This window comes from Salmo salar, chromosome ssa23 (genome assembly GCF_905237065.1).
Source record: "Salmo salar chromosome ssa23, Ssal_v3.1, whole genome shotgun sequence".
NCBI classification, from domain to species: Eukaryota; Metazoa; Chordata; class Actinopteri; order Salmoniformes; family Salmonidae; genus Salmo; species Salmo salar.
The window spans coordinates 2,711,308-2,782,952 of record NC_059464.1 but is presented as its reverse complement, the minus strand read 5'-3'; the positions used below and the strand labels follow the sequence as shown (position 1 = coordinate 2,782,952).

General features: G+C 43.1%; 3 protein-coding genes and 2 long non-coding RNA genes across 10 annotated transcripts in view; 3 read left to right on the top strand and 2 right to left on the bottom strand.

Annotated features, from left to right (window-relative positions):
• LOC106583895 (uncharacterized) overlaps positions 1–1,497 on the top strand; it is a 4,109-nt gene extending 2,612 nt beyond the window's left edge. Inside the window, exon 4 of the long non-coding RNA XR_001323642.2 lies at positions 1–1,497. This exon is cut by the window's left edge and continues 550 nt beyond it. This is a non-coding gene — a long non-coding RNA (uncharacterized lncRNA).
• Positions 1,498–3,652: 2,155 nt separating this feature from the next.
• On the bottom strand, positions 3,653–7,131 carry LOC106583896 (uncharacterized). Its single transcript, XR_001323643.2, has 3 exons — positions 6,998–7,131; positions 4,831–4,958; positions 3,653–4,592 (listed from the first exon to the last, which is right to left on the bottom strand). It is a non-coding gene; the product is annotated as an uncharacterized lncRNA (long non-coding RNA).
• Positions 7,132–26,366: 19,235 nt separating this feature from the next.
• On the top strand, positions 26,367–27,121 carry LOC106583892 (heat shock 70 kDa protein-like). Its single transcript, XM_045705888.1, has 2 exons — positions 26,367–26,372; positions 26,466–27,121. The coding sequence occupies exons 1-2, from the start codon at positions 26,367–26,369 to the stop codon at positions 26,916–26,918; spliced, it is 459 nt and encodes a 152-aa protein (XP_045561844.1). The 3' UTR covers positions 26,919–27,121.
• Positions 27,122–28,838: 1,717 nt separating this feature from the next.
• On the top strand, positions 28,839–36,141 carry LOC106583901 (rab GTPase-binding effector protein 2). Of its 5 annotated transcripts, none has more exons than XM_014168542.2 (12): positions 28,839–29,106; positions 29,823–29,984; positions 30,273–30,355; positions 30,435–30,792; positions 32,263–32,358; positions 32,452–32,550; positions 32,643–32,762; positions 32,878–32,956; positions 33,071–33,082; positions 34,498–34,652; positions 34,802–34,918; positions 35,126–36,141. In XM_014168542.2, exons 3-12 carry the CDS (start codon positions 30,288–30,290, stop codon positions 35,225–35,227), a joined length of 1,206 nt encoding a protein of 401 aa, XP_014024017.2. In that variant the 5' UTR covers positions 28,839–29,106; positions 29,823–29,984; positions 30,273–30,287; the 3' UTR covers positions 35,228–36,141. The 5 variants fall into 5 exon arrangements, with proteins under 5 accessions (XP_014024017.2, XP_014024013.2, XP_014024016.2 ...); XM_014168538.2 differs by having other exon boundaries at positions 30,430–30,792; XM_014168541.2 differs by having other exon boundaries at positions 29,823–30,033.
• A 619-nt stretch (positions 36,142–36,760) lies between these two features.
• On the bottom strand, positions 36,761–71,428 carry LOC106583902 (sarcoplasmic/endoplasmic reticulum calcium ATPase 1). 2 transcript variants are annotated; one of them, XM_014168545.2, is made up of 25 exons: positions 71,381–71,428; positions 71,018–71,154; positions 69,725–69,742; positions 67,144–67,226; positions 64,869–64,973; positions 64,209–64,347; positions 57,031–57,111; positions 56,434–56,519; positions 55,970–56,125; positions 55,436–55,577; positions 54,990–55,156; positions 51,578–51,666; positions 51,342–51,444; positions 51,034–51,165; positions 50,726–50,851; positions 50,337–50,555; positions 49,641–49,752; positions 49,078–49,301; positions 48,664–48,884; positions 48,183–48,385; positions 45,257–45,342; positions 41,897–42,030; positions 41,109–41,226; positions 40,309–40,426; positions 36,761–37,094 (listed from the first exon to the last, which is right to left on the bottom strand). In XM_014168545.2, the coding sequence occupies exons 2-25, from the start codon at positions 71,133–71,135 to the stop codon at positions 37,057–37,059; spliced, it is 3,018 nt and encodes a 1,005-aa protein (XP_014024020.1). In that variant the 5' UTR covers positions 71,136–71,154; positions 71,381–71,428; the 3' UTR covers positions 36,761–37,056. The 2 variants fall into 2 exon arrangements, with proteins under 2 accessions (XP_014024020.1, XP_014024021.1); XM_014168546.2 differs by having other exon boundaries at positions 71,289–71,422.
• Positions 71,429–71,645: the final 217 nt, after the last annotated feature.

Below are 71,645 nucleotides of genomic sequence, written 5' to 3'. Positions count from 1 at the left end.
AAGTCATTTTATACTGTGATGGATGTTATATTTGTCAACGTGTGCGCAACTGGTCGAAAGAAGTCAGGTGCAGGAGAGCAGAGATGAGTGAACAGGCACACTTTAATCAGGCATAGGAAAACAGCCGGACGCAACTGCGTCACAACACTCCGGCCCAAAGGAAAAAAGCGAATGCGCACAAATACACAAACTGGTACAAAATACAAAACCACGGGTTACAATAATACCTGGTGCAAAACCAGCCTTAAGCGTCACACACGTAACGACCGAACAATACCACACACAGACATGGGAGGAACAGAGGATAATATACATGTAGAGTAATGAGGGGATGTAAACCAGGTGTGCGGGAAAACAAGACAAAACAAATGGATGGCTAGAAGACCGGTGACGTCGACCGCCGAACGCCGCCCCAACAAGGAGAGGGACCGATTTCGGCGGGAGTCGTGACAATGTTACTGTTAATTTGCACTAAGTTTGAAAAAATACTAGGGTTGTAGTTGCTTATGAATACTTTTCCACATGGATTTGGTTTCCTTTTGTTGGCAGTCAATCTTTTTTAAGGGTAGTGATAATTAGTTTATTGTTTTGCTAATTTGTCCCAAAACACTGTTATTGAACTATCTAAGATCCGGTTAGCACAAACTGTTGACGAGGCACAGGAAGAGGTCATGGAGGCCTCCGAACAACTGGTCATGTTGGGTCAGTGCGATACGTTCGTACATTGGAGGAGAGGGATGCCCTGGTGGAGTCAGCCACAAAGTTCTACTTAGAAAGCAGGCTACGGGATGCTCTTGAGCAGTGAGTTTCCATATATCTAAGGAAGCTCATAAGCTTAGTTAAATTCTTTAGGGCAAATTTATTATGTGACTTTTTTTTACTTTATAGATTCAAATAGGGTCTGGAGTGTCTAGGTCTCCTGCCTTACATGAAACCTCTTCAGAGGTTTTCATCTATGCTGAGAAGCCTCTTTTGGCCAAAGACAGCTTCTCTCTTCAAAGCAGAGCGCTCCCCACCTGGTACCAATCAAAGAGCAATAGAGAGCAGAGTCATATGTTTCTGGAGCGACTAGCCGCTGGAGGTGGAAGGTTAGATGTAAAACCATGATTATTGAAGTAACACGGCCCACATCAGTAAAATATATCATCTTATCACTCTCACAACTGTGGGACAGCATTTTATAGCCTTATTCTTTCATGGGCCCCCTAAGAATGTATTAGATAAATTAAATCCCAAACTACTTTCACTTAAGAGTATTGTGTTCTCCAATAAGTGTTACTTACGGACTTTAATGTCCCCCCTTCCCTTTTTTCAGGGGGGAAGGCACACCCTTTAACCCTGGAGAAGGTTCATTTTTACTTCGCGGTCTTCAGCATTCCTAGGCTGGGATTGCCAGTGGAGCCACATCTACAGTTCGCTCCGCTACCGCACGGCAAGCGGTACCGGAGTGCCAAGTCTAGGTCCAAGAGGCTTCTAAACAGCTTCTACCCCAAGCCATAAGACTACTGAACATCTAAACAAATGGCTACCCAGACTATTTGCGTGCTACTCTGTTATTATCTGTGCATAGTCACTTTAATATCTCTACCTACATGTATATATGACCTTGACTAACCGGTGCCCCTGCACATTGACTCTATACCAGTACCCCCTGTATATAGCCTCGCTATTGTTATTTTACAGCTGTTCTTTAATTATTTGTTACTTTAGGTATTTTTTTTAAACTGCATTGTTGGTTAAGGGTGTCATGACGTTGGCCTCTTTTGGTACAGGGAGGACAGTTGACCCCCTCTCCCTTTTGCACCACCACCCCCTACCTTCCCCCCAATCCACCCTGTGTGTAAAGGGTCGTAAAAACTCTAAAATTCCTCTAAAAGCCCATAGAGAGAGACAGGAAATTCTTCCAACTCATAGAATTGGAGAGCCAAGCGACATTCTGTGTTCTGGAGAAGGTATGGAAGATTGGTGAAGAATCCAGCTACGAACTGATCCGCTTGGTACAATTTTGTGATACTCAGAAGAGACAATATAGCCATATTACCTTAAAACTGTTTATATAATAGCATCATAATGGTTGTATAGAATGTATTAAGGATAAATCTTTTGTAAGACATTGAGATGCTATGTACTGATGTAATGTGATAGAATTGTATTTCTGTAACCAAATCTAACTCAGTCATAGGCACGCCCCCAGGGACCCATACAGGACCAGGCGTCATTTGACAAGCCTGTTCTATGGGCACTATAAAACACCCCCTGATTTACATTTCTTCAGACCAGGCCCCCACTCCATTGCGAGAAGTGGGCCAATAGGTTGACCATCCAAGTACTCTACTGAAAGTGAACTATACCACGTGGTTAACTTTTAGACTATCGAGACCGACAGAATAAGAACAATTCTTTGATATTAATTATTAGTCTGCAGCTAAGTAAATTATATCGAACGCGAAGACCAACGAAACAACCATTCTATGACGACATTAATGAATGTCGCTCTGAAAGATCCATTCTAACCGAGAGAGAGAGAACGGACAAAACTCCCCAACAGAACAGAACTCTCGAACAAGGATCACGACGACACACTGAGCGTAAATATATATTGATTGCAATTGTTCCCGAATGAGTGAGCCTTCAATTGTCAATTGTTAATATTAATGAACTCTGTGCAACTTCTCAGCGGACCATTTATGACCCATTGTTCAACAGGCCGACCTGCCTGTTTAGCCCACAAGGGCACATTCCTCTACCAATCCTTTGTGACGATAATTACTGTTTGTATGTTTTCTGTTAATTACTTAGTGTAGTAAATAAATGATTTTAAGACAATTGATGTATGGATGATTTTAGTAAAGACTGGGTTCGTGCAGATACAACAATTTACGACGTTTGGAATGAGACTGGACTAGAGGTAAAATACACCATTTAAACCAGAAGATAATCGGCCTATATTATGATATAGGAAAGTTATATTAGGAAAATTATAACTTTGTAATCTGAATATTCTCCTTGGTGCCCCGATCTCCTAGTTAATTACAATTAAACGATTAATCAGTTTATCATAGCCTGTGGCAAAAATGAGAGGACATCGACAACTGGTATAGGCCAATTCAAAACGTTCTTTATTATAAAACAAAACTATTAACTATAAACAAAGAAAAAAGGAATGAGGTGTGGAACTGTCATAATGTAAGGTGTATGTAAGGTGCATGGATGCGTGAATATGTATGTGTAAACATGACTGAGTGGAAACTAAATACAGCTACAAAGGAGCAAACAAAACCGGATCATACCTGGAGGAGCAGGGAGAAAGAGAGCAAGGCCAGCAAGCCAGAAGCTCAGCGAGGAGCCAGACCAGACAGAGGTTAGTGGAGCAGTTGGTTAAATACCCTGAGCCCAGGTGGCTCCAATCACACCAGCTGCAATCACTAACGACCCTCCTCTGCCTGCAGGGGGAACCACCCCTGCACTGCAGAGGAGGAGCCGTGACAATGACTACCTAGTAAGTTCGGAATACTGCAGCCAATGTTAATTGGTGATGTGTCCCAAAAGGATTGATATTATGAAAGTTTCCGACAGGATTGTCCATCAGCAACAACAAAAAAGTTGTGTCGTGAAACTTTTCTAAAACATTACAACCAACCAGAGTCAATTGGACACAGTAATACATAATGCAGCTTTAATATTTTAATAAATGTATGATTTCTTAGTGGGTAAACTGAGCATTATGAACAGTAGTTAAGTCATGTATGTCAAGGGAGTATATTACAATACGTGCAATGTTACCATAAATATTACAGTAAATATGGGCATTCCATTTACATGTGTTATGGCAATAAAAATATACACTGTAGTTGGTACATAGGTCATGGTGCAGCAAGTTGATGAGGGTAGTGGAGAAGCACTGGTGGGACTTTATGAGTGAAGTGACTGAGGGCAGAAAGGGATATCAGGGTGCCCAGGAACTTGAAGCTGTTGATCATCTCCATGTCAATGTACAGTAGATGGGAGAATGGTCATTAAGTCTCACCATCTACTTCATTTTGCTTACGCTGAGACTGTTGTCCTATCACAATTATGACAGGTCCCACAGCTCCTTCATGTACTCATGATCACTGGTGATCAGGTGTATCACGGTAGTGTCGTCAGCATGTTTAGGTGTTGGGTCCATTCTGGGGATACACGTTCTTGTGATCATGTAAAAGATCTAATTTGTTATTACAGGGTTATTACAGAGACCTGAGTCTGCTAACCAGTTTGTGAGTCAGGATGGTGTTGAAAGCAGAGCTATAAAAGAAAACGCCCTCTGATTTATGTAAAATGTAGAATTGACATTTGTTGGGACAATAGGCAAACTGGAGTTGGTCCAGTGAATTTTTGCTACATGATATCTATTGTTCCAGTTTTTAAAATCGATATCGACTGGGCTGCAGTGGGAAGCTTCGATATCATGGGGACATAACTTCAATCGTCCTTTCCTGGTACACCCACACAGACACTACAGTCAAAAATGCCAACCAGCGGCTCTCCATCCTACGGTGGCTGAAGACGTTTGCCTGACGTCAAACATTTACAAGAGTGTCGGATGGAAGTGTCTGGAAAAAATGTATACAGAACCATAAGAGCAGATTCCTTTTTTGTAATCTTTACTGGCACAGTGATTTTAAAATCATTTCTAATTGTAGTCACTTTCAATTGACACATTAACTCCAAGAACCATAGATTGTTTGTAGTTCATAACATTAACACACAACTGACATTAAATGTTGCTTGACCGTAGACTGGGATATTTTTAATAACATTGGATATTTGATTGGGCTCAATGCTGCATACCTTGCCGTGTTGTGCATACCAACCAAGTGAGAATCACCAGAATTAACTGTGACACTTGATGAATCTGGTCTTCTCTGCTGCGTTATCTTCCCCCTTGCCCACTCCAAGCTCCTCTTCATGGTTCCCTTCTGCAAGACACAATTGTGTGAAAATAAAGCGAAAGGAATGGGAACCCTATTCCTTTGAAGCAGTAATATATAGTACTGGGTATATGCCTGAAGTTATTTTACCCTAATACGCTTCAATGGAATGTAAATATTCCAAAAACAAAGTTAACGTGCACATTAAAGTCTACTCTGTACGAAAGCTATGTTGTAGATGTCAGCAAAGGTTTTACAAGGTTGTCACTAGCCAAACTTGCTCTATGTGAGCTTTCAGTGTCTTCATGCTAATCGCGAGCTAACGCTAGCATTGAAATGACAGCCAGTCAGGCTGAAGAAGATGCCTACCTTCAGCTGTTGTTTTGCTTAAATATAAGGCTTTTGGCTAAAAATGTAACTCAAAAACATGTCCTGCGTCAGTACTAGCCAATAAGTCACGTTTAGGTAGCTTGTCTTCCTTTAGTTACTGTTTTTCTCACTCTCGGAGGACCTGAGCCCTCGGACCATGCCTCAGGACTACCTGGCATGATGACTCCTTGCTGTCCCCAGTCCACCTGGCTGTGCTGCTGCTCCAGTTTCAACTGTCCTGCCTGCAGCTATGGAACCCTGCCCTGTTCACTGGATGTGCTACCTGTCCCAGACCTGCTGTTTTCAACTCTCTAGAGACCGCAGGAGTGGTAGAGATACTCGCAATGATCGGCTATGAAAAGCCAGCTGACATTTACTCCTGAGGTGCTGACCTGCTGCACCGTCAACAACTACTGTGATGATTATTTGACCATGCTGGTCATTTATGAACATTTGAACATCTTGGCCATGTTCTGTTATAATCTCCACCCAGCCCAGCCAGAAGAGGACTGGCCACCCCTCATAGCCTGGTTCCTTTCTAGATGTCGGCCTTTCTAGGGAGTTTTTCCTAACCACCGTGCTTCTACACCTGCATCGCTTGCTGTTACAGTTTTAGGCTGGGTTTCTGGACAGCACTTTGAGATATCAGCTGATATTAGAAGGGATATATAAATACAATTTGATAAAGAAATATAAGACAAGAGCCCACAAATCAAGAACTACCAGGATTATGAGCAGGATGTTTTTGGAGTATTTCCATTGTCCGATCTATGTATTCCTGGCCCTGCATTCAAGCAACAATCTTGCTTATACGGGCACAAGGCGAGACCCAGATGCAGATGGTTGGAGTGTTTATTAAGCCAAAAAGGGGTAGGCAAGAGAACTGTTGTTTACAGGCAAAATATCAAAACCAGTTCAGAGTTCAGTAGGTACCAAAGTGCAGGCAGGCTCAAGGTCAGAGCAGGCAGAATGGTCAGGCAGGTGGGAATTAAGTCCAGAAAACAGGCAAGGGTCAAAACCAGGAGGACTAGCAAAGAGAAGTGAAGCGAAAAAGGAGTACAGAGAGGAAAAAAAAAAAAAAAAAACACTTGTTGACTTGACAAACATACAAGACAAACTGGCACATAGAGACAGGAAACACAGGGCTAAATACACTGGGGAAAATAAGCGAAACTTGGAGGGGGTGGAGACAATCACAAGGACAGGTGAAACAGATCAGGGTGTGACACTTGCTAGTATGTAATTTACCTTGATAGTATTAACATAGTCCAATGTGTTTCCGTGGCTGTTATAGTCAATCACATTTATTTATAAATTTACATCAGCCGATGTCAAAGTGCTATACAGAAACCCAGCCTAAAACCCTGAACAGCAAGCAATGAAGATGTAGAAGCACATGTTGACAGTTTTTTTTCCAGCAGGGCTTTTAATAAAACACAAGACAGCGCCGCTCACTGAGTCACTGCGACTAACAGTATGGGTGGGCAGAGTTTGAGGCTAACTATAGGATATAATATGGCTGGGGTTTGAGGCTACCGACATTAGCTAAATTAGCTAGCAAGTATCTGACTTAGCTTATGCTAAACACTGCTGATCCTGGTGATAGATTAATGTTAACTGAATTTTATAGCCAGTGATGAGAAACAGATCCTTCCACTGTAAACTAGCTGAAAAACTCATGATTCAGTAACAACAATTTTCTAAGACAAACTCATTACCTTGTAAAGGTTCATACTCTGCTTGCAGTGGAAAAAGAAGTTCCTTCAAACTGAAATCTGGTTGACAGGAGGAGCTAGGGAAATTGGCTAGTAAAATTAGCATATTAAAGAACCGTGTGTAGGTGTATATATAGCAGCTGTAGGTGTTAATTTGATTGTGCAGGACCGCTTGCATCCGTTTATTTATCGCATGTTGGACCGCCTGCAAGCACATTTACACGTGCTTATTTGACGTGTATAGGCGTTAACTTAGTGCGTGAAGACGTTAACTTAACGTGATTAACGTAATTTAGCGCCTGCACCTGCTTATGTAACAGGGTTATATTGGTGATTCCCCTTACCACTTTATTGTTAAGCCAATGGGGTTTTGGCTTTATTTTTGTCATGCCTTCACCTACTCAACATGGCATCTTATTGGCTAGTTTGCGTAGCTTGCTTATGAGGGAGGATGTTTCAGTTACAATCGTCCCAGTGAACAAGCACCAAACCAGCGGAAAGTTGTTAGTTGCAAAGAACTGTACGTCAAAAGTGATTTTTATACTCCCAAGTGATGATTTAAATGTATAATTTATATCAATTTGTTTATAAATGTTATTAGAACACCACACATAAGATGTAGTGTTTTTGTGCATATTTGTTGTGCATTTTGTTGTAGAGAATTCCAGCTAATACTAGCTAGCAACTTACTGTGACTGGTGGGGAGGTTTGTATATTTTGTACAGTGCCTGAGTGCAGAGTTGGATGGTGAGCCATGCATTGCATGACGTGTAATTTTGTGCTGTTTCAATCAGAATAAATCTCCATGACTGGTACTACAAATTGGAGTTCGTGTCGATGATTGATTGTACACAACACAAGAAGAGTACTGTTACAGTGGTGCAGTGACCGTTCTTCTGGATCGGATCATCCTTCGCTGGATTTCCATCTCAGAACTTCGCCGTGGTTGCCGTTGGAGAATCAGGTAAGACTTTGCTGGTGCAGTTTATGGCGATATCGCATTTCGCCACAAGAGGGCGCTACTGCAACGTTATTATCGAAATTGACGATTTCTCTGAGACTTTCTATATTGATTGGGACTTTCTCTTCACGGATAAACGATAACTTTTGTTACTTGTTTATTTGCATTTCTAACATATCTGATATAACTATGGTGAGTTTTACCAGTGTACTAGATGTAGGTTAGATTTTTACGTGAGGTTAGAATGTGTGTGTGTGTGCTATTTGAATTTTTATTTTACTGTGTTGATTTCCCATTACCGTAATTTCCGGACTATAAGCCGCAACTTTTTTCCCATGCTTTGAACCTCGCGGCTTAAAACCTCTCTAGGCTAGGCGGGACGAATTCGTCCCACCTACGTAACAGCCACGGCTATCCTGTGGCGCGATTTTCAAAACCTTAAAAATCCTATTACTTCAATTTCTCAAACATATGACTATTTTACAGCCATTTAAAGATAAGCCTCTCGTTAATCTAACCACACTGTCCGATTTCAAAAAGGCTTTACAACGAAAGCAAAACATTAGATTATGTCAGCAGAGTACCAAGCCAGAAATAATCAGACACCCATTTTTCAAGCCAGCATATAATGTCACCAAAACCCAGAAGACAGCTAAATGCAGCACTCACCTTTGATGATCTTCATCAGATGACAACCCTAGGACATTATGTTATACAATACATGCATGTTTTGTTCAATCAAGTTCATATTTATATCAAAAAACAGCTTTTTACATTAGCATGTGACGTTCAGAACTAGCATACCCCCGCAAACTTCCGGGAATTCGCTAACATTTTACTAAATTACTCACGATAAACGTTCACAAAAAGCATAACAATTATTTTAAGAATTATAGATACAGACCTCCTCTATGCACTCGATATGTCCGATTTTAAAATAGCTTTTGGTGAAAGCACATTTTGCAATATTCTAAGTACATAGCCCAGGCATCACGGGCTCGCTATTTAGACACCCGGCAAGTTTAGCACTCACCATAATCATATTTACTATTATAAAAATGTCATTACCTTTTGTTGTCTTCGTCAGAATACACACCCAGGACAGCTACTTCAATAACAAATGTTGGTTTGGTCCAAAATAATCCATCGTTATATCCGAATAGCGGCGTTTTGTTCGTGCGTTCCAGACACTATCCGAAATAGTAAAGAAGTGTCACGCGCTTGGCGCAATTCGTGACAATAAAATTCTAAGTATTCCATGACCGTACTTCGAAGCATGTCAACCGCTGTTTAAAATCAATTTTTACGACATTTTTCTCGTAGAAAGCGATAATATTCCGACAGGGAATCTCCTTTTCGGCAAACAGAGGAAAAAATCCCAAAGGCGGGGGCGGTCGGGGTCACGCGCATAAGCTAGTGTCTCTTGATCGGCCACTTGAGAAAGGCGATAATGTGTTTCAGCCTGGGGCTGGAATGACGACATTCTGTTTTTTCCCGGGCTCTGAGAGCCTATGGAAGACGTGGGAAGTGTCACGTTAGAGCAGAGATCCTTAGTAAATGATAGAGATGGAAAAGAAGTTCAAGAAATGGTCAGACAGGCCACTTCCTGTAAAGGAATCTCTCAGGTTTTGACCTGCCATTTGAGTTCTGTTATACTCACAGACACCATTCAAACAGTTTTAGAAAATTTAGGGTGTTTTCTATCCATATGTAATAAGTATATGCATATTCTAGTTACTGAGTAGGAGTGGTAACCAGATTAAATCGGGTATGTTTTTTTATCCAGCCGTGTCAATGCTGCCCCCTAGCCCTAACAGGTTTTAAGGCTTAAACAATGACGCGGCTAATATATGGATTTTTCCCACTTTACATTTTTTTTCTAAAAAAAAACACATTCTGTGACGTGCTCAGTTTTTTGGGCGGCATGAAGCTTTCATTAGACCAATGAAATTGCCGAACGGGTTAAGGTCAAAAACTTTTTTGTTTACTGTTTAGATTAAATCGAGCGCTCTCAAACTTCCCATCATTCTGATTACGGTAGTCATTTTGTCACCCTCATCATGGCAAAGACACGGAGAAATGCATATGATGCAGCTTTCAAGTTGAAGGCGATTGATCTGGCTGTTGGAAAAGGAAATAAAGCTGCTGCACGGGAGCTTGGTCTTAATGAGTCGATGATAAGACGTTGGAAACGGCAGCGTGAGGAATTGACTCAGTGCAAAAAGACAACTAAAGCGTACTGCTAATTTTTTGTTGTTGTTACAAGCCGTGTTTCGTTAAAGCCTGTGTAAAGTTCATTTGTTTCAATGTACCGGTAGGCACCTGCGGCTTATAGACATGTGCGGCTTATTTATGTTAAAAATATATTTTTTAAATTCTGTGGGTGCGGCTTATATTCAGGTGCGCTCAATAGTCCGGAAATTACGGTATTAAGATGGAAGGTGTTGGGAGAGGTAGGGGTTTCCTGACATTTAATCTGTCACCATCTGTTGGTAGGGGATCAGCCAAAATTCCAGTTGCTTGAACGCCTATGTCTAAACTGGAGGGTTTTGGGAGTTTTGATGATAGTTTACCCATGGAAACGCCCAAGGATGTGTATGAAAGAGGTTTGCCAAATACAGTGAGTGGGGAAGTCTCCATGGATTTCATAGCAGACATAGTACAGCAGATTGGTCATTCCATTGGGGAGAACATTGCCTCCTGTTTGGAGTCAAAGGCAACTGTTGGACATGTTGGGGACAATGTTATGGGGAATGCATGCAGCTCTAGGGGTATGGATGTGTCAGGCCTGAACCTGGTATTGAACTCTATCAGGGAGCCAGTGTACTTTAGGGGGGGACGGCTCTGAAAAGTGCACAGTGCATGAGTGGGAGGATATGGTCATGGTTTAGATGCGTAAGAGGGGCGTATCTGTGATGGACCAAGCAGATGAGGTTATGGGTAGACTTGTGGGAAGGGCCCGCATTGTTGTTAAAGTGGGCATACGCAGGAATCTCTCTGTTGATTTATCTAAAGGCCCAAGTCCCATCTTTGACATACTGAAACAACATTTTAGTGACACTGCTTTTTCAAGCATGCCCCTCGCTGACTTTTATGCCACATTACCTCTGACTGATGAACAACCATTCGACTATTGGCTCAGACTAAACAGGGCTATGGAGGTTGCTGAAGATTCTCTAAAGATACAGAAGAAAAGTGTTGAAGACCCATCTCGTGAGCTCACGGTCATGTTCATCAGACATTGCCCTAACGCTGAACTGTCAATTATCTAAGGCCAGACGTTCCGCAAGCGGAACGCCTCACCAATATCCAATGGTAGAGCGTGGCGTGAAATACAAATGCCTCAAAAATGCTATAACTTAAATTTCTCAAACATATGACTATTTTACACCATTTTAAAGACAAGACTCTCGTTAATCTAACCACATTGTCCGATTTCAAAAAGGCTTTACAGCGAAAGCAAAACATTTAGATTATGTCAGCAGAGTACCCTGCCAAAAATAATCACACAGCCATTTTCAAAGCAAGCATATATGTCACCAAAACCACACCTAAATGCAGCACTAACCTTTGATCTTCATCAGATGACACTCCTAGGACATTGTTATACAATACATGCATGTTTTGTTCAATCAAGTTCATATTTATATCAAAAACCAGCTTTTTACATTAGCATGTAATGTTCAGAACTAGCATACCCACCCAAAACTTCCGGTGAATTTACTAAATTACTCATGATAAACGTTCACAAAATACATAACAATTATTTTTAGAATTATAGATACAGAAGTCCTTTATGCAATCGCTGTGTCAGATTTTAAAATAGCTTTTCGGCGAAAGCACATTTTGCAATATTCTGAGTACATAGCCCGGCCATCACGGCTAGCTATTTTGACACCCACCAAGTTTGGGACAACCTAAACTCAGAATTACTATTATAAAAATTGGATTACCTTTGCTGTTCTTCGTCAGAATGCACTCCCAGGACTTCTACTTCAACAACAAATGCCGTTTTGGTTCCAAATAATTCATAGTTATATTCAAATAGCTCCGTTTTGTTCATGCGTTCAGGTCACTATCCTAAGGGTGACGTGCGAGCGCATTTCGTGACAAAAAAATTCAAAATATTCCATTACCGTACTTCGAAGCATGTCAAACGCTGTTTAAAATCAATTTTTATGCTATTTTTCTCGTAAAATAGTGATAATATTCCAACCGGGCGATGTTGTATTCATTCAAAGGCTGAAATATATTTTTTTAGAATTCTCGTGAACGCGCCTCTGTCTCACTGTCCCCAGGCTGACAATTCTCAAATTCTGCTGCTGTTCTTCGCCCAGAGACAGCAGACACCCCATTCCACTTTCTGGCGCCTTCTGAGAGACAATGGAAGCCTTAGAAAATGTCACGTTACAGCACAGATGCTGTAATGACGATAGAGATGCAACAGAAGGACAACAAATTGTCAGACAGGGCACTTCCTGTATGGAATCTTCTCAGGTTTCGGCCTGCCATATGAGTTCTGTTATACTCAGACACCATTCAAACAGTTTTAGAAACTTTAGGGTGTTTTCTATCCAAAACTACTAATTATATGCATATTCTAGTTTCTGGGCAGGAGTAGTAACCAGATTAAATTGGGTACGTTTTTTATCCGGCCGTGAAAATACTGCCCCCTATCCCAAACAGGTTAAGTGCAAGCCATTACAGCAGTGGACCGCTGCAGATGTTCATGAGGTTGGATGAATACAGGAGGGAGCAGAGGTACTCTCACTTATCTAAGGTGACCCCAGCCATCGCAACAATGAAGCAGGAAGTTGGTGCTGCCTTGCCACGCACCATGCCTGCTGTGAGGCCCCACATGGAATTACCTAATGTGTTGCCTTTCCCAGCCCAGACTATTTAGGGCTCAGCTGAACCAATGGAACGTATCCTTGCAATGCTGGAGCGTGTGCTGGAGCAGAGGCCACAACATTCTAACCGTCAGTTCCATAAAGGGAATAGGAGCAAATTGAGGTCTAATGGGCCATGTAACGTGTGCGGGGATGCTGGACATGATACTTACTTTCACTGCAGGGCCAATCACCTCTGCTTTCTTTGTCATGTAGCTGGCCACGCACGCTCTCGGTGCCCCAAGGCTGCAGCTCTGAGAACAGCTGGTGGAGTCCCTACAGTAATCACTGCTCAGCTCCCGGAAAACTAGTAGGCCTGCATGTAGAAGGGGAGAGTGTTGGGCCTTTTGTAGCGTCCCCATCAGTGAGAGCTGTTGATTTGGAGTCTGTATATAAAAGTGTTTGTGACCAAATGGAGACTGAGAAGAGTATCATAATGCAGAACACAAAGACTTTCCCCATATGATGATTTATTCTATGCCAAGGTGTTAATAGGAGGAGAAGTGGAAGTGAGAGCTACGCTTGACAGTGGGTCCATGGCTTGTACCTTGAGTTCTAGGGTCTTATCTGAACTGTTGCATGCAGGAGTGTTAAAGTCCATCATTGAGTCCTACAGAGGTACTCTTGGTTGGTTGTGGTGGGTTGAAGACGAGGCCTTTGGGAGTATGTGAGCTGGAGATGGAGGTGTACTGCTGTAGAGTTGCCGTGCCTACACTGGTGGTTGAGGGCCAGAGTGATGACCTCGTCTTGGGCAGAAATCTCCTAAAGCACTTAATTCGCCACCTGAAGACTAATGGAGATCTCTGGAAGAGGGTTTAAACTCCTGTGTGTGATGGGGGTGAGGAGGATAAGCGAATCAACATGATGGCTAATGTGGAGAGATGGAGAGACAGTGTAAGTACCTGACAAAGTTGGAACTGTGAGACTTAAAGGGGCTGTGACTCTAGAGCCTATGCAGGAGCACTTAGTTTGGGGAAGACTACGAAACATTCAAAATCTATCAGCGGGCAGTGCTGTTCTCATTGAACCCAGCAGTTCAAGGTTAACACCAAGGTCAATCCTGGTAGGGAGGACAGTAACTCTGTTGCGGGGGGATGGGTAGCTTCCTGTTAGTGATAAACCCTTCTCAGAAGACAGTGACATTGAGACAAAACGCCACTCTAGCCAATGTCTTTCCTTGCATGGCTCTAGAGGACTTTGACTGTTCATGTGTGAATGATGATTCATCAGCAGTCTTACAGCAGCAAGTGCAGAGAACGGCTGATATACTCACTGACTGCCAAGATGACTTGACTCTGACTGATGATGGTTCCAGCCAACGTCACGATACTGACGGACCTGACAGTTCAAGCCGTCCTGAGGTCTTACGTGACTTAGGGTTGACTGATATTGACATCGACTCCTGTCAAGTGTCTCCTGCTGGTAAGAAGAAACTCATCCAGCTCATAGCTGAGTACCAGTCCATTTTTTTCCCGGCACAAGTTGGATTGTGGAAAAGCTTCCGGATGTCTTCATCGCATTCAACTGAGTGATGAGAAACCCTTTCGGATGCCCTAGCGACGCCTTTCACTAAATCATTATGAGAAGCTCAAGCAAGCGTTGAATGAGATGGAAGAACATGAAATCATAAAGAGGTCTAGTAGTGAGTTCGCCTCACCCCTTGTCCTTACATGGAAGAAGTCTGGAGACCTGAGACTCTGTACTGATTTTCGTTTGCTCAATGCTCGCACCATCAAAGACGCTCACCCTCTCCCTCACCAGGCTGACACACTGGCTGCTTTAGGTGGAAATGCCTTTTTCTCGGTCTGTGAATTTTCTGGGGCATATCATTAGTGCGGATGGTGTAGCTACAGACCCTGAGAAGGCGAGGGCCATTAAAGGATTAACAGAAGCTGATCTGATGGAAGATGGCACTGACATTCCATCTCAGAAGAAATAGAGGTCATTCCTTGGGATGGTGGCGTATTACCAACAGTTCATTGAAGGTTGCTCGACCATCGCAAAGCCTCTCTTTGGGTTGACAACTGGACACAAGGCTCCACGATGGAAAAAGAAGCAACGCTCACCTGTCAGGAAGTTGACGGCTGCCGACTGGACAACAGAATGCAGACAGGCCTTATTCCAGCTAAAGCAAGCCTTACTGGACCAGGTTTTGTTGGCCCACCCCAGCTTCGACAAACCCTTTCTACTCTCGGTTGACGCGTCCAGCAACGGCTTAGGTGCTGTGCTGTCCCAGGTGCAGGAACGGGGAGCTACAGCGAGACCTATAGCCTTTGCGAGCAAGTCCCTCAGTTATGCGCAGTCGAGGTATCCTGCGCACAGGCTCGAGTTCTTTGCCATGAAATGGCTATCTGTGACAAGTTCCACCACTGGTTACGGGGACAGCAGTTCACGGTATGGACGGATAATAATCCCTTGACATACATTCTGACCAAAGCTTGATGCTTGTGAACAGAGATGGGTTGCCAAGCTGGCACCGTACGAGTTTGACATCAAGTACATCCCTGGGGGAAATTTTTTGTTGTTGCAGATGTTTTGAGCAGAGAGCCCTTCGTACGACCTAGTGCACTCCAGCGCCTGACAAGGGTCCCGTACGAGACCTTACTAGCTGAAGCATACGCTGTGCGCACAGACAGAGTGCAAGATGTTTCGCTGGTCCAACCACCCCTTTGACAAAGCCTCTGACTACAACGAAGTGGTCATTTGCTGTCAGGCTACTGTTGACTCTCCATCTGGTGCTTTATCAAGACATGAAGTTGCAGCTGTTCTTCATTCACACAGGTGCTGGGTGGGTGAAGTGGGATCACATGCAATGCTGTTGCCACAGCTTCCACAGGCTGTTATGCCATCAGAGCAGACCGATGTTGATGTTCTGCCACACGACCTACTGATGAGTAAGCAGCGGGATGACAACGTGATCAGTAGAGTGATCTTCTTTGTGGAGAGGGGGAGAAGACCATCCCAGAGAGAGTGTGCCCATGAGTGTTGAAGTTTTGTGTCTTCTCAGAATTTGGGACAAGTTGACCATGAAGATGGGTGTACTGTATCGTGTTTCGAAGAATGTGGTTACAAAGAGGAAAACGTATCTGTATGTGGTTCCAGCCTCCATGAAAGCAATGGTGTTGAAGGGTGTTCATGATGAAGCTGGCCACCAGGGCTAACAGAGAACAGTCTACCTGACAAGACAGAGGTTCTTCTGGCATGGCCTGGAAAGGGAGGTAAAAGCATATGTGAAGTGCTGAAGGAGATGCGTCGTGAGCAAGACTCCTGATCCGGAAGCAAGAGCTTCTGTTGAGAGCATAATAACAACTGAGCTTCTTGAACTAGTGTGCATAAGATTCTTCAAACAAGTCCTTGGATGTGCTCGTTGTTACTGACCACTTTACCAAATTGGCTCATGCTTTCTTGTGTCCGAACCAGTCTGCTAAGTCAGTAGCTCATCAGTTATGGAACAACTATTTCTGTGTCTAAGGGATGCCTCGCTGTATACTCAGATCAGGGAGCCAACTTTGAGAGCGCTTTAACAGCCAAACTGTTGAGTGTTGCAGGTGTTCAGAAGTCTCACACCACGCCGTACCATCCTATGGGGAACGGGTCCTGTGAAAGGATAAATAGGACGTTGGGAAACATGATCCGGGTCCTGCCGACGAGAGCAAAGCACATATGGCCTCAGGCGCTGAAGTCCCTCACGTTTGAATACAATTGTACAATCCACGAGACCACAGGCTTTGCCCCTTTCCTGCTAATGTTTGGGAGGACACCAAGACTACCTGTTGACATAGTCTTTGGCTCTGTCATAGAGAACCCAGAAGTTGTCGACTATGACCAGTTTGTTCAGTCTTTGAGGAGAGATCCGAAGGAAGCCATGAATACAGCACAGGCATCTGCAGCGACGCAGTTGTCGAGGCATGCTGACCTGTATGACAGAAGAGTCAGAGGAGCACCATTGGAGATTGGGTATCGAGTGTTGCTGGCTAACAAGGGGGAGTGCGGAAAGCGGAAGCTCGCTGACCGTTGGGAGGATACTGTCTACCTTGTCACTGGATTGAATGCTGACAGTCACGCTTTTAAGATTCAGAACACCTCCACTGGACAGGAGAAGAAGGTACATCGCAACGTGATAATGCCAGTCAACTTTCTTCCTCTTCCCTATGCTGCCGTTGATGATGGAACAGACATGTCTGGATTAACAGAGTCTGAGGACATGAATGATGGCCTTGTGGTCTCAGTTGCCATGGACACTGCAGTGGATGATGATGCTGAGTACAGAACAAAAGTGTGGGTGTTGGAGTTGCCTTCTGAAGGAACAGGTGACACAAGCCTGGAGGGTGACGTGCAATCCTTGGATGCTCAGGATATTCCACCATTGGTTTCTGTGGAAGATGTACTGCAGCTGGAAGGTCTGTGCTGATCAGAGTCTTCAAGAATCTGACCAAGACCGTAACAGTGTAGTGAGTGAGCTAATTGACCAGTTTGCTTACAGTATCCGTACTGACCTACCAAACTCGGACCAATCCTTACCAGATCAGTTACACACTGACTGTGTTGACAGACCCAGTATTGCAACAGTACACAACACTGTCACTCCTTATGTAGTTGAAGGTACTCTGGGTCGTATTGGGTCAAGGGCAGGAAGACTATTTAAACCAGTGTCAAGACTGATTGAGATTATGAATCAGCAGAAAGTTAGCTCTTGAAGGTTAATATGTGAATAGAGAGGGTCAATGGTATTGACATGTTTTGTTTTTACATCATTGTGACCATGATTAGAGGTTGCAGGATGGTAATGTTTTATTACTTGGATGTTTCTAAAGTCGCTGAGTGTACTTAACATGTAACAGGCATGTTTACCTATGAGGACTAAGGGGATTGATCAACCACTTTTCACTCTAATTCTCATGGAGAATAGTCTAATGACTGGAATATTTAGTGACTGTTTTAAAGAATATACACAGCTTTTACCTTTTAGTTTTCTCTATTAGGTAGTATAAAAATATATATACTTTTTTCTCTCTGGATTATTCTGTACAGTGTCTTTGTACCTGGTATGTTTGCACAGTGCAGTTTTGTATTTTTGTTTGCAAGTGGAATTCAGTAGGGGGGAGTGTAACAGGGTGATTCCCCTTGCAACTTTATTGTTAAGCCAATGGGTTTTTGGTTTTATTTTTGTCTTAACTTCACCTACTCAACATGGCATCTTATTGGCTGGTTTGCGTAGCTTGCTTACGAGGGAGGATGTTTCAGTTAGAATCGTCCCAGTGAACAAGCACCAAACCAGCGTTAAGTTGTTGGTTGCAAAGAACTGTACGTCAAAAGTGATTTTTATACTCCCAAGTGATGATTTAAATGTATAATTTATATCAATTTGTTTATAAATGTTATTAGAACACCACACATAAGATGTAGTGTTTTTGTCCATATTTGTTGTGCATTTTGTTGTAGAGAATTCCACCCTAATACTAGCTAGCAACTTACTGTGTCTGGTGGGGGGGGTTTGTATATTTTGTACAGTGCCTGAGTGCAGAGTTGGATGGTGAGCCGTGCATTGCATGACGTGCTGTTTCTATCAGAATAAATCTCCATGACTGGTGCTAGAAATTGGAGTTCGTGTCGATGATTGATTGTACACAACGCAAAAAGAGTACTGTTACACTTAATTTACATGACCACCTGTTTCAAGACCCAATCTGTGGTGTGCATATGAACTATGGCATTCTGCACAAGCGGAATTCTCAGGAAGCTATGGAAGGCCGAAAGGGTCAAATCGTGTTACCCGTAACACGTCTTAAAACTTGAATTTATCATTTTTCACTTGCTTTTTTTCAAGGGTCAAATGTCATTTTTTGTACACGTGTTCTTTACACCTGTCCAGTGTGCATTTACAGGTGATGTTGATGCTCTAACTCAGAGACTTTGTCTAGAGTCTTGCTCCAGAGACTGGATGGGCCGACCCTCGGGAACGGGGGCCAATCCAGCCAGCTCCCTTCCCCAAGGATATGGGGGAAAGGGCCGGAAAGGGCTGAGGCTGACCCAGGGAGGGGAGGAAGAAGGGAGGGGGGCCCAACCCCTGGAGAGGAGTGCCTACCTCCCCCCACGGCCACCAGGGGGCGCCAATACATCCACCCAGCTCCCTTCCCCAGGGACATGGGGGAGAGGGCCAGAGATCTGAGGCAGACCCAGGGAGGGGGGCTGACCCCCGCCCAGGGCCACCAGGGGGACCCACTACATCCACCTAGCTCCCTACAAAGGGCCAGAGAGGGATGGGGCCAACCCCTGGAGAGGGATGCTGACCCCACCATGGCCAAAAGGGGGTGCCATTACATCCAGCCAGCTCCCTGCACCAGGGAGATGGGGGAGAGGGCCAGAGAGGGCTGGGGCGTTCCCCGGAGAGGTGGTCCGACCCCATGCCCTCGACCCCCAGGCGGCGCCACTACATCCACCCTGCTCTCTTCACCAGGAAGAGAGGGGGGAGACAGCCAGAGAGGGATGGACAAACCAGGGGGGGGCCACCGGAGAGAGGGCCCGTCCCCTGCCCGTGGCCACCAGTGGGTGAATTTAGTAGCACCCCGAGAGGGCTGGAGCCGACCTAGGGACTCAGAGCCGACCCCAGGACAGGGGGTCCGACCCCCGCCCGTAGCCGCTTCATCAAGCCAGCTCCCTGCCCCAAGCAGAAGGGGGAGAGGGCCCAGTGAGGGCCACCAGGGGGCGCCACGACATTCAGCCTGCTCCCTGCACGGGCTGGGACAACCCAGGGGACGCCACTTCTCCCAACCAGCACCCTGTTCCAGCTATAGCGATAAATAGTAATGGCGTATTTATGTAGGCACTAACTCCGCCATGGTTCGTTCAACAGCCTATGGGGTAGTAAATGGTGTTTTTGTATTTTTTTATTGTTATTGCCGAAAATTACTTACAGGCTTAGGAAATGTTATACTTAATTTTTTTTTAAAGGATTTATGCACATAGAGGCTTCATAATTGATAAAGGTCATGTTAAATGACTAATACTATCTCATAGAAGAAAACGCATTTGGCATTTGTCATATTTCTACCATTATTACATTTATATTTGAGTAATTTAGCAGACACTCTGGTAATAATTTTACAAAATACATATACTGAGACATCTTTTTGCATTTTCCTCACAATAACACACACTTTCAGTCTTTAGCCTTATTACACCAATTATTTACAGGATCGATGGGTCCCCGGTGGGACGGTTGAGCTAATGTAGGCTAATGTGATTAGCATGAGGTTGTAAGTAACAAAATTTTCAGGACATAAACATATCTGATATGGGCAGAAAGCTTAAAATCTTGTTAATCTAACTGCACTGTTAAATTTACAGTAGCTATTACAGTAAGAGAATACCAAGCTATTGTTTGAGGAGAGTGCACAGTTATGAACTTGAAAATGTATTAATAAACCAATTAGGCACATTTGGGCAGTCGTGATACATTTTGAACAGAAATACAATGGTTCATAGAATCAGTCTAAAACTTTGCACATACACTGCTGCCATCAAGTGGCCAAAATCTATATTGCACCTTGACTCAAGTGATATAATGCTTAGTCTTGCATTTCAAAGATGATGGGGGGAACCCCCCCCCCAAAAAAACAATTTTCTTTGTATTGTCTTTTACCAGATCTAATGTGTTATATTCTCCAACATTAATTTCACATTTCCACAAACTTCAAAGTGTTGCCTTTCAAATGGTTTCAAGAATATTAGAGGTCGGCCGACTATGATTTTTCAATACCGATTATTGGAGGACCAAAAAAAGCCGATACCGATTAATCGCCCGTTTATTTATTTATTTATTTATTTTTTAATTTAAGAAGTAAGACGTTTTAGGTTGTAGTTATTATAGGAATTATAGGACTATTTCTCTCTATACGATTTGTATTTCCTATACCTTTGACTATTGGATGTTCTTATAGGCACTTTAGTATTGCCAGTGTAACAGTATAGCTTCCGTCCCTCTCCTCGCTCCTACCTGGGCTCGAACCAGGAACACATCGACAACAGCCACCCTCGAAGCAGCGTTATCCATGTAGAGCAAGGGAAACGACTACCCCAAGTCTGAGCGAGTGACGTTTTGAAACGCTATTAGCGCGCACCAGGCTAACTAGCTAGCCATTTCGCATCGGTTACACCAGCCTCATCTTGGGAGTTGACAGGCTTGAAGTCATAAACAGCGCAATGCATTGTGAAGGGCTGTTTGAATGAATGCTTACGAGCCTGCTGCTGCCTACCATCGCTCAGTCAGACTGCTCTATCAAATCATAGACTTAATTATAACAACACACAGAAATACGAGCCGTAGTTCATTTAATATGGTCGAATCCGGAAACTATCATCTCAAACAAAAAGTTATTCCTGTTACATTGCACAACCTTCAATGTTATGTCATAATTAAATAAAATTCTGGCAAATTAGTTCGCAACGAGCCAGGCGACCCAAACTGTTGCATATACCCTGACTCTGCGCGCAATGAACGCAAGAAGTGACACAATTTCACCTGGTTAATATTGCCTGCTAACCTGGATTTCTTTTAGCTAAATATGCAGGTTTAAAAATATACTTCTGTGTATTGATTTTAAGAAAGGCATTTATGTTTATGGTTAGGTACAGTCGTGCAACGATTGTGCTTTTTTCGCAAATGCACTTTTGTTAAATCATCCCCCGTAGTCGGCTGTCTTTGTTAGGAAGAAATAGTCTTCACAGTTCGCAATGAGCCAGGCGGCCCAAACTGCTGCATTTACCCCGACTCTGTTGCAAGAGAAGTGACACATTTTCCTTAGTTAAAATAAATTAATGTTAGCAGGCAATATTAACTAAATATGCAGGTTTAAAAATATATACTTGTGTATTGATTTTAACCTCTTACATCTAGACGTTCCGCTAGCGGAACACCACTCCAATATCCAATGATAGGGCGTGGCGCGAAATACAAACTCCTCGAAAATCCGAAAACTTCCATTTCTCAAACATATGACTATTTTACACCATTTTAAAGACAAGACTCTCCTTTATCTAACCACACTGTCCGATTTCAAAAAGGCTTTACAACGAAAGCAAAACATTAGATTATGTCAGCAGAGTACCCAGCCAGAAATAATCAGACACCCATTTTTCAAGCTAGCATATGTCACAAAAACCAAAACCACAGCTAAATGCATCACTAACCTTTGATCTTCATCAGATGACACTCCTAGGACATTATGTTATACAATACATGCATGTTTTGTTCAATCAAGTACATATTTATATCAAAAACCAGCTTTTTACATTAGCATGTGACGTACAGAACTAGCATTCCCACCGAACACTTCCGGTGAATTTACTAAATTACTCACGATAAACGTTCACAAAAAACATAATTATTTTAAGAATTATAGATACAGAACTCCTTTATGCAATCGCGGTGTCCGATTTTAAAATAGCCTTTCGGTGAAAGCACATTTTGCAATATTCTGAGTAGATAGCTCGGCATCACGGGCTAGCTATTTTGACACCCACCAAGTTTGGTACTCACCAAACTCAGATTTACTATAAGAAAAATTGGATTACCTTTGCTGTTCTTCGTCAGAATGCACTCCCAGGACTTCTACTTCAACAACAAATGTTGGTTTGGTTCCAAATAATCCATAGTTATATCCAAATAGCGGCGTTTTGTTCATGCGTTCAAGACACTATCCGAAGGGTAACGAAGGGTGACGCGCGGACGCGTATCGTGAGAAACAATGTAAAAATATTCCATTACCGTACTTCGAAGCATGTCAAACGCTGTTTAAAATCAATTTTTATGCGATTTTTCTCGTAAAATAGCGATAATATTCCGACCGGGAGTCGTTGTTTTCGTTCAAAGACTGAAAAAGTAAAATGGACTCTTCACGCGCACGCTCGTCTCATTGTTCTCAGATCGACCACTATCCAAATGCGCTACTGTTTTTCAGCCAGTAACTGCAGAGTCATCATTCAACGTTCTGGCGCCTTCTGAGAGCCTATGGGAGCCTTAGAAAGTGTCACGTTACAGCAGAGATCCTTTGTTTTGGATAGAGATGACAAAGGCCAAGAAATGGTCAGACAGGGTACTTCCTGTACAGAGTCTTCTCAGGTTTTGGCCTGCCATTTGAGTTCTGTTATACTCAGACACCATTCAAACAGTTTTAGAAACTTTGGAGTGTTTTCTATCCAAAGCTACTAATTATATGCATATTCTAGTTTCTGGGCAGGAGTAATAACCAGATTAAATCGGGTATGTTTTTTTTATCCGGCCGTGAAAATACTGCCCCCTATCCATAACAAGTTAAAGGCATTGATGTTTATGGTTAGGTACACATTGGAGCAATGTGTAACTAAGCGATTAATATGCAATGCAGGACAGGCTAGATAAACTAGTAATATCATCAACCATGTGTAGTTAACTAGTGATTATGATTGATTGTTTTTTATAAGATAAGTTTAATGCTAGCTAGCAACTTACCTTGGCTTCTTACTGCATTCGCGTAACAGGCAGGCTCCTCGTGGAGTGCAATGTAAAGCAGGTGGTTAGAGCGTTGGACTAGTTAACCATAAGGTTGCAAGATTGAATCCCTGAGCTGACAAGGCAAAAATCTGTCGTTCTGCCCCTGAACAAGGCAGTTAACCCACCGTTCCTAGGCCGTCATTGAAAATAAGAATGTGTTCTTAACTGACTTGCCTAGTTAAAAAATATTTAATAAAAAAAATCGGCAAATCGGTGGCCAAAAATACCGATTACTGATTGTTATGAAAACTTGAAATCGGCCATTCCGATTAATCGGTCAACCTCTAAAGAATATGCATATCCTTGCTTCAGGTCCTGATATACAAACAATTAAATTAATAAGGATCGGACCCTTTTTTACATTTTCGTCTAAAATGACACCGAAATCTATGCCCTGAAAAATCTATTCAGTTCCTCCACATTGAAATGAATGGTGGCCAACTTGAAAATAGGCTGTTGTGACTGCTTTTTATATTAAATCTTATGATGACTGAAACTTTTCCCATGGGTCTCCTTGTTCTGTGGGAAGTTTGGTGTAGTTATCATTTATGGTACTATGTGATAATGAAGTGCATCCCAATGCTGCCCATTTTGTCTCATCAATATACCCCAAAATACATACAGGTATGACCTTTGACCCCCCCCACCCCCCCACCCCCCCCAAGGTGGACCCATGGAGATGTCATTAACGTTCCAATTCTTTTATACATTATTTCGTACCTCAAGTTCTGACGAAGGCCGTGAGGCCGATACGTAAGCTTAGTATCACTGATATTTAATATCAAGAGCAGTGTGCGGTTTCCTTTTTCCTTCATCCTGTTTCAACTGTTGCCATGCACCTGCAATAAGATTGCTCAGATGTGCGAGTGCCTTTTGAATTTTGTACCTCAAGTTAATAACATATCAATTGTCTTATTTTGCCAAGATTGTTCCTTGATAATACAAAATGACATTGCATATCCCAGCAGAGATCTCCCTTGTTCTTTGAAGAATGTCTTTTGGTAGAACGGATACGTTGTAGTACCCTGTCTTCCTTAAAAGATTGTCTGTCCTTTCCTAGCCCACGGTTACAGCTGCTTCAGCTGCTAACTCGACGTCTAGGATGTATCACTTCTTTAGTGAATAAGAGTTCAAAGTTCATACCAAGTTGCCATACTATAAGCTCATGCTATATTCTGGCTGGTATAGTCGAAATTCATCCTTCCAGCGCGTCGATCGTCACCAGACGTTGAAATTCACCCTTCTAAACATATGGACATCAGTCCTCACGTCATTGGGATCACAATGTTAATTTCGTTAGGTTGTAGTTGTTCAACCATTCGCAACCAGAGCTCACGCTGAGGTTGGCTTAGTTCTGTAGTTGATATTAGCCCTTTTAAACGTATGGACAGCAGTCCTCACATCACCGGGAACACAAGGTTGACTTTCGTCAATGGGCTTTTGTAGTGGTGGAGAGAAGGGCGTGTTTCATAGTTCACAACCAATGCCTGTTCATTTGGGCGGGGCCACTGAGTGAGCGTAGTTCACTTACGAAAACAATTCTCTCATTTAGAAGCTAAAATTACACTTCATCTTTTCACAAATAGTTTAATATTTAAACATTTAAATTGCACAACAATTCCATGTGAATCTGATAACTAGAATGTGTAGACTTTCCAAGAAACAGTTTGTCGTCCTATCATCAGTAATAATGTCTCAGACGACAACTGATCTGACATCATGTTCTTTAAGTACCAGCGTATACTTTCAACTGGTTGGATTACCGAAATATGGTTCCGTTCCCAACCTTTTGATGTTACCAGACTCTCTATGTTAACTAAGGGCTTTCTAAGAGTCAAGTCTGTAGAGTAGAGAGAGAAAAGGGGTAAAGGTATTTATGGGGGTCATAAACTTAGGTGAAATTAGATTGCTATTGGTTATGAATAGGCTACTGGGTGGATGGGTGGTTGGTTGAGTTATTTTCTAACAGTTGTTTGCCCTGCTAAAATGTTTCATATATACACACACTTTAATCAATTAACGTTACTAACCTGCTCTATGCAACTTTATATCTGGTTTAGAACGATATCAAGGAGCCTCCGTAGCTTCTCGTTCTCTTCCTTTGAACGATAGATTTCTTCCTGGTACTCTGCCACCGTTTTAACAGCCCCAAATATCTCAGCAGCAGCATAATAATAAATTATTGATTTGTAAAAGTTCATGGCACAAATATTCTTCCACAAGTAATTCTGGACAGGTCTCTGTGCTTCTGTAACGAAAGACCCCCGCACAGGAAGTTGTGAACTTATTGGTCAGTATAGTAGAGCCCTGCTTTGCTTAAATTTTAAGGCCGAACCTTACCCATACCCGCAACGTTCAAGCCTTACCCTATCCAGGCCCGATTGCTTCTGCCAAATTTAAGGCCCGGCCCTGCCCGAAACCCAAAATCAGAAATAACTTCCTCCATTAGTAAATCCATTAGGTGCTCCTCTGTCTCACTCGCTCTCTGCACACTGCTTACTGTGCATATGCTCTGCTTATGGCGGCTCTGGGTCTGTGAGTATCTATGGCAGCGTCGGCTCCGCTTGGGCTGTTCTGCTCAATAACGAGATGAGAGAGTAGTTAGCTGAGCTACTTTTCGTCACTCTAAACTCCGACAAAACTCAAGGAATATTACTATTTCGGTGAAATAATTTGTTCTGTTTTTTATTTGAAGAGATTGAAGCACTTATGACACCATGTTATGATCTTAGTCAGATATGACTGTACTGCGCTGTTCGGGGTCAGGTCGGGTAGTAGAGCTCTACAGTGTAGTCAGAGTTGAGAAATGTCGAAATCAAAAAGGATGATCTAAATTGGTGAAGTTCGTTCAATTTCAAACATTGACTCAATGTGAACACTAAAGAGAGAAGAAAGCAAGTAAAGAGAAGAGCGACCTTAGGCTACTGCCCTATACCTTTCAACAAGACCTCTACGTTCACAAACTGTAAGTAACTTTCATTATTTTCATAAATGGCTGTAACAATTAGGCTATAGGCTTTATAGAAATATAAAATGATGCAATGTTGATTGTGTAGTCAAAGCCTTAGCTAAAACATTATAGTTTGTTAGCGCAAACCAAATATTCTATCTGGAATCTCCCCTGCCCCACGAGGAATCCCTCAGCTTGAGGTGACCTTTGACATTGACACCAACGGCATTCTGAACATATCAGCGGTGAGCAAGGGCAAAGAGAACAAAATCACCATCACCAACGACAAGGGGCGGCTCAGCAAAGAGGACATTGAGAGGATGTTGCAGGATGCCAACAAATACAAAGCTGAGGACAATGCACAGAGGGAGAAAATTGCAGCCAAGAACTCCCTGGAGTCGTACACCTTCAATATGAAGAGCAGCGTTGAGGACGACAACCTAAAAGGCAAGATCAGCGAGGAGGACAAGAAGAAATTGGTGGGCAGGTGCAACCAGGCCATTTTCTGGTTGGAGAACAACAAAGGAGCACGAGCTTCATTCATCATTACCAAGCTGTACCAGCAAGGAGGGATGAACACCGACACGGTCTAGCTCTGGTGCCAGCTCCCAAGGCTCAACCATTGAAGAGGTTGACTAAAGTGAGGGACTTGTATAATGGACTTTTCAAAATGCATTAGTACAGTATCACTGAATACGTTTTGCTGTTCAGGAAATACTCATTTCTACTGCTCGACATTATAATGCCCTTTTATGGCTCAGAGCTATTCGGGAAGTGTTTATGTATTGGTTGAACTGTAAAGAGACAGATAACCCTTTTCTCTAAATGGGTGGAGAATAATACTTTTTTACATATTAAAATATGAAAGAAAACACACTGCTGATGTTAACCATATTGCATTGCTGGACATTGAAAATAAAATGTATTGAAATAAGTGTATAGGTCTGCTGGCTGTTTCCTTCTCATCGTAACCGATTTAGTACTCACATAAAACGTTTTTTTTTTTTTTTACACAATACCATGAAATATTGTAAACAAAACTTTGATCGATGGCTAAACCACCAGAGAGAAGAGCAGGTGAAGACACCATAATAGCCACTGTTTATCAACTCTATTCTGTGATAACATCTGATACAATTACTATGGTCCTTCTTGGAAAAAGAGGCACATTTATGGTTATCCCAAAAGTAAAATCGTCACATTTATGGAACATATTATGCCTATAAAAAAAACAAATATAGGTCACATTTTTCTAACTTTATTCTTAATGGTGTCAAGCTCAGAGAACCAAATAGGATTGATTTGTAATATTTTGTATTCCTTCGGTAACTGAAGGAAAGTACCAGATGAAAACTATTTTATTCAGTACCAGTCAAAATTCTGGACACACCTACTCATTTCAGGGTTTTTCTGTATTTTTACTATTTTCTACATTAGAAAAATAGTGAAGACATCAAAACTATGAAATAACACATGGAATAATGTAGTAACAAAAAAAGTGTTAAACAAATATTTGAGATTCTTCAAAGTAGCCACCCTTTCCCTTGACAGTTTTGCACACTCTTGGTATTCACTCAACCAGCTTTATGAGGTAGTCACCTGGAATGCATTTGAATTAACAGGTGTGCCTTGTTAAAAGTTAATTTGTGGAATTTCTTTCCTTAATGCGTTTGAGCCAATCAGTTGTGTTGTGACAAGGTAGGGTGGGTATACAGAAGATATCCCTATTTGGTAAAAGACCAAGTCCATATTATGGCAAGAACATCTCAAGTAAGCAAAGAGAATACATTTTTTATTTCACCTTTATTTAACCAGGTAGGCCAGGTGAGAACAAGTTCTCATTTACAACTGTGACCTGGCCAAGATAAAGCAAAGCAGTGCGACAAAAAACAACACAGAGTAGTTACACATGAGATAAACAAAAGTACAGTCAATAACACAATAGAAAAATCTATATACAGTGACAGTCCATCATTATTTCAAGACATGAAGGTCAGTCAATACGGGAAAATTTCAAGAACTTTGAAAGTTTCTTTGTGTGTGATTTATTTATAATTTAAGGCACACTTAACCAGCATCGTTAACACAACATTCTGCAGCGATACGCCATCCCATCTGGTTTGCCCTTAGTGGGACTAGCATTTGTTTTTCAACAGGCCAATGACCCAACACATCTCCAGGCTGTGAGGGTAAAAGGTAGGAATGTTCTCTGATATCCAATTTATGTTTTAATTATTATTTGGGGTATAGGGGAGGGTCAGGTCAAAATATATTTTACTGAAGGGAGGGCCGCCATTTTCATTTCAGAGATCCGAGTTCCTCCAGGTATCCCTCATAAATAACGTACAGTCCATTATAAAAAAAAATATTTGACACAGCTACGCAAAATTCGTGGCAGGAACAGACATTCGGAAACTAGACAGCACTTATTAGCTGTATTCAAAATACAGATTCTCTCCCTTTAAAATGGTTGGCATTTTAATAACCTACATTTTATGATTCGCTCATACCATGACAATACGGTAGTTTAACTGGGAAGAATAACAGAAAATTCAATGCAGTCGTCGGCATTTAGGAAGGATGTTACGTAATATCCGTGGGCTTAAACCGGGGAAAGTTATTTCCTGAAGTTGACCAGGAGTGAATAAGTTCTGCTTTGAGCTCTCACACCAATCCAACCAGTAGATGATTTTCACGACTAAGACAGTTGGTGCCATTATAGAACGGCTCGGACACAAATGATAATGGAACCGTCGGAGAACTCTCAGAAGGATGACACTGGTAAGAATGTTAACAAGTTAGCCATCAACAAGTGCTTTAGTTACGCTAGCTTGATTGCTAACTAACTAACCCTTTGTGATAGCCAAATCTCACAAATGCGTGCGAATTTCGGAATGTCGCTACAGACCACTGAACATGTACAAAATGTTGCTATTGCTGGAGCTGTCACTTGCTGAGTGAACTCTTGACCTTCCTGTTACTACCGCAAAGTCAAAATTGTCTATATCGTAAAAATGTATAAACTAAAATGTAGTTTTTGATCTTAATTTAAGGTTAGTTAGGCACAAGGTTAGCAGTGTGGTTAGGTTTAAAATCTGATTTTAAGAAGAGGAATTGTAGAAATAGGCGGGGATTTAGCTATAATAAGTATGATTTTTGTGGAGACGTCAGTCAGCCTAATTAGAAGCTGTGGCAGGTGTGTGCCAAGGATTGCCACGTCTCCACTGAGAGACAGCCAAAACAATATTATCTGTCAGTTCGATTGTCAACAGGTGTATTATTACATTAATGAATTGCTTTGCATGGGGTGTTTTGTAATGTTATTGACATTGGAAGGAATAGGCCTAAATGTAATTGCTTGCATGATCATGCTTTATGCATCTCATAAGATATCTTTAAGTCAGTCTCTCTGGGACTGTTGAACCCCACTCACAACCTTGTATTGTCCTGCGTTCACCATAAACAGATTGTTATCTCTTAATTTTTCTTCTTGTCAGGTGCAATGGAGAGCTTGCAGGCCCTGCTAGCAGATTGCCGAGCGCAGCTGGAGCACTGGCAGGGCGTGGCGACAATCTGCGAACTGAGCAAACAGGAGGAGCTGGGAGAGCTGCAGAGACAGTGTGACCAGGAGATGCAGTCTCTTCAGGAGGCCCTTAGAGGTCAGAGAGAGAGCAACACACACAGTGTGACCAGGAGATGCAGTCAGAGGTGGAAGACATATTTTCTATATACCAGTGTTTCCCTACCATTGTATAGATTGGGGCGGGTCCCCTCTCTTCCGAGGAAGGTTGCTCCATGCCTTCTATTCATCATCTGTTCCCAATGGGGTCTATGGTCAACATTTTTGCACTAGAGAATAGCGTGCAATTTAGAATGCAGACAATGTGTCGGACCCACCTAGACCGCCTGTTATTGTCTGTCATCTCGTTTCTCTCTTCTATTCTCAGAGACGGCTTCTCAGTATGAGGCTAGAATATCTACTCTGCAGTCTGAGTGTGCCCAGTGGAGGAGAGCCAGTGTGCAGTCTCAGGTGTGTGCATGTGTTCACCTTAATGTTACTAAACCCATTTCCTTGTCTCTGACCTTCGTCTCACTCTCACTCAGGGCAGTGTAAAGAAGGACTGGGTGGAGGCAGGAGCTATGCAGTCCGAGGGCCAGTCGACAGACTCTCCCACCAATGGCCTCAGAGAGCCAAGAACGGACGGATGGGATAGCCAACCAGCGGAGGCTGAGGGACCAGGGGAGGGTGAAGGGGCAGGGCTGGAGGGCTATTTCTCCCAGAACTGTGACTTTGCCTCTTTCTCCTCCTTCTCCTTGGACACGCCCTCACTGCCCCGCCGCCAACCCCCCCAGGAAGACACCGCCTCCCTGGTCTCCACGGGAACCCTGGTGCCCGAGGCCATCTACCTGCCCCCGCCTGGTCACCGTCTGGTCACACACACCGAATGGGACTCGCTTAACACACAGGTGAACACACACACTTTGACATCAATTCACTAAGCAAACAAGTGAGCACCAGCCACACAAACACACTCCAACTAGGACTTATACTGAAAAAATATATAAATGCAACATGTAAGGTGTTGGTTTCATGAGCTGAAATAAAAGATCTAAGAAATGTTCCATAAACACAAAAAGCTTATTTCTCTCAAATGTTGAGCACAAATTTGTTTACATCCCTGTTAGTGAGCATTTCTCCTTTACCAAGATAATCCATCCACCTGACAGGTATGGCATATCAAGAAGCTGATTAAACATTATGATCATTACACAAGTGCTGGGGACAATAAAAGGCCACTCTAAAATGTGCAGTTGTCACACAGCACAATGCCACAGATGTTTTGAGGGAGCGTGCAAATTGGCATGCTGACAATGTCGACCAGAGCTGTTGCCAGAGAATTGAATATTAATTTCTCTCCAATAAGCTGCCTCCAACGTCGTTTTAGAGAATTTAGCAGTACGTCCAACCGACCTCACAGCTGCAGACCACGTAACCACGCCAGGACCTCCACATCTGACTTCTTCATCTGCGGGATTGTCTAAGACCAGCCACCTGGAGAGCTGATGAAACCATGGGATTGCACAAATGAAGGATTTCTGCACAAACTGTCTGAAACCGTCTTCGGGAAGCTCATCTGCATGCTCGTCGTCCTCACCAAGGTCTTGGCCTGAATGCAGTTCGGCATCGTAACTGACTTCAGTGGGAAAATGCTCACCTTCAATGGCCACTGGCACGCTGGAGAAGTGTGCTTTTCACTGTAGAACCCCGGTTTCAACTGTAGCATGCAGATGGCAGACAGAGTGTATGGTGTCGTGTGGGCGAGCGGTTTGCTGATGACAACGTTGTGAACAGTGCCCCATGGTGAGGTTATGGTATGGGCAGGCATAAGCTATGGACAACGAACACAATTGCATTTTATCGATGGCAATTTGAATGCACAGAGATACCGGGACGAGATCCTGAGGCCCATTGTCGTGCCATTCATCCGCATGTATGTATGTGTGTGTGTGTGTGTGTATATGCAACTTTGCACAGCCATTGAAGAGTGGGACAACATTCCACAGGCCACAATCAACAGCCTGATCAACTCCCCAAGGAGATGTCGTGCTGCATGAGGCAATTAATTGGTCACACCAGATACTGACTGTTTTTCTGATCCATACCTTTTTTGGGGTATCTCTGACCAACAGATGCATATCTATATTCCCAGTCATATACAATCCATAGTTTAGGGCCTAATGAATTTATTTCAATTGATTTTGTTATATGAACTATAACTCAGTAAAATGTTTTAGAAATTGTTGCATTTATTTTTAAGTGTACTTAAAGCCTGTTAAAACAGTCAAACACCAATGTTGGCTATCAAACAGGTGAGCAGAACTGTACAGGTCTGGAATGGACTCATGACGTCTTATGTGGTGTGGTCTGATGTGCAGGTTGTGGAGCTGGAGGGAGAGCTGAGACGACTGAGGGAAGAGAGGACAGAGCTGGAGAGCGAGCTGGAGACACAGACTACTGAGACACACAAACACGTACGCACACCTTTACACACATGGCATATACTGTATATTGAGAAACGTCAGTTATCCACGGAATTGAATGTTACTGTGTCGTGTGTGTGTCAGGTCTCAGTTCTCCAGTCTCAGGTTCAGACCTCGGAGGCCCTCCTACAGGAGCTGCAGAAGTCTTTCAACCAATCACAGAATGCCGTCCATAGCAGGCTGGTGAGTGACAGGCACTTGGTCCAACCAGGGAGGAGGGGGATGAGGTCCATGTAGTGTGTGTTTGAGGTGTTTTTGTGTGTGCTTGTTCCCAGGCAGAGCTGTCTCTCTCTCAGAGGAGGGTGTGTAACGAGCTGTCCAGGCTAAAAGGGGAGGAGATCGAGGAGACTGTTGGGGCAGGGGATGCCAACACACGCCTTGGTCCTACACTACAGGTACAGTATGTGTGTATATGCGTGCACGTTTGTGTGTGTTTTATACAGTCAAGAATCATTGAAATACAAAGGAAATGTACTATTACTGTATGCACTGCTGTACTCCCACCTGTAGGGGGCACACAGTGAGGAGAGGCTGCGTATTGAGATCGTCAATCTGAAGGAACAGCTGGAGACCCGCGTGGAGGAGAGCGGTCTGTTCATCTGCCTTTCCTTTGCTCTTTCTTTGTGTTAAGTGTAATAGAACTTGCCAGCTGGTTCAAAACCAACATACATTCTCTCTTTCTCCTATGGTTCTGCCTCAAAAGAAGTTTTACAAGGTGAGTGGGCATTATTATATGTGTGTGTGAGGTGAGAGACCAATTGTAAGTGTGTGGTATAGAAGGCCATAGGAATTCATCAGTAATGCATCACACACAGGCAGTTGATGACAAGCGTTGACCGTAGTAAACTAATCTGTTACGTTAGATAGGCTAACGAAGCCGACTGTAGACCAAAGTCAGGGAGGTGCATCTGCCACAGCCAAAACTCGTACACTAGTGGTTTTCCAACAGCAAGACTCAGATCAACATGGCATTGTCAACATAGCTGCTAAAGTTTTCTTTATAAAGGTCTAAAACTTTTCTTTAACCCCAGATCACACACAAACTGAAAACAACGTACTTTCTGAAGTGCCTTCAGAAAGTATTCACACCCCTCGACCTTTTTCCACATATTGTTAGACTAAATTAAAAAAATATTAAATTGATTTGTCACTGGCCTACACACAATACCCCGTAATGTCAAAGTGGAATTGTGTTTTTTGAAATATGTACAAATTAATAAAAAATGTAAAGCTGAAATGTCACCTACCACCTGGATTTGGTCCTATGGAGCAACATTTGAAACGGTGTTATTCATATTGGATAAAAGTACAGATTCAGATCTAGAAAATGCTGTGTATATATAAGTTCACATGTTCCAGAAGGCATTTCGGCCAAAAAACGCTTTTTGATTTAAAAAAAAAATATCATTAAAATGACTTAAGTAGTTACGTGCGACTTATGCCCAGCTTGTTGAAACAGGTCACATGTCTTGAGTCAATAAGCATTCAACCCCTTTGTTATAGCAAGCCTAAATAAGTTCAGGAGTTCAAATTTTATGAACAAAAATAAGTTGCATGGACTCACTGTGTGCTATAATAGTGTTTAATAACCCCCTAAAGTCGATGTCCGTGCCTAGTTAAATTTATGGCTATAAAACGCTGTTAACATAAAAAAAATCATGTTTTCACTTTGTCATTATGGGGTATTGTGTAAATGGGTGAGCAGGAAAATAATCTGTTTAATCCATTTTGAATTGAGGCTGTAACACAACAATGTGGAATAAGTCAAGGGGTATGAATACTTTCTGAAGGCAGTGTGTAAAGCATTTGTTCGAGAGAGGTCTCAAATACCAAAAACATTGATTGGTTGACAAGTAGTGCCTCCCAGTAGCCAGGCGATGGCTGCATGGTGCCGTTGGTGAAAAGCAACTGCAGCAATTGAAGGAGACTTCATCAAAAACCGCATGACCTTTGATCACATGGTGGTTTTTGTGACGTTCATGCAGTTATCCACATAATGCAATACACTTTGAAAGGCGGTGACTTGACAAAACGTATCTGCTCGAACATGCCCGTTGTCTTTCCCTTGTGAAACCGGTCTTCTAACCTCGATGGGACTTCCTTGTTCAATAAAACCTTTGCCCTCTGCAGTGCAGCTGTCCAGCCTGAAGACAGAGATGGAGCGGGTCCAGTGTCAAAAGGAGACACTGCAGTTGGAGCTACAGAACGGTCGCACCGAGCTACAAGGTCTCAGCATGGCGCTCTCACACCTACAAGGAGACAGCAAGACTCTCAGCCATGACAAGGTACTGTACAGGGGGACCAGGGATAGATGTGTGTCCGTCCGTGTTGTACCTTTTGTGTACTTGGTGTTCCCAAAGTAGGAAAGAGAACATGTTACTGTAGCTCTTTCCCTCTCTCACCATTCTCAACTCCCTTTCTATCTCCCTCCTAGGCGTCCCTCCAGCAACAGTGTTTGGAGCTGCGTAGCCAGATCATCAGTATGCGTTCTCAGGTGGACACCAGCCAGACAGTGCAGAGGGACTTTGTCCAGCTTTCACAGTCACTGCAGGTACATTACACTGATTCAGGACCAGCCCACTCAGGGTGTATTCACATTGGGTTGGTTTATGTTATTTTACAGCACTGATCTAGGTCCAGTCCAGCTGGATTCCATATCATTTTTGTTCCATAGTCAAATGACCATGAGGCTTCTTACTCCACCCTCTCTTTCTTTCCCTTTCTGTCTGTCTCTCCGTCCTTCATCGCTTTCTTCTAGGTGAAGCTGGAGTTGATCCGTCAGGCTGAAACTCTGGACCAGGTCAGGGACATCTTGGAGGGGCTTCCTGGAGAGGGTTCCCCGCCCACTGATGCGACATGAGTCTATCAGACCAGCACAACAGAGCCAAAGCGACAGGAGAAACAGGAAGTATTCCAAGGGCAACCAATAAGAACGAAGGTGGACATGAAGTGCAACCGTAACCATGGAGAAAGACTTGACCACTATCATGACTATCCCCGCTTTGAACAGGAGTGGGCTGAGCAAGGCACTGAATAATCACTGATATACAAATCATCTTGCATTCCAGACAACTCATAATGAGAGTCAGACCTGTGCTGGCCTTGTTCAGGCCAATCCTCTCCAACATTGGGAATCGCCACTTCAGCTTGTAATGCGACTTGGAATATTTGTACTTTGGAGCTGTTCAATGATATGATTGTTTTGGTTGCACCTCGACTTGTTCCTTGAGCGCCCTCCACATCTTTCCATATTTGGGTGTTTAAAAAATGTATTTTCTCATGTTCAATGACCAAACACTCATTCTAAGACTGAACTTAACCCCCTTTTTTAACTGGACTCATTGAGAACTTGAATATTTGTATTGAAGTTCCTGACTTGACATTCCCGCAGGTCAGATGTGATGAGAAACACTACATTACTGCTTTAGTGGAAGTCACTAAAATGCAATATGTTGAAAAAAGGCCAGTATCTACTGTAAGTTTTACTGTATTATGATACTTCTGACACATGGAAATGCACACACTCACCCACCTCTCAGGACCAGTGGGCACTTTGCTTGACTTCCAATCATTGATCTAAAAGCCCTGCCCTTGTTGATACCAGCGAGTAACACTAAAAACTCTATAACCAACCACTCCAGTGACACAATTACCTTTTTTGACTTTACCACTTTTTAAAATGAAGAATAAGCGATAGGAAACCTGTGAATGAATTTTGCATTCTCTCTTGTTGATACTAATTGCCTTAATATATAAATATACATTGAAAGACTATTCATTGCAGGATCATGTTTTTCTTGTGTAATTGTTTGCGGAGAGAGAGGTGTGTGTGTGTGTCCACGCTGTTATACAGCTGTGAAGCATGGAGCCCTTAGTTGGCTCATGAAAACCCTGGAGGCCTTCCAAATAAAGTGCCTCAAGAAGATCCTGTGTGTTACCTGGCAGGATGCAGTACCCCACACAGAGGTACTGAAATGGGCTGGCAGTGGTAGCATGCAGTCCACCTTAAACAATCACCAACTAAGATGGCTTGGTCATGTCATCTGCATGCTAGAGGGCCGACATCTGCCGAAAGTGCGTCCACATGAAGGCCAACGCTCTGCTGGTGGCCAGAAGAAGCAGATGCAGGACCGAATAAAAACCACTGAAGAGGTGCACGATCAATCCATCCAGTATAGAGGACCTAGCCACCTGAGGCATGCTCACAGGGCTATTCCTGCCCCCTCCAACCAAGCCTTCACATGCGCTGTCTGCAGCTGTAAATCCATGATTGATCTCCACAGACACCAAAGGACTCATAAGTAAAGGAGAAGATGCTTCTTCTCATCAACCATAAGTAAGTGTGTGAGATACTGGGAATCAAACCAATAACTATTAACCAGCCACTCTTGTATTCTCTTTTAATAGTTTTATTTTTTAAGAATAATTTGAATATATTGTTCATGTTCATAACACTCTTATATATTAACTTAATTTCAATACATACACAAAGAAAAAGTATTTATTTGTATATTTAAAAAAAACTTTTTTTAACTTTTTGTAATTTTCTGGTGGCTTTTGTTTCATTCTTTAATCTTGTTAGATTTTTTTTCTCTCACTTCTAGTGACGGTCTGCGCTCTCGTTTCTGGGAAGTGCTTCCACCGTTCCTCTTCTCATTCTTTTCTCTCCTTTATACTCCTGGTGTTCTTTTAGTCCCACTTCTTGCTTACTAGGTTGTCATCAGCAACTGCATGGGAAAGAGAAGGGTATTGGCAACCGATAAGGTAGGACTAGACTTAAGTCTCAAATTGAGCACTAGCCCCTAGGGATCAATTTGGAGGTTGGTTATAAGCAATTTCGGGAGCATTCCAACCCAGCCTAAAATTCCCATATTATTAGAAATACAGTCCTTTTAGATCTACATGAAGTACTGTTGATTGATGTGGAGTTGGGCATGCATCTATTATTCTGGCCATTTAGTTACATTTTAGTTCTGCTCAATTGACATTATCCAACACTTATATAGTCAACAGCAAATATTGGTGGTTCTGTGTAGCTCAGTTCGGTACAGCATGGTGCTTCCAATGCCAGGATTGTGGGTTCAATTCCCAGGGGCCACCCACTTATAACATGTATGCACGCATGACCAAGTTTTGGATAAAAGCGTCTGCTAAATGATACCAACATTTGTACTATGTTCATAAAAAAAAAAAGGACTTTTCCATACAATAATAGGCTATGTTGACTGCAGTTAAATGTTATTGTTGGAAAATTGTAATATTAACAAGTTAAAACTGCAAAGGCTAACCTTGTCCTACCACTACCTACATCTAAGAATTACCTCAAGTAACCTGTACTCCCGCACACTGACTCAGTACCGGTACCCCCTGTATATAGCCTTATGTTATTGTGTTACTTTTTATTATTTTTTACTTTAGTTGGTAAATATTTTCTTAACCAACAGTGCAGTTCACGAAGAGCTAAGGGCTTGTAAGTAAGCATTTCACGGTAAGGTCTAAACTTGTTGTATTCGGCGCATGTGACAGTTTGATTTGATTTGTCCCCAAGCTAGATCTTGCTGGTGGAAGAGTCTACAAAGGCAATTACTACCTAAATGTGACATTATAGCCATAAAATTAGACAAACTTGTATTAAGCAAAATGGGGATACATAGAGACCTGTAGGAAGACGCTCACACAGACTTTAGTGAATACATATGAGTGGATATTATATGTATTATATATTATCAGTGTAAATTCAGTGTTGACACCATCTGGATACAAAACCATTGAATCATAAACAAAGTGAAAACAGGATGGAAGGGGGGAGTAGCGAAGGCAGTGGCAGGTATTGGAAAAGTGGGGGAGAGGGCAATGAAGGCACCTGATAGGAAGATAAATCATATTAACCTATTAAAGGTTTTGCAATTAAATGGGTATTATTTAGAATGGATGATAGTCTTAGTAAGCCATTGAAGCAGGTATGAAAGTCTGTGGATCAATGTTCACTCTAAGCTGTTTGCGTGCACAGCCACGCACCACCTCCAGGACTACGATGAAATGTCAGCCTGTGCAGAGATGCAAGAGATTGAACTTAACTGAGTTTGCTCTATGTAGATCAATGTTTCTCTGATTTAATCAACATTACATCAGCCACTTTTCAGTGCAACAAAACAAATCTAAGATTGAGTCTGTGATTTTGTTGTAGTTAGAGCCACAGCTAGCCTAGGCAGCTGATAGTGGGCTCTAGATCTTTTCTTCAACTACAGTACAGTGATGGAAGAAGTACCCAATTTTGTCATACTTGAGTAAAAGTAAAGATGCCTTCATAGAAAATGACTCAAGTAAGTGAGTCACCCAGTAAAATCCTACTTGAGTAAAAGTAAAAAAATATTTGGTTTTAAATATACTTAAGAATCAAAAGTATAAATCATTTCACATTCCTTAAGCAAACCAGACAGCACCATTTTCTTTTTTTTTCTTCTTCAAATTGCCAATAGCCAGGGGCACGTTCCAACCCTCAGACATAATTTACAAACGAAGCATGTGTTTAGTGAGTCTGCCAGATCAGAGGTAGTAGGGATGACAGTGCATTATTTTAATAGGTGTGTGAATTAGACACATTTTCTGTCTAGCTAAGCATTCAAAATGTAACGAGTACATTTTGGTGTCCGGGAAAATGTATGGAGTAAAAAGTACATCATTTTCTTTAGGAATGTAGTGAAGTAAAAGCATAAATTTGTCAAAAATATGAATAGTAAACTACAGATACCAAAAAAGTACTTATGTATTTTTACTTAAGTTCTTTACATCACTGCACAGTACACACTTAAAATTTTTTAAATGTTCCGACAGCCCGCCATTAAAGCTGGTTAAGAAGGAAAATTATGCTTTTGCAGCATGAATGGAGGATGCTTTATGTACGAGCCGGCCCACGGGTGACACGAATGTTTTACCTGCTGGGCACATCAATCCTAAAAAATAGTACAGATCAAACGCCCACTATCGGCTGTCTTGACTAAGCCAAAGCGCATCGGAGTATAATTCTATTGACGGGTAGTGCACGAGTGGTCTTTCAATCACCAGCCAGTGGATCCGCTTTTCAGAGCTGTGCGTGTGCACGTTTGTTGATATTCTTTGCTAGTTAGCGAGTTATTAGCCCAGTTATATGTAAGTATTGGTGTTACAAAGGCTCATGGCAGCAACCAGGTTTTCCTTCTCCTCTGGCCATGCCCCTCCCTGGCTAACTACCACACATGTTCCCAGTGAACTAATTGACATTCCTGCACCATTTAAGCTGCAGTTTTCCCCCTAGCTTTCAGTTGTGCTGGTGATTCAATCCGGTGGCCATCTTGCCTTTTTGTTCTTTCTTTGTTGTGCGTGACTGTCCAAAAACCAAAATTCCATAACCTCCAAACAACCCAGTGTGCTCTGTGTATGCAATAAAATCAAGTATTGGATTCCTGGCCATCTCCTCATTCCTCTAACATACTACCGCTATTGCACATCGGTCAGGAACGGTCCTAAACCTAATTTACAGTCCACCCTAGCCCTAATGCCTTTTCTTCAATTGGTCAGCGATGGGGTGTTACTGCTTCCTACAAGAGCATAATGTAAAAACGTTTTTAAAAGACTGCATTGAACACCCCATATAGGCTACTGTATGCTATGTCATAGAAATCAAAATTGTGAAAATGTTCTGGGATTTGCATTATTGGTTTTGTTGGTAGGCCACTCTGATAGGTCTACATTGTGCTCAGATAGACAGTAGCCAATAGGACATTGTGGCTAAAACTGTAAAGTTACACAGAATTCTCCCAACATTCCAGTTTCCACTCGCGAGACCTGAAATTTGCTCAGTGCCCAAAATAATTAGAGGGAACATTTCTGTGGATATTACAGGATATTATTTCAAGGAATGTTATAGATTTAATCGATAACAGATTGTGTGTGTGTCCTTACCCTCCAGGTAATTGCGGGCCACAAACTTGAGGACCTCGTCAATGAGGATGACAGGGAAGGAGAGCTTGAGCACCACCATCCATTTTTCCACGTTCAAGTGGGTCAACTTAAAGATCATCTGCAGCGGAGAGGACAGGCACATTTCAGACACATATCACATACTACTACTTAGTTATCACATACTCTTATGGCTAGATTCAATCCGATCGGGCTATGCACCTTTTTAAAAGCAATGTTTCCGCATTTGCGTAGACCACTCACTGTAAACGGTGCATATGTCGGCTCAATCGGAAATGACCTTTTAAATGTAAATCGCACTATAAAGGTCCAGATTGAATCTAGGCCTTACTCGATTGTCAAATACTCTTACTCAAGTATCACTCTTACTTAGGGCTCTATTCAATCTGTATCGCTGAAGCGTTACAGATTATGTGATAGAAATGTTCAGGTCATTTCCAATTGAGCCAATATATGTAGCGTTTACTGCGAATGCAGTCTCCGCTAACGTGGGAACATTGCTTTTTAAATTTCAATCGCGCTCTAACGCTACATTTCCGCAATACGAATTGAATAGCCCTTCGTGTTAGGGAACACAGTAAAGGGGACTGTATAACAATAATGTCTGTATAACAATGTTTGGCTGGGAGAGAGAGAGTGAGAATCAGACAGAAGGAGACTGAGAGAGTAAGACAAAAAGGAGGCAGAGCGAGATGGATGTAGGATCAAAACGAGTGGTCCTTGGAGCCGGATAGGACAAGTATGTGAGGTGAGGGTTGTGGTGCGAGGTAAGGCAGACTCACAGGCATGGGGTCGACGTAAATGATCACGAAGTGGAGTGACATGGAGAGGGACATGGCTCCAACCAGCCACAGGTTGCTCCAGGGGGGCATGCGCAGCAGGGACTGGTTCTCAGACAAACTGGGGGGGGGACAGAGGGGTTACGTAATGCACGCTGGCTAAACACTGTGTGTGTGTGTGCGCTGAGATGTTTGGATCCTTTTTTAAATGTACATTTGATTTGTGGATACAAGTAAAGTATTTAAAATGTGTGTTGATGCAGGTGTGTGCCAAGAGGTGTGTAGAAGCGTGTGTTCTGAGATTACATGGTGAGGGATGGAGGATAATGTTTGTTCTGCAGGTTTAATCTAAAGTTACTCTTCCAATTTCTTTGGGGTTACACTACACTTTCAATGTTATAGCTACTTCTGGGATTAGGCTTTCATATCATACTCTTGATACTCTGTGTTTTAGAAACACACTGTTATAGAAGTGCTATAATTTATAAAACTTTACTGTTCCACGTCTAAGTTGATATACTGTGTATCAAGAATTACAGTGCTAACAAACTACCAATGTTGCAAGTTTGGAGGACCCAGATTAACCCTACTAGTGTCCTGCATTAAAAAACATGCCAAATGGATCATCTCCATTGAAAGTGCTTTTCTTTTTGTCAAGGAGTAGGCTTAATCTGGGATACGGGCCCTTAATGTTATGCATAATTGAATCTTGCATTTCTAACATGCATCTTCAAACATTCCTTTATATTGAACCAGGCAGGAACCAAAGTTTCTTCTAGTTGCAGTCTGACCTGTTGAGGGCATTGCACATCTCGATGGTGACCAACACAGACAGGGCCATGGTCATGGGGGGAGCGGCCTCAAACACCTCACAGTGGACGCCGACAAAGTCCTCGTTTTCCTCGTGGCACTGCATGAAGTGGGACTGAAGAGAAAAATCAAGAGAATTAGGATGGAACCATTTACTGGATTATCACAGAATCATTCACTACATTTTTGCTCAGTAAGAAGTTTAAATTTAGATCTTAGGTAGCCCCTACCCATAACATTAAATGAAGGTCTTTGACTATTGGTCTATTTTAAATGAGGATCTCTTGATGATGATTATGGTTTTAGACCAATGACGCAACATATATGAATTTGGAACTGCAGTGGCACTGTAGCACTTTTGTACGGTATATTTCATTATCTGGGATGGCGTTTCATGTCTGTTTTAATCTGGTGAAGCCAAGGCCAAATTTCTACATTTGTGTGGACAAAGTTTTTCTAATTCTAAAAAGCAATAGTTTATTATGTGATACAGGTGTGCTGGGCTGGGACAAAAAGTGGAGACCAATCCCTGTTCTACAGAGTCTGGTTAAATCCCAAATGTGACCCTATTTCCTATAGTGCACTACTTTTAAACAGGGCCCTATATAGGGTGGGACGCAACCTCTGTTCTACACACCAGACTGCATATTTTTGCTCAATAACGAATTTAAATGTAAGTCCTAGGTAGCCCCTTACCCCCAGGATTGTATAGGGAAAAAATACATTAATTCAGAGCTACATAGAGAGCCAGACTAGGGTTGCGATTTGGGATTGGGATTGTCTGCTTCATTTTTATTTGATTTAACTTTTAACTAGGCAAGTCAGTTAAGAATAAATTCTTAATTACAATGACAGCCTGGCAAAATGCCTCCTGTGGGGACAGGTCCATGGGATAAAGAGGCCTAAGATAACAACATAGCAAGGCAGCAACACATGACAACACAGCATGGTAGCAGCACAAAACATTGTGCAAACATTATTGGGCTTAGACAACAGCACAAAGGGCAAGAAGGTAGAGACAATAATACATCACACAAAGCAGCCACAACTGTCAGTAAGTGTCCACGGTTGAGTCTCTGAATGAAGAGATTGAGATAAAACTGTCCAGTTTGAGTGTTTGTTGCAGCTCGTTCCAGTCGCTAGCTGCAGCGAACTGAAAAGAGGGGCGACCCAGGGATGTGTGTGGTGACAAATCTGATGGCCAAATGGTAAAGAACATCTAGCCGCTCGAGAGCAACATTACCTGCCGATCTATAAATTATGTCTCCGTAATCTAGCATGGGTAGGATGGTCATCTGATTCAGGGTTAGTTTGGCAGCTGGGGTGAAAGAGGAGCAATTATGATAGAGGAAACCAAGTCTAGATTTAACTTTAGCCTGCAGCTTTGATATGTGCTGTCTAGCCATACTCCCAAGTACTTGTATGAAGTGACTACCTCAAGCTCTAAACCCTCAGAGGTAGTAATAACACCTGTGGGAGGAAGGGCATTCTTCTTACCAAACCGCATAACCTTGTTCTGAACACCTCCAAAACAAAGGTCAAGGGTAGAGAAAGCTTGTTGGACACTAAGAAAGCTTTGTTGTAGAGCATTTAACACAAGATCCGGGAGGGGCCAGCTGAGTACAAGAATGTATCATCTGCATATAAATGATGAGAGAGCTTCCTACTGCCTGAGCTATGTTGTTGATGTAAATTGAGAAGAGCGTGAGGCCTAGGATTGAGCCCTTGGTGACAGGCAGTGGCTGAGACAGCATATTTTTTGACTTTATACACTGGACTCTTTGAGAGAGGTAGTTAGCAAATCAGCCTAAAGACCCCTCAGAGACACCAATACTCCTTAGCCGGCCCACAAGAATGGAATGGTCTACCGTATCAAAAGCTTTGCCAAGTCAATAAAAATAGCAGCACAGTATTGCTAAGACTCAAGGGAAATGGTGACATCATTGAGGACCTTTAAGGTTGCAGTGACACATCCATAACCTGAGCGGAAACCAGATTGCATACGCAAGAGAATACTATCGACATCAAGAAAGCCAGTCAGTTGATTATTGACAAGTTTTTCCAACACTTTTGATAAACAGGGCAAATAGAAAGAGGCCTATAACAGTTAGGATCAGCTTGATCTACCCCTTTAAATAAAGGACGAACCGTGGCTGCCTTCCAAGCAATGGGAACCTCCCCAGAAAGGGGAGACAGGCTTGGCGATGATAGGGACAGCATCCTTAAAGAAGAAAGGGTCTTAACCATCTGACCCAGATGTTTTTTTGGGGTCAGGTTTAAGGAGCTCCTTTAGCACCTCAGACTCAGTGACTGCCTGCAGGAAGAAACTTTGTAGCGGGGCAGGGGAAAAATAGGGAGAAGCATCGGGGATAGGTGCATTAGAAGGGGTGGGATATGAGGAAATGTTGGATGGGCAAGGAGGCATGGCTGAGTCAAATAGGAATCCTGACTTACTGAAGTGGTGATTAATTAAAGAGCTCAGCCATGTGCTTCTTGTCAGTAACAACCACATCATCAACATTAAGGGACATGGGCAGCTGTGAGGAGGATGGTTTATTCTCCAGGTCTTTAACCGTTTTCCAGAATTTATTGGGGTTAGACCCACAGAGAGAGAACTGCTCCTTAAAGTAACTAACTTTAACCTTCCGGATAGCCTGAGTGCACTTATTTCTCATTTGCCTGAACGATAGCAAGCCAGCCTGAGTATGCGTGTGCCGAGCCTTTCGCCGAATGCAATTCTTAAGGTGGAGTAACTCTGCAAGATCACGGTCGAACCAGGGGCTGAACCTGTTTTTAATTCTCATTTTCTTTATGCGGGCATGTTTGTTAACAATACCACTGAAAATATCAAAAAAGAATGTCCAAGCGTCTTCGACAGAGGGTATCAAGCTGATTCTATACCATTTTACAGAGGCCAGTTGGAAGGAAGGCTTGCTCATTAAAGTTTTTTAGCAAGCGTCTATAACAAATCAGGACAGGTCGTTTTACTGAGCAGTCATTACGAACACAGGCTGTAAAACAATGAACACTAAGGCCATTACAGAAAACACTAGACTGATACTGTACCTATCAGGATTATTTGTCAGGATAACATCGAGGACAGTAGTCTTTTCTGGGTGTTTGGAGTCATACCTTGTGAGATTGGTAATAATCTGAAACAGATTTAGGGAGTCCCATTGCTTTAGGACTTTGTCAGACTTGGTCAGGACTTGCTTAAGGGGGTGCACCTCCCATAGACACCAATGTCATAGCAGTCTGCTTAGTTCATTGACTTCCATTGAAATAAAAATTAGGGAGTGGGAGGTCTTGCTTCCTCTTCCATATCTAATGCTACTACTCACCAGCTGGTAGAAAGACACGCCAGGGCCGTCCTCACTGTAGAGGAACCACCAGGCGGCAGCAGCAACGGTAGCAGCACCAACGTAGCCTGGAACACAGACCACAGGAAGTCAGGTAACATTGATCTAAATTGTAATCTGTCCAATTGATTTGATTACCTTTTCCTGTTGAAGTATTCGAGATGAGGGCATACTTTGTTGTTGTTTGCTTGTGTAGAATTTAATTACTTTTAATTAAATGTGTATTTTGTATCTACCGTGTTCCTTTATCCCTAGGATGTACAGAACCGGTGTAACATTAATTTGATTATTGCTTTGGCTGCAGTTTGTGTCCCACCACCATGCCAATAAAGCACTGCTCAATTTAAATGTGGTGTGGTAGAGGGGGGCAGGGTGTCTAGGCTGTAAGCCAGTGGAGGCTTCTTAGAGGAGGATGGCATGTTTTTTATTGTTGTGAAACAAAAGAAGTTATCATTTTTAGATAAAACTTTCCTAAAAATATTCACGGCACCAAATAATTGATTAAAGGTCTACAGTAGCTTCAACAGCACTCTGTAGGGTAGCACCATGGTGTAGCTGGAGGACAGCTAGTTTCCGTTCTCCTCTGACATGTTGTCCACCCAATAAAAGGACCAGAGAATGAATCTAGTACTGAAAGTATAAGCTACAGCTAGCTAGCATTGCAGTGCATAGAATGTGGTGAGCAGACTCAGAAAGAGAGAAAGAATAGTTGAACAGTTTTGAACAAATACATTTCTTCAAAAATTATTGAGAAGCAAGCAAGAGAGAGAGAGAGCTAGCTATATTTTGTTGTATTCCCCCCCCGTTCCAATTTTTCGAACGAACAATCTGACAGCACAGTTGCAGCCACCAACACTCTAGATAACATAACAGCCTAACCAGCTCTGCTAGAGCGAGTAATGTTCAGTGAGCTGTTCTCTCTCTCTTAGATGTCTGGAAGTAGCTGGCAAGTTAGTACAGAACGCACGGATCAACCCTTAAAGAGATGGGTGGGGCTAAGGCTTAAGAGCGTGTGAACAATGCTGAATGGGTGTAGATACCAAAACATTGAAAGACGGTTTTCTCACAAGTGAGTTTACAAGTTGATCAACTTTCAAGGCAGAATTACTTTCCCATTGTTTCCTCAAATGCAGTGTATGATATCCAATGTAAAAAAACAGAAATTCAAATGTTGCTGCATAAGACCGAATCCAGGTGGTGAGTCACATATTTCGTTGTATTTTTTTCACTTTCACTTACTTAGCTAGTGAATGCAGCTAACTAGTTTAGCCTACTCAAACACCTGGCTCAAACAGAGGGATGCTATGCTAGCTCGCTAACTATGGCTATCCAACACTGGAACTCTAAGTCAAAGTAAGGTTTTGGTTTTATAAATATATTGCCACTGGGGCCAGCCGGTGTAACTGCTAAACTGCTTGCTGACTGTACTGCATGATTGTAGCGGGTTTACTAATGTGTTAGTTCTAGTTAGATAATATGGTGACAACGATGTAGGCTGTGTGTAGCGATTATGATATGAAGGTTTGGCTTGGAATGTTTTTTTCGCCTGGTCACAGAAAGCTGATGTGTTGTGCACAGATGTCCACAAGCGAAGGAAAATGTGAGAGGAGGAGGTCACGTAGATGCGAGAAGGAATTATACTACAAGAAAAGTGATCATGCTGTTTGTATGTGGCTGCTATGAAAGTGAACTGTTTGTGTGATCAGAGTTGCATTCATTCCACCAATTCTGTTGAAAAACGTTTCTTAAACGGAAGCGAACGGAACACAACAGGGATAAATGTACCTGAATTAGAAACTCATTTGTAACTGTTGGACTAATGATTACACCCTAGATCAGCTAGATGTAGGCAAGCGTGTGCAAGGCGGTATTGAATGTGCGACTGTCTGTCACCTTAATTACTCAAATTTATCTCTCGACCTGTGCACCTATGTTGTAAACGTTCATTCATAGGTTAGGTTGTAGCAACCTAATGATGGGTAAAGAGAACATTTTAGTATCATGTAATAGCCTAAACCTAGCGATGTTACATTGAGCTGGGTGAATGGGATATGAATGACAGTCATCCAATATGCTGTAATAGAAATAAGGCCATGCTTATTAAAAAAATAATCGTCCTCCTTTATGTTAAACCGCACCGACCGCCACTGCTGTACGCCCCTCGTTGGGCAAAGCAGCAGTCGGTGAGGGTTGAGGCTCTAAGTGTTTGACATTGGGTCAGGGTTGCAGTTAGATTTACGACTGAGCCAGGGATAGTTCAGGGTTGGAGTGTCGGGCATAGCTTCATGAGATACATGATAGTGAGCATATGTTGAACCTGGAACATGGCTCTGTTCCAATATCCTCGCTAGCATTCTACATAATCCCTGTTTATACAGGGCTTGCAATGCCAAGGTTGTGGGTTTGATTCCCACAGGGCACAATTATGAAAAAAGTATGTGCTTTACTGTAAGTTGCTCTGGATAAGAGCGTCTGCTAAATGACCAATGTGTTCTTTGACCTGATCTTGTTTGTTTACACTTGGAAGATCTGATTTACAATTAGATCACAATGAGTCTTTTAATTGTCTACACCTGTCTACAAATGTGGGCACAATTAGAATGTGGACAAAGGATGGGGCTTTAGACACAATATCCACCTTAGCATACTACTTAAAAACCACATCCACACTAGCAAACTACTTAGAATGAGGCAATGTATTGGTCATGCATTCACAATGGTATTCTAGTGACCCCCAATGGTTGTTGAAAGAAAAGGAGAGTAGGAGGAAAGCAGAATGGCCAGTGCATTTGTAATTGTATTGTTTTGTTTTGTATTTGGTGTTTTTGACGTGTTCCTGACTTCACAGAATACATTTCCTTGAAAATGGACAATAAAAGTGTTGGTATGGTATCTTATCGTATCGTACCTCCAATGGCGAGGTATCTGAAGAACAGCCATCCAGAGATGAGGGGCTCCTTGGGGGAGCGGGGCAGCTTGCTCATGATGTCCAGGTCAGGGGGGTTGAAGCCCAGGGCAGTGGCAGGGAGACCATCAGTCACCAGGTTGACCCACAGCAGCTGGACAGGGATCAGAGCCTCCGGCAGACCCAGGGCAGCGGTCAGGAAGATACTGAGAGAGATGGAGGGATGGATGATGAGCGAGGGAAAGAAAGAAAGAAAAAAGAAGAGTCATTTGTGACTAGAACTGTGTGTGGCCGTCATATTGATGTTCTTGCTCACAGTGGTGTCTTGGTCACACTCATGGCAGTCAAGTAGTTATGCTGCTACTACAGTGAATCTCTGTCTTCCAACAAGTCCCTCTGGATTAGCGGTCAACCACGGTAATGTCTCAGTTGTGATGTGGTCACTTCACCCCCCCCCCCCCACCCCCCCACCCCGAACACTCACCAGACGACCTCACCGACGTTGGAGGAGATGAGGTAACGGATGAACTGCTTCATGTTATTGTAAATGGCTCTGCCCTCCTCGACGGCTGCCACAATGGAAGAGAAGTTGTCGTCGGCCAGGACCATCTCAGAGGCAGACTTGGCAACGGCAGTGCCAGAGCCCATGGCGATGCCGATCTCGGCCTTCTTCAGGGCGGGGGCATCGTTCACTCCATCTCCGGTCTGGTGGAGGAGGAGGAAGAGAGAGAAGGAAGAAAAGAGAAGGTAGAGAAGGAAGATGACTGTTAGTGATGTGTTCTAGATGATATGAATCGTATTTCTGCAAATATTAAATTTGTTGTCATTTGTAAGGTTGTACAATAAAGCTTTTGAGTTTTAAATAGATATCTCCTCTGTTCCTGTTTCCTCCCCTCACCATGGCGGTGATCTCATCGAAGCCTTGCAGGAACTCAACGATCTTGGACTTGTGAGAGGGCTCAACGCGGGCATAGCAACAGGCCTTGCGGACTGCTTTTTTTTGCTCGTGGAGGGGCAGGTCGTCAAATTCACGGCCAGTGAAGGCTCGGCCAGTAGTGTCCTCATCCTCGGTGAAGATGCCAATACGACGGCAGATAGCCACGGCTGTTCCCTTGTTGTCACCTGGGAGGGAGGGAGGGAGGGAGGGTAATGAGTTGTAAGATATTGTTTCTCAATTTATTTCAGAATGAACTATAATGGAGGAAAGACAACCAACAGAGAAGAGGTAGATGGATGGAAACAGTGGGAATGATAAAGACATGCAGACAGAGAGAAAAAGTAAGCTAGGGTTGCAAAAATTGGGTAACTTTCCCAAAATCCCAGGTTTTCCAGAAATCCTGGTTGGAGGATTCCGGATTTCCTGTTTATTCTGTCTTTATTCCGGGAACTTCCAACCGGGTTTTCTTGGAAAACAGGGAACTTTAGGAAAAGCATCACATTTTTACTGTCCAGTATACTGACCAGTGATCATGATGACGCGGATGCCAGCAGCCCTGCACAGCTCAATAGCTCCAATGACCTCCTTACGAGGGGGGTCCAGCATGCCCACGCAGCCCACGAAGGTAAGGTCAGTCTGTGGACCACAGACAGAGAGAGAGAGGAGACGTAGGGCAAGTGCTTTAGAAATTAAATGAGTTGTTGTGCAAATAAAGCTTGAATGTAATGAATTTAGATAGAAATTCCAGCAGATTTGTTTGTATTTACCAAGTAATTATTATAATACATTTTTTGTTATTATACATTTTCCCCCTAATTGTTAGTTACGACCTTGTCTCATCGCTGCAACTCCTCAATGGGCTCGGGAGAGGTGAAGGTTGAGACATGCGTCCTCCGAAACTTCTTAACACTCTGCACACTTAACCCGGAATTCAGCTGCACCAATGTGTCGGAGGAAACACCGTTCAAAGCCACAAGGAGTCGCTAGAGCGCGATGAGCCAAAGAAAGACCCCTGCCAATCTCCCCCCGGCGCTGGGCCAATTGTGCACTACCCTATGGGGTTCCCGGTCACGCCTCAGCACTGCGATCCATTGCCTTAGACCGCTGAGCCACTCAGGAACCCCTTAAATTCTAGGTAAATAAACACAGAAGGTACTTAAATTCCTCCCCCCCCCCTCTCTCCCTGACGTGCTCCCCCCTTCTCTCCTCTCCTTTCTCACCTCGTAGTCGCCGAACTTGGTGGAGTCTACGAGGTTCATCTCTTCCATGCGGAGGGGTGTGTCACGGGTGGCCAGTGCCAGACAACGCAGGGTGTCACGGCCAGTCCCCCACTCCTTGATCACAGTCATGATCTTGTTCTTGACAGGCTCGGACAAGGGCACACGGGTGGTGCCAACGCGCACATATGCACACCTCTCAATAACACCCTCGGGAGCGCCCTAAGGAGAGAGAGATAGAGGGAGAGAGAGAACAGTCAGGACTCAAGGAGCATTTTGGAACTTTATAAACAATCACTGCAAGATTGCTATAGAGATTACTGATATGACAACGTCACTGGGGGCGTTTACTCTGAGCATTTCCATAGAGATGGTTGCCGGTATTCTCTCACCTTGACGAACATCTTGTTGCCGACAGCAGCCTTAGAGGACTTGGCTGGTGAGCAGAACACTGACATGGACTTCCTGTCTCTGGAGAACTCCAGGGTGAACTCCTTCTTCATCAGCTGCTTGATCACCTGGGAGAGAGACGGAGAGGACATGGGTAGGCTGGAGAGGGAGGAATGAGAGGGATGGAATGGGGGAGTATGTTGGAGAGGGAAGCCAGAAGAAAAAGAGGGAGGTGAGAGAGGGTGGACTGGAGAGAGGGAGGAAATGAGGGATAGAGGAAAGGTGGAGGGAGGGAGGAAGGAAGACTTACAGAGCAACAGGCGTTGGCTCTGTCGGGCTTGGACAGGCCGCGCACTTCAGTGTTGAACACATTCATCTTCTCAACCAGGCAGCACAGAGCGGTCTCAGTGGCCTCGCCCACCTTCTCATAGATTCCCTTAGTCTGCAAGAGAGAGGGAGAGGAGAGAGGGGAAAGACACTATCAGATCTGGTCTAGACCAATACACATATCAGATACATAAAATAACAGCTACACATATACAGATACTGAGTGCTGACTCAGTACCACGCACACACGCATGCACACACACGCACGCAAACTCACAAACACTCACTTACATCGTTGTAGTCCATAGAGGAGTCATTGCACAGAGCACAGATGGTGGACAGCTCCACCAAGCCATCATACTGGCCACACTTCACTAATGCACCGTTCTTAGTACTGAGAGAGAGATGGAGAAGACAGTAAGTCAGGTGTGTGTGTGTGTGTGTGTGTGTGTGTGTGTGTGTGTGTGTGTGTGTGTGTGTGTGTGTGTGTGTGTGTGTGTGTGTGTGTGTTTCCAGGCTATACTCACACTTCTCCCTCGGGAGTGTACTTGGAACCGGAGATGTCGAAAGAACCCAGAGAAACGCTGTCTCCGTCCACTTTGTCAATAATGAACATCTGGAACCACATCACAAAGACAAAAACACACACACACACACACACACACACACACACACACACACACTACTTAACTATGCATTTAAAAAAAAGCCAACTGAACCAATTTCTTAATCACCGTTATTTTGTGAGTTGGGTGGACTTTAGAAGGACAATAAATTGATCTAATGTATGTGTGAGTACATTTTTAAAAGGCAACAATGTATGTTGGGTCTGCTACGGTATATGCCCAAATGTTGAGCGTACTCACAATCCTATTGCAGTTGGCTGCCTTACAATTGTACTTTGAATCAACAAACTCTGCTCGAGGTGAGCTGAATTTGAACAAGCTTGATGAGTAAAATTACAAAATGTATGTTTGCTCAAAACCACTGAAAACCAGGAGGATGGACTTTGCTATAGAATCACCTACGAGAGGGTCGTTGACAAGCTCCGTTACTGCAGTAATTAAATCATAAAGTGAACTTGTTTTAAAGAAATTAAAAGTCTCTCCTTTTGATTAGAATCATTCCACGACATTGGTTTTAAAAAAAACGGATTGTTTTTCATTTAATTTGATTGAATACTAAACTTATTAGAAATATTCACATCCATGGGTTTATGATGATGAAGTAAGCTGCTACATGGTTCAAATGCAATGCAATTGTCATCTGCTATTTCTGTAGTGCAGATATTATCTGTAAGATGGTTCCATAATGTTTATAAAACATTACATTTGCCAGTAGTATAATGTGGAAATTTCCCCTTTCTCTTTATACTGGATCTTAATCCAGCACCTGTGAAAGGTTTGGATATGCATAAAATCCTCCATAGTCTAAGATTCCTTGTCTGTATTATATGCCCACAGGGAGCAATTATGGTTCCTGTAACTGTATTTAGACATAGCCTATTTAAATGTCATTTCGTTTTTATTAGAATTTAATTACAATTATACACTGTCTTTTTAGGCCTTTTCAATAGCCTAGTGAATTTAATCTTGCTTATTGACTACGTTTGGCATGTCCATGTCCAGACTGCAATTTACAGTAGGCCTAGGAGCCCCTATATCAGTGCAAATGCTATAGCCTATTTAACAATGTATTTCCATACTGAAGCAATGCAATGCTTATATAAACAGGTCGACCGCAAACATGTTCAACATATGTTGCAAATATGGGGCAGGCTATTTAACCAACTAGGCTATAACAGAGTAACATTGGAATTGGAGTTGATAACAACGCAATACACAAAAGACCAAATAAACACAACTTGAAGCAACCACCTATTTAGCCACGGAGCACGTTCTGATTGGTGTCACGTCCTGGCCAGTATAAGGGTTAATTGGTATTGTAGTTTGGTCAGGACGTGGCAGAGGGTACTTTTTTTATGTGGTTCAGGGTGGTGTTTTGGGAAAAGGGTGTTTGATTTATTATTTCCGGGTTTTGAGTTATGGTCTATGTTTATGTATTTCTATGTGTAGTCTAGTGAGTGTGTTTCTATGTTGAGTTAATTGGGGTGGACTTCCAATTGAAGGCAGCTGTTTGGTGTTGCCTTTGATTGGAAGTCCTATATTAGTTGGGTGTGTTTGTCTTGTATTTGTGGGAGATTGTTTTTGCACTGCGTATGTATAGCCTGCAAAACTGTCATTTGTTGTGCTTATTGTTTTCTTGTTTTTTCGTGTTCAACGTTCGTTAATAAATTAAGAAAATGAACACCAACTCTGCTGCATATTGGTCCACCTTTTCAGACGACGATTTCGCTATATCATCGGAAGATGAAGAAGTTCGTGACAATTGGCCAGTGAGGGGCAAACCTCGACACACCCACAACTGGTTGATTTATCAAAACCCAGCCCTTTCGCACCACCACCAGCAACTGTGCCTATAATGGTTGTGGTGAAAATAGCAAAAATATTTCTGACATACCCCTGAACCTATAGTGCTACCGTCAGTGCTTAGATTTACCACTGCATTAGCTTTGTTGAAATAGAGCCCAAAATCTCAATTTAATGTATTTTAAATTCAGGCTGTAACACAACAACATGTGGGGGAAAAATGAAGGGGTACGAATACTTTCTTAAGGCACGGATTAGTAAATTACATTGTTTGATTGGCTGATTACACCAAAAATAAATAACGTACACTGAGTGTACAAAACATTAGAAACACCTTCCTAATATTCACCACCTTTTGCCCACAGAACAGCCTCAGTTTATCGGGGCATGGACTACAAGGTGTCGAAGGCATTCAACAGGGATGCTGGCCCATGTTGACTCCATTGCTTCCCACAGTTGTGTCAAGTTGGCTGTGCAGTATGTCCATTGGGTGGTGGATCAGGCTTGACACACAGGGAAACTGTTGAGCGTGAAAAAAACAGCAGCGTTGCAGTTCTTGGCACACTCAAACCGGTGCGCCTGGCACCTACTACCATACCCCGTTCAAAGGCACTTAAATCTTTTGTCTTGCCCATTCACCCTCTGAATGGGACACATACACAATCCATGTCTCAATTGTCTTAAAAATCCTTATTTAACCTGTCTCCTCCCCTTCATCTACACTGGTTGAGGTGGATTTAGCAGGTGACATCAATAAGGGATCTTAGCTTTCATACTGGATTCACCTGGTCAGTGTTCCTAATGTTTTTCAGAAACAAATGTAATATGTTGGTAGTTGGATGTTTTGCACCCGTTACTGAGATGTCTGTTCCAGTTTATATGATTTAGGTAGTCTCAATAATCAATCTTCCTTACCCCTGCAGTCATTCTCAATGCAGGTTGCGGGTGAATAAAAGTTACAATTGCTGGATATCCTCGCTCTGGATTCCAATAGGAATTAAACATCACTTTGCAAACCAGCATTGAGGTTTAAATCAGCGTACAATTGTAAGGGAATCAGCTGCAATAGGATTGTGAGTGTTCTGCAATAGGATTGTAGTTAAATAAAGGTTAAATAAATAAATAATAAAAATAATAATAATAATAATGGCATTGAGGTTGATTCAACGTACAATTGTAAGGCGCGCAGCTGCAATAGGATTGTGATAGAACTCCTATTGCAGCTGGTTGCCTTACAATTGTATGTTGAATCCACACCTTTTTTACAGTGTGGTGGATCTCTGGTGCGTTTGTGTGTGTGTTTGAACGCACAGCGCACGTGTGCATGTGTGTGTTTGTGTTTGTGCGACGTGTGTGTGTGTGTGTGTGTGTGTGTGTGTGTGTACGGCGTGTGTGTGTGTGTGTGGCGTGTGTGTGTGTGGCGTGTGTGTGTGTGTGTGTGTGTGTGTGTGTGTGTGTGTGTGTGTGTGTGTGTGTGTGTGTGTGTGTGTGTGTGTGTGTGTGTACCCACCTTGGTGACACACATCTGGTTAGTGGTGAGGGTGCCGGTCTTGTCGGAGCAGATGACGGAGGTGCAGCCCAGAGTCTCCACAGAGGGCAGGGAGCGGACGATGGCATTCTTCTTGGCCATACGGCGGGTACCCAGAGCCAGGCAAGTGGTGATCACAGCGGGCAGACCTGGGGGGGAGAGAGAGTGGGGAGAAGGGGGACAGATGGTAGAGAGAGAGAGGGGGAAAGAGTGTTATTAGTTAGGCAGTGAACCATGTTCATGTTCATGTGATGAGAAACCTTGCTTGAGACCTGAAGATTTGCATTAGTTTTGCTACATAGGCATTAGCTCAGCAGGTTAACACAGTCTCAAGGGTGATTGGTTGATTTACTTTTGTCCACTTTATTTTGACCCATCTAGACTTTTTAGATTAGATTAGTGCTAGTCCAGTAGTATCAGTTGCTTACCCTCAGGAATGGCAGCCACAGCCAGGGCCACAGCAATCTTGAAGTAGTAGACGGCCCCGCGAATCCAGGAGCCTCCATGAACGGGGTCATTGAAGTGGCCAATGTTGATCATCCACACGGCAACACAGATCAGGGAGATGACCTGTTATGGAATAGACAACAAAAGGTTGTCAGATAAAGCCTGGTTTAAAAATATATATAATACAATTGTCATCATTACACTATTGGTTTCCTTACATTGTAAGTCTATGGACAAGGTATGACTTGGTTTTATTTCCCTGACACTGTTTCTAAATGCTTACATTTTACCATTTGTGGCTCAAATCCCACTGTCATTTTGTAATTTGGGTGAAATATCCCTTTAAGTTGTATCAAATCAAAAATGGCAAAAATTGGTTACTTGACCATTTTAAGGCAGCAGGGAAACTAATCTTGTCAAGTTGCAACAACTAAGGTAGTGTAGTAGTAGTAGCAGGTGTAGTAGTGTAGTAGTAGTAGCAGTAGTAGTATTGTAGTAGTAGCTGTCTGTCTCACCTTGGAGAGCTGCTCTCCGAACTCGTCCAGTTTGGCCTGCAGGGGGGTCTTCTCCTGCTCTGTCGCAGCCATCTGGTCACGGATCTTCCCGATCTCTGTAGAGACACCAGTCGCCACGGCTATGCCGATAGCCTTGCCTGAAGCGATGTTGGTGCCCTTGAGGGACGGACAGAGGGAGGGAGAGAGGGAGCGAGGGAGCGAGGGAAAGGGAGGGAGAGAGAGGGGGAGAAGGAGATAGTGGAAAGAGTGAGAGAGAGAGAGAGAGAGAGAGAGAGAGAGAGAGAGGGGAAAAGAGGGAGCGGTCAATTAATTGCTGTAAGGGTGGAGGAGATGGAGAGTAGAAGAGGCTCATATAGAGAAGGGCAGGAGTGTGGAAAACAACAGTTAGATTGATGGAGATTCTGAGATGGAGGAATAGAAAAAATAGATAGATGGATAAATATATATATAGGAGAGTTCCTCACAGAGAAAAGCATGTTCTTCTTGTCCTGGTTGACAGCTCTCATGTCTGGGACGGCATCGGTGTGCTTGATCACACTGACAGACTCACCTGAGCGAGGACAGAGACAGAGCGGCAGATAGAGTGATTTTTACAACAAAATAGTTTTACATGTATTTATATTAGGGCTGTCAAAAGATTAAAAACAGTTAATAAAGTTAACTCTCAGGATTTTATTGCAAATTCTGAATGTAATTTAAGATTTTTCATACAAAAAACATTTCAAGAATATTGACGTCTTGATTTTATCTAAAATAATGGTTAGTCAAATAGATGTATTTTATTTTGGCCAAATTGAGAAAGCACACTTTATTTAACCTCAATGTCAACTTGTTTTTACATAGCATTGTAGATTTTAGCTGTATAGATTATGTATTTTGGATGTTTTCAGTGTTTTCAGATTCAACGCTTTCAGACAATGCGATTAATCTCGAGAGAGAAAAAAAGTGCACTGAAATTACAAAAAGTTAACTTGAGTTAACTGATTAACTCTGACAGACCTAATTTATTTCCATTGTAGTCTTGTAAAGAGGGTTAAGACAGAGTTGATCATATCACTCACCGGTGAGGATGGACTGGTCAACCCGCAGAGTAGTAGAGTTTATTTTGACGAGTCTGATGTCAGCGGGGACTTTGTCACCAACTGGGAAAAAAAGAACAAACATACACTGTGAGAATGGCGCCGGAGGGGATGGCTGCCATTTTACGGGCTCCTAACCAACTGTGTTATTTTGTTCATTTTTTTGTGTTGTTTTTTTAAAACTTATTTTGTACATATTCTTGCTGCTACTGTCTCTTATGACCGAAAATAACTTCTGGACATCAGAACAGCGATTACTCTTTATCCTTCGCGTCGGGACTCGTTATACTGCTTTCTTGGGAACGGGCCAAAATCCCTGTCATTTGCATGAAGAAAAGACGGCGAAGAAGAGGGCGGAGGTCGGGCTGCCTACGGAGAATTCGTAGGCGAGTGAGTAATCCTCCACTACCATCCGTTATTTTGGCCAATGTGCAATCACTGGAAAACAAAAAGGATGATATACGATCAAGACTACCCTACCAACAGGACATTAAAAACTGTAATATCTTATGTTTCACCGAGTCGTAGATGAACGACAACACGGATAGTATAGAGCTGGCGGGATTTTTCATGCATCGGCAGGACAGAGAAACTACGTCTGGTAAGACGAGGGGTGAGAATGTGTGCCTATTTATCAATAACAACTGGTGCGCGATGTCTAATATTAAAGAAGTCGTGAGGTATTGCTCGCCTGCTCTCCTGTACTCTCTGTTGACCCACGACTGCGTGGCCAAACACGACTCCAACACCATCATTCAGTTTGCTGACGACACAACAGTGGTAGGCCTGATTACCGACAACAATGAGACAACCTATAGGGAGGAGGTCCAAGACTTGGCAGTGCGGTGCCAGGACAACAACTTTTCCCTCAATGTGAGCAAGACAAAGGAGCTGATCGTGGACTACAGGAAATGGCGGGCCAAACACAGGCCCCCATTAACATCGACGGGGCTGTAGTGGAACGGGTTGAGAGTTTTAAGTTCCTTGGTGTCCACATCACCAACAAACTATCATGGTCCAAACACACCAAGACAGTCGTGAAGAGGGCACGACAACACCTTTTCCCCCTCAGGAGACTGAAAAGGTTTGACATGGGTCCCCAGATCCTCAAAAAGTTATACAGCTGCACCATCGAGAGCATCCTGACCAATTGCATCCCCGTATGGAAACTGTTGCCATCCTCGTATGGCAACAGTTTCTTGCCATCCAGGACCTATATGCTATGCGGTGTCAGAGGAAAACCCCCAAAATTGTCAAAGGCTCCAGTCACCCAAGTCATAGACTGTTCTCTCTGCCGCCGCACAGAAAGCAGTACTGGTGCGCCAAGTATACAGTGGGGGAAAAAAGTATTTGATCCCCTGCTGATTTTGAACGTTTGCCCACTGACAAAGAAATGATCAGTCTATAATTTTAATAGTAGGTTTATTTCAACAGTGAGACAGAATAACAACAAAACAATCCAGAAAAACACATGTCAAAAATGTTATAAATTGATTTGCATTTTAATGAGGGAAATAAGTATTTGACCCCCTCTCAATCAGAAAGATTTCTGGCTCCCAGGTGTCTTTTATACAGGTAACGAGCTGAGATTAGGAGCACACTCTTAAAGGGAGTGCTCCTAATCTCAGTTTGTTACCTGTATAAATGACACCTGTCCACAGAAGCAATCAATCAATCAGATTCCAAACTCTCCACCATGGCCAAGACCAAATAGCTCTCCAAGGATGTCAGGGACAAGATTGTAGACCTACACAAGGCTGGAATGGGCTACAAGACCATCGCCAAGCAGCTTGGTGAGAAGGTGACAACATTTGGTGCGATTATTCGCAAATGGAAGAAACACAAAAGAACTGTCAATATCCCTCGGCCTGGGGCTCCATGCAAGATCTCATCTCGTGGAGTTGCAATGATCATGAGAACGGTGAGGAATCAGCCCAGAACTACACGGGAGGATCTTGTCAATGATCTCAAGGCAGCTGGGACCATAGCCACCAAGAAAACAATTGGTAACACTACGAGGTGAAGGACTGAAATCCTGTAGCGCCCGCAAGGTCCCCCTGCTCAAGAAAGCACATATACATGCCCGTCTGAAGTTTGCCAATGAACATCTGAATGACTCAGAGGACAACTGGTGAAAGTGTTGTGATCAGATGAGACCAAAATGGAGGTCTTTGACATCAACTCAACTCGCTGTGTTTGGAGGAGGAGGAATGCTGCCTATGAACCCAAGAACACCATCTCCACCGTCAAACATGGAGGTGGAAACATTATGCTTTGGGGGTGTTTTTCTGCTAAGGGGACAGGACAACTTCACCGCATCATTTGACGGGGCCATGTACCGTCAAATCTTGGGTGAGAACCTCCTTCCCTCAGCCAGGGCATTGCAAATGGGTCGTGGATGGGTATTCCAGCATGACAATGACCCAAAACACATGGCCAAGGCAACAAAGGAGTGGCTCAAGAAGAAGGACATTAAGGTCCTGGAGTGGCCTAGCCAGTCTCCAGACCTTAATCCCATAGAAAATCTGTGGAGGGAGCTGAAGGTTCGAGTTGCCAAACGTCAGCCTCAAACCTTAATGACTTGGAGAAGATCTGCAAAAGGAGTGGGTCAAAATCCCTCCTGAGGTGTGTGCAACCCTGGTGGCCAACTACAACAAACCCCCAAACCCCCCCTCATTTGTTGTTGCACTGCTGCTACTCGCTGTTTATTATCTATGCATAGTCACTTTACTCCTGCCTACATGTACAAATTACCTCGACTAACCTGTACCCCCACACATTGACTTGGTACCGGTACCCCCTGTATATAGCCTCGTTATTGTTATTTTATTGTGTAACTTAAAAAAAAAAAAAGTACTTTAGTTTATTTGGTAAATATTTTCTTAACTCTTTCTTGAACGTCATTGTTGGTTAAGGGCTTATACGTAAGCATTTTACTGTAAGGTCTGCACCTGTTGTATTCGGCGCATGTGACAAATAAAGTTTGATTTGATTTTTAGTTCAAGGTAGCTGTCTCAACTTTATGCATATACACACAAACTCCACTCCACTTCAAACATAATTACTACATTTTAATTCACAGTCTTTATCACAATCAAGGTTTTCCCTGGTTAACATTGTGCTTATTCTGAATTTTTACTGTGTATTCTGACAATACACTGCTTTTTTACACTGTCAAAATATCACCATTTGACATTTTGACTCTTCAGTATGGCAAAATAGAGAGAGAGGGTGTGAAAGGGAGAGGGAGAGAGAAAGAAGGAGAGAGAGAGAGAGAGTTGATAATAGAGAAAAGTCCCCTCATCCAACTAATATTGACTCTTGAGACTAAGTTTATTAACCACTACCAACCCAACAAAGCCTCAGGACAGCACTCAGACAGTCTGGTCCAACCACATTATAATCAAACAAAAATAAAAATATATTACCTATTCGGAAAACATTTGTACTATTTACACATTGTAACAACACTGTACATAGTTAATAATATAACATTTCAAACGGCTTTCTCTTTTGAAACTTTTTTTGAAACTTCATTTTAACTGTTCATTTGTGATTGTTTATTTTACATGCTTTGGCAATGTAAAGATTGTTTCCCATGCCAATAAAGCCCATTTGAATTGAATGTACATGCCAATAAAGCCCATTTGAATTGAATGTACATGCCAATAAAGCCCATTTGAATCGAGAGAGAGAGAGAGAGAGAGAGAGAGAGACTGACTGACTGACATGACTGACTAGTTGTAACACTGTGGATGAGTAGTGACACTGACAGCTGACCCCACAGAAAGAGAAGGAGAGAAAGACAGAGAGGGCGAGACCTTGGGGACACAGTGACATGGAGAGAACAGGTGTATGGGGAAAAAGTGAGAGAGCAAGAGAGAGAGAGAGCAAGAGAGAGAGAGAGAGAGAGAGCAAGAGAGAGAGAGAAAGAGCAAGAGAGTGCGCACGAGAGAGAGAGAGACAAGTGTTAGAGAGATAACGTGTATGCTTATTACTATCTCTCTCTCAAATTCAAATCAAAAATCAAATTCAGATGGCTTTATTGGCATGAAATACAATTTGTAGATTTCAGTACAATGCAATGAGGATAATGAAATATAGTTAATTTTAGTGGTAATAACAGTACATCTAATCATGTATACAGGTACAACACTACTGCTGTTGTATTGTGGAATCTTCGGTCGATCAGATTATATATACACTGCTCAAAAAAATAAAGGGAACACTTAAACAACACAATGTAACTCCAAGTCAATCACACTTCTGTGAAATCAAACTGTCCACTTAGGAAGCAACACTGATTGACAATACATTTCACATGCTGTTGTGCAAATGGAATAGACAACAGGTGAAAATTATAGGTAATTAGCAAGACACCCCCAATAAAGGAGTGGTTCTGCAGGTGGGGACCACAGACCACTTCTCAGTTCCTATGCTTCCTGGCTGATGTTTTGGTCACTTTTGAATGCTGGCGGTGCTTTCACTCTAGTGGTAGCATGAGACGGAGTCTACAACCCACACAAGTGGCTCAGGTAGTGCAGCTCATCCAGGATGGCACATCAATGCGAGCTGTGGCAAGAAGGTTTGCTGTGTATGTCAGCGTAGTGTCCAGAGCATGGAGGCGCTACCAGGAGACAGGCCAGTACATCAGGAGACGTGGAGGAGGCCGTAGGAGGGCAACAACCCAGCAGCAGGACCGCTACCTCCGCCTTTGTGCAAGGAGGAGCAGGAGGAGCACTGCAAAATGACCGCCAGCAGGCCACAAATGTGCATGTGTCTGCTCAAATGGTCAGAAACAGACTCCATGAGGGTGGTATGAGGGCCCGACGTCCACAGGTGGGGGTTGTGCTTACAGCCCAACATCGTGCAGGACGTTTGGCATTTGCCAGAGAACACCAAGATTGGCAAATTCGCCACTGGCGCCCTGTGCTCTTCACAGATGAAAGCAGGTTCACACTGAGCACGTGACAGACGTGACAGAGTCTGGAGACGCCGTGGAGAACGTTCTGCTGCCTGCAACATCCTCCAGCATGACCAGTTTGGAGGTGGGTCAGTCATGGTGTGGGGTGGCATTTCTTTGGGGGGCCGCACAGCCCTCCATGTGCTCGCCAGAGGTAGCCTGACTGCCATTAGGTACCGAGATGAGATCCTCAGACCCCTTGTGGGACCATATGCTGGTGCGGTTGGCCCTGGGTTCCTCCTAATGCAAGACAATGCTAGACCTCATGTGGCTGGAGTGTGTCAGCAGTTCCTGCAAGAGGAAGGCATTGATGCTATGGACTGGCACGCCCGTTCCCCAGACCTGAATCCAACTGAGCACATCTGGGACATCATGTCTCGCTCCATCCACCAACGCCACGTTGCACCACAGACTGTCCAGGAGTTGGCGGATGCTTTAGTCCAGGTCTGGGAGGAGATCCCTCAGGAGACCATCCGCCACCTCATCAGGAGCATGCCCAGGCGTTGTAGGGAGGTCATACAGGCACGTGGAGGCCACACACACACTACTGAGCCTCATTTTGACTTGTTTTAAGGACATTACATCAAAGTTGGATCAGCCTGTAGTCTGGTTTTCCACTTTAATTTTGAGTGTGACTCCAAATCCAGACCTCCATGGGTTGATAAATTGGATTTCCATTGATTATTTTTGTGATTTTGTTGTCAGCACATTCAACTATGTAAAGAAAAAAGTATTTAATAAGATTATTTCTTTCATTCAGATCTAGGATGTGTTGTTTAAGTGTTCCCTTTATTTTTTTGAGCAGTATATATATATATATATATATATATATATATATATATATATATATATATATATATATATATATATATATAGCTAATAAATAAACAACAAAATGGATGATGGTTCCGCTATGTATTACTGTCAGTTATATACAATCTCTTTCCTGTTCTCTCTATCATTCTCTCTATACCTCCCTCTCTCTTACCCTCTGATTGACTTAAAATGACCCACTGTCTCAAGGACACAAGGACAGCCTCCCTCCCTCCCTCCCTCTCCCTCCCCCTCCCTCCTCCCCCCTCCCTCCCTCCTCCCTCCCTCCCATGGCACTTGCAACACCAGGGTTGTGGGTTCGAAAGAAAACATGTATGCACTTACTACTGTAAGACACTTTGGATAACAGTTTCTGCTAAATGAGTAAAATGTCAAATGTAAATGTAATGCATTGATTATAGTGTTTGTTCTTAGTAGATCACCTGCTAAATTTGGAAATTGTGCCAGCAAATGAATAACACACATTAAACAGTAAAATGTGCCCTAATTAGTAAAATCTGTCCCTTAATCTATACTAGGATCAGATTAGCCAACCCTAAACCTAACCTTAAACATTAGAGGGATAAACCAATCTGACTCAGGACCAGGCGCTGGTATACATTCCAAATGGCACTCTATATCCTGCGTCAGTGGTTCACAATATTTTTCAGTTACAGTACAGAATTTTACTCTGCCCTTAGTACCCCTGAAGTACCCCCTCATGTGCATTTTACCAGTAGCCCTATGGTGTCATGAGTCTTCTCAAGTACACTCTGTGGATAGGCCAAGTACCCTCAGGGGTTCTAGGGTCTACAGTACATAGTGCACTACTTTTGACCAGAGCCCTATGGCTATAAAGTGAATAGAGTGCCCTTTGGGATGTGTCTGTCAACCAGTAGACTGGCAATATTCACTATGGGTATTAGGCCTTGTTTTCTTTGGGGGGGAGGGGTGGTATAATATATTAGCAAACCCTAAAGACGTGATGTCCATCTGAGAGGATTTGACAGATTCAAGCACTTTGTGACAAATTTTGTGACAAATTGTACACTTTGTGATAAAAATTGTTATAAAAAGGGCTATATGCTTTCATCTCTATACCTTAATCTCTGATAGGCAAGGTAGATTTTTTTTTGCTTACATCAGATCTACATTTATTTTAGTGGCTTGTGGGTATTGGGGGTAAGGGTCGACTTGGAACTGGGCCTACAATTCTTGGGCCTATAGGGGTAGAAGTTGCCCTTGGGCACAGATCTAGGATCAGCTTACCCCAAAATCTGAGCCCTTTAGTCATTAGGTGAGAGAAAAAAAACTGAACCCAGATCAGTGTTTAGGGGGTTATATAGTTATTACGTAAATCTGAATCTCTGAATCTGAATCTTACCAGACACCTCCACCACATCTCCAGGGACGATCTCCCTGGCCTTGATCATCTGGACGTTCTTCCTGTCCGACCGGTAAACCTTCCCCATCTCAGGCTCATACTCCTTCAGAGCCTCGATGGCGCTCTCTGCATTGCGCTCCTACAGGGCAACAATAACCCCACAGAACATCAGTTCCTCCAATTCCTACTGACCTCCCTTCCAGAAGTGTAAAGCCTGACTTATGCCAATATGCCCACCCCCTACACCCGTCACATCCACCCCCTCCCCCCTCCCCTCTCCCTTGTCCCATAACCCCCTATGTGTGAATCCTTGTGCATAGTTTCCAAATGACCACCACAAGGCCAATATGGACCCGCTGCTTGTGGCTTGCGGTAACCCGATCGTCCCTCTGTATTTTTACTGTGGGTTTGGGGGCTGATGCATTTTCCCCTATAACACCCCTCCCCCACCTACGCAGGTAACACATTCTGACCCTGAACGGGTAAACTAACGCATGTGATGTATTATGTGTGTGTGTGTGTGTGTGTGTGTGTGTGTGTGTGTGTGTGTGTGTGTGTGTGTGTGTGTGTGTGTGTGTGTGTGTGTGTGTGTGTGTGTGTGTGTGTGTGTGTGCGTGTGTGCCTGCGTGCGTGCGTGTGTATGTGTTTCCACTAACTGACCTGCCAGACTCCAACGATGGCATTAGCAATGAGAATGAGGAGGATGACTAAGGGTTCCACAAAGGCTGTGACTGTTTCCTCACCTTCCTCAAACAAGGCCAGCACCTGAAAGCAAGAGATAGGGAGGGAGGGAGGGAGGGAGGGAGGGAGGGAGGGAGGGAGGGAGGGAGGGAGGGAGGGAGGGAGGGAGGGAGGGAGGGAGGGAGGGAATTTATGTTTATGGATAATGGAATGGAATGCACTTTTATGACACTTGACAATATGCGCCCATAACAGAAAAACTTACTTTTCCAATCTATGACACTTGACAATATGTGCCCATAACAGAACAACGTACTTTTCCACTCTATGATACTTGACAATATGTGCCCATATCAGAAACACTTTTTTTCCACTCTATGCCAGCCTTTTTTGTCTGTGTGTCCGTGCACGTGCATGTGTGATAGAGGGAGTTTTGTGTGTGTGTGTGTGTGTTTCTTCACGTGTGTATGCGCGTCCGTGTACGTGAGTGTAACGAGTTGTTGTCACTGGTCTGTTTAGGAAAGGGGCTGTGTTGACATGGACATAGATCAGTTATGGTCCACTGAAGCAGAGTAAGAAGCAATCTAACCCACAGAGAGAGATATCCCTCCATTATTGTATACATCCATCCATTATCCTTTATTCCCTATTCCTTTGCCCAAACCATCCTCTTTTACCATCTTCCGTCTCTCCCTTCTCTACTCTGTTCCTTAGTGCAAAGATTTCATTCTTCCATCCTCTTTTCCATTTCTTTCTTTTTCTTACTTTATTTCTTTCTTTCTCTCTCTCGCTTTCTTTCTTTTTGTTTGTTTCTTTATTTTCTTGTCTCTATCCATTTATTCTCTTATTCCCTCTCTTTTAAGATCTCTATATCATTCATCCTCTCTGTCTCTCCATTCTAAAATATACTGCATTGAAATCCATTGTAGCCTATTCACACGTACCATACTACCATAGAACCTTTCCATTCCAATAAAACTTCATTTGAAAGTACATGAAAAACATTACACTGATATTGCCAATGCATTTCTATATTTATACAGTATATTAACTATATATTATGCATTTATTAATTACATGTTATTGTCATTACAGTGTCTTCCTCAACCATATACTGTATGTACTTATCATCTGTTTGTTTGTCTTTGCAACAAACAATGCCATTGTGCAATACTATCTCTCGCTCCCTCGCCGGCAATCCTTCGTTCCTTTCATCCCTGACCTTTGTGGAAGGATACAGTTTCTCGGCCTGGCTTGAGACTCTCTTAAAATAACACGCTCTCTCTCCCCTCGCGCCCTCTTGCCACACAAACGCACGCACGCACACACACACACACACACCACACACACACACACACTACATCGCACACACACACACCATTCTTTCTAAGGCCATAATGACAGCTGGTCAGGGACAGAGTGTAAAGGGTTGGGGGTGGGGGGGTTAAAACATTATGTCACCCCCCCTACTCCAAAACAGATTTGAAAAGAGAGAGCGAGACAGGAGGGCAGATGGGAGACAACAGTGAAATGAAATAGTGAGAGAGAGGGAGGGGGGAGGGAGGGATTCCTAGAGTGAGTGAGCGAGGGACGGGTCACAGCATGTGTTCTGAAAGTGCGTGTACGCAAAGCATAACTGACCTGTGTGTGTACAGTATGTGTCTTTCATAGTGCAGGTATGTAACCTTGTGTGCAGTGTGTGTGTGTGTGTGTGTGTGTGTGTGTGTGTGTGTGTGTGTGTGTGTGTGTGTGTGTGTGTGTGTGTGTGTGTCTGTGTGTGTGTGTGTGTGTGTGTGTGTGTGTGTGTGTGTGTGTGTGTGTGTGTGTGTGCGTGTGCGCGTGTGTTAGCTGTCAGTGTCATCTCGGGGCCTCTGCCATCATGCACACCTGCTACGCTGAAACATTTACCCATCCTTCACTGGGGTAAGGAGAGGACGTGGAAGGAGGAAATTGACAGGAAGTGACTTCACAATGATCTTACAGGTGCTAACGCCAACAAACACATAAATACCCCCAAACCTACCGACCTGTATAGACCCTCCCCTCTATGCACTTGTGGAGATCTGAGAGGACTCAGTAGGTATTATCAATACATGAATATCTTTCCTTTGCTCTCATTACACCAATTATTGAGGAGCAGACCAGATAACATCACTTTACCCTGTCTTGTGTCATTACTCTGCAATATTTTCCCTGTAACCCATAGCAATATCCATAGTCGGTCAAAATCATTGACAACATTTTGTCTACTTACAAAAGAGATGCAGGCAGCCAGCAGCAGGATTCTGACCAACAGATCCTCAAACTGCTCTACGACCAACTCCCAGATGGTCTTACCTGAGAGAGAGAGAGAGAGAGAGAGAGAGAGAGAGAAAGAGAGAGAATGTCATTGGATGCTGTAGCCACCCATTGCCTTGAAGACAGTTTTGCACACTCTTGGCAAAGCTGTCATCAAGCCTAAGATCACCATGCCAATGCCAAGCATCGGCTGGAGTGGTGTAAAGCTCGCCGCCATTGGACTGGAGCAGTAGAAAAGCATTCTCTGGAGTGATGAATCACGCTTCACCATCTGGCAGTCCAACAGACGAATCTGGCTTTGGCGGATACCAGGAGAATGCTTCCTGCCCAAATGTATGGTGCCAATTGTAAAGTTTGGTTTAGGTGGAATAATGGTTAGGGGATGTTTTTCATGGTTCGGGCTAGGCTCCTTAGTTCCAATGAAGGGAATTCTTAACACTACAGCATACAATGACATTCTAGACGATTCTGTGCTTCCAACTTTGTGGCAACAGTTTGGGGAAGGCCCTTTCCTGTTTCAGCATGATAATGCCCCTGTGCACAAAGCGAGGTCCATAAAGAAATGGTTTGTCGAGATCGGTGTGGAAGAACTTGACTGGCCTGCACAGAGCCCTGACCTCAACCCCATCTAACACCTTTGGGATGAACTGGAACACCCACTGCGAGCCAGACCTAATCGCCCAACATCACTGCCCGACCTTACTAATGCTCTTGTGGCTGAATGAAAGCAAGTCCTCGCAGCAATGTTCCAACATCTAGTGGAAAGTCTTCCCAGAAGAGTGGAGGCTGTTATAGCAGCAAAGGGGGGACCAACTCCATATTAATGCCCCTGATTTTGGCATGAGATGTTCAACGAGCAGGTGTCCACATACCTTTGATCATGTAGTGCATGTCTAATCTCGCAAACAATGTAAAGTAGCTCTAATCTAGAGCCAGGCGTGTTGATTTTTAATCCGAGGGTATCCTGCTATTGACACACTTGTTGAATTATGCAAAATAAAGTGACAACAACAGTAATTAATGAGGCAGTCTAGACAGCGCAGGTGAGTGCAAATAGGGTAGACAGAGCAAGTGTTTGGTTGCTGCAGCCTTGTTTCTCCCCTTTATGTTAATGTGCTAATATATGCAAATACACCCCGTGTATTTATGCAAATTAGGCACATATACTTTCCATTATTGTAACACACAAAAAAATACCTGATATAATAAGAACATGTGTATATATATATATGAGTGCATAAAAAAAAAAAATTGTTGTTGAAATTTTACAATAAATTGAATACCTAAATTCCCACCTAAATCCCTGGACTCCATTCAATATTTGTCCGTGTCAGTAAAATGTTTTATGTGCTATAATTCAGTCAATATCTGATGGATTATAAAAATTCTAAAAGTTTGGAGTATCTTCATCCATTTTCCAACTGTTGCATTTTATTAGAATTGTTTTTAAAACCTTTTAACAATTTCGATGACCATTGCTAATGTCTCTATTGCATCATGAGGATTTAGTACTGTCGGATGTGAGAATCATAACCGTTACAGGAAGGAATGGTCAGTGTGATAATAATCTCTCATGGGTAGACACAAGCAACACAACTGGAAGGTTCCCACTAGATAACACAGCCACAAAGTCAAAATTGTGTGTTTCATAAAAACGTATCAAAGCAAAAATGACCTTTTTGGTCTTAATTCAAGGTTAGGGTTAGGCATAAAGAGAAGTGTGGTTAAGCGTAATGTTAAGGTTAGGGTTAGGTTTAAAACACCGGACGTTACTGAGGGGAGGAAGGCTCATAATAATGTCTGGAATGGAGTGAATGAAATGGTATCAAAAACATGGAAACTGTGTGCTTGATGTGTTCAATACCATTCCATATATTCTGTTCCAGCCATTACTATGAGGCGGTCTTCCCCAATTGAGGTGCCACCAGCCGCCTGGGGTTTCAAATCAGATTTTAAGAAGAGAAATTGTGGAAATAGGTGTGGTTTATTACTTTGTGACTGTGTAAACTAGTGATAACCCAACTGAACCATCTGACGCAATCATGCAAGTTTTTACTTCTGGGTTTTCAAGGTTTGGTGCGACAGATGTGATGAGTAAGTGAGGACACAGATCTGTGCATAGGAATATCCTCTTCTTTCAGGGTTATGACAAGTTTGACAACAAGAGCAATCCCATTTACATCCTCCTCTTCCTTCTCTCTGAAGTGTGTAGCCACTCCCTGTCAAGCATCGGATCGGATAAGAAATATGGCTACCCTACACCAACCAATCCAAATGGGTGAATCAGAATGTCTGGAGGGTTTGTGATGACAAATGTCACGATGATACGACTGACAGGAAGTCCATCATCCCAGGCAGGAAGCAGAACAACAGGTGTGTGAGTATATGTGTGTGTATGCGTGTGTGGCAAGAAATAAAGAGGTAGTGTGACTGATGGGATGTGTAACCTCCCGGACACTGGGACGGAAATAGGAGTGTGTGTGCAGACCGACCACAGACAGGTGTGTGAGGGGCAAAGATAAACGTTGGGAACTCACCAATCTCAGCTGGGAGCTCTGTAAAAGGGGAAAGCGAAGAGAGGAGATTATTAGCATAGCATTGCTATTTGCTACTAACATCGCTAATTGAGAATAGCGTTAGGCCTACTACCTCTATCTTTGATAGCAGAAATGCTAATTATACACTGTGATTAAATGTAAAGGACTAGTTTTATGAAGCTTTTGTTTCCACCTGTTTAACGGACAGATCAGGTCTTTGAAAATACAGGTGCAAACATTTGCACTTGATACAAATGACTATAGTTAATTATCTAAAAACCTTTACTTTGCTCATGTCATCCACCTTTTGATTGATAACTTACGTCAGGACTGAATTCTCTCTGAACTAATTTCAAATCTTCAAATTATGCAAAAACAAAAATGTGAACAAACCAAAGGACTGGCTTTGCACAACTGTACTTTATTTCTAAAGGGTCAAACTAAGTGGTTTTCTTTTGCAAACAAGTGTTAGGGCCTTGGTTTGTCCCAGTTCGGCCCTACAGTAGCCATAGAAAACCTCTGTCCTTCTCACTGACCTCTGATTGGTTAGCCAATTAGAGCCTTGAGTCTGTCATTGCTTTTCATTGGTTGGATGAGACAATGACTATACAATGCTTCATATCATGATTTAAGCATGGATGACGAAGAGGAAACATGTTTATAAAATATTATCATAAGCCTCATAACTTAACTTTTGCCTCTGTATATCTAGGCTGATGCTTAGCCACTCAATGTTATTATAAAGTGTGCTAACTGCAAATACACAAAAATAAAAGGACTGATACAACAGGTAGAAGTTGTCAGGAACTTCTGGAAACCAACCAAACACAATAGAGAGCCGGTACTGGACTGATTACAAACTACACTACCCAAGCATCCCTTGGTGCCGCTGACCTTCAAATGGTATCTGCCACACCATCACAAGGTCACGTGAACCATTTTGGTTGCCGCGCACCAATGTGTCAGTCAGCCAGTCAGCAGCCAATCACATAGAGTCAACATCCGACCTTCCCCTCGTCATAACCAAAACAAAGACTAGCTGTTGTCCAAGCCAGTGGAACAGTGCTGTCTGTCTGTCCCTCCATCACATTCATCCTTTCCACAGCATTTAGCACCAATGATCCCATTTTGGGTCCGAACTGCTACACCCAACCAGATCCTCCTCCTTTTTCTCCAACAAGCCCTTATCCCTCCTCTTATCCACCTCAATGTCTCTCTGTCCATCCCTTGGTTTCTCTATGCTTTTCCATCAATCCATCCATCCATCCATCCATCACAGTCTCTCTTTCTCACCGTTGTGACCATATCTGGCCAGGTTCTTCTTGAACTGTTCTGGTGTGAGGCCGGCGGTCTGGTCGACACCAAAGTATGACACGACCTCTTCTGACTCTTTTGCGTGTGCATTCTCCATCCTCACCAAACAGGAGACTCTTCAGAAGAAGAGAACAAAACAAAGACACGTTTAGGACACGTCTATCCGGTAATGCGTGGCTTGGTGCAGTAGGTAGGTAGGTAGTTCTCCAGTTATGAGGTTTCACAACCAGAGAAATGAATTGTTACCCACCACTTTATAAAAGTGTGGGATTGGGATAGAAACTGTCAACCCCCCTTAGTTCTCTCTCTCCCCTCTCTCTCTCACTGCTCTTTCTCTCTCACCTCTCCGGCAAAACTGGAGCCCTGGACTGACAGAAAGTGCAACCTGGCACAAGCTCCTGAAAAGTTTTATACGGACACAAAAGTGAGGCGATTGGTGCTCTCTCACCATGCGCTTGCGCCTCATTGGCTGAGGGGAGCAAAGGTGGGTGGGCCGTGAGGGTCCTACGGGGGGGTCCGCTGTGTGCCGTCAAACTGAAAATAAGATGTGTTTTTGGATGGAGCATGGTCAGTAGAACAGGGAGGGGGAGATGGGGGCAGTGGTTCT

Coding starts and splice junctions, on each gene's coding strand:
- LOC106583901 (XM_014168538.2), top strand. CDS start 29,064: ATGATAATGGAACCGTCGGAGAACTCTCAGAAGGATGACACTG. Junction 30,356..30,429: donor GAGCCAGTGTGCAGTCTCAG/GTGTGTGCATGT, acceptor ACTCTCACTCAG/GGCAGTGTAAAGAAGGACTG. Junction 32,359..32,451: donor CTACTGAGACACACAAACAC/GTACGCACACCT, acceptor TGTGTGTGTCAG/GTCTCAGTTCTCCAGTCTCA.
- LOC106583902 (XM_014168545.2), bottom strand. CDS start 71,135: ATGGAGAATGCACACGCAAAAGAGTCAGAAGAGGTCGTGTCATACTTT. Junction 51,166..51,341: donor CCTCTATGGACTACAACGAT/GTAAGTGAGTGT, acceptor TCTCTCTTGCAG/ACTAAGGGAATCTATGAGAA. Junction 49,302..49,640: donor CCGCGTCATCATGATCACTG/GTCAGTATACTG, acceptor CCTCCCTCCCAG/GTGACAACAAGGGAACAGCC.